At 39.8% G+C, this 72,089-nt stretch overlaps 5 protein-coding genes across 9 annotated transcripts in view; 2 read left to right on the plus strand and 3 right to left on the minus strand.

Annotated features, from left to right (window-relative positions):
• Positions 1–2,797: 2,797 nt before the first annotated feature.
• ahsa1 (AHA1, activator of heat shock 90kDa protein ATPase homolog 1) lies at positions 2,798–16,042 on the minus strand. Its single transcript, NM_001008134.2, is given in 9 exon segments — positions 2,798–3,256; positions 5,447–5,498; positions 6,371–6,472; positions 8,002–8,127; positions 8,417–8,505; positions 9,749–9,866; positions 13,046–13,128; positions 13,881–14,071; positions 15,641–16,042. Coding segments are annotated over 9 exon segments (1,014 nt in total). The 5' UTR covers positions 15,721–16,042; the 3' UTR covers positions 2,798–3,083.
• A 145-nt stretch (positions 16,043–16,187) lies between these two features.
• vipas39 (VPS33B interacting protein, apical-basolateral polarity regulator, spe-39 homolog) lies at positions 16,188–35,696 on the plus strand. 4 transcript variants are annotated; one of them, XM_031890221.1, is made up of 21 exons: positions 16,188–16,363; positions 16,740–17,005; positions 19,283–19,378; positions 20,545–20,641; positions 20,783–20,932; positions 21,903–21,941; positions 22,021–22,085; positions 23,216–23,272; positions 24,637–24,729; positions 25,332–25,365; positions 25,509–25,611; positions 25,752–25,779; positions 25,871–25,947; positions 27,356–27,431; positions 29,585–29,719; positions 30,483–30,524; positions 30,878–30,967; positions 31,497–31,583; positions 32,224–32,313; positions 33,093–33,197; positions 35,602–35,696. In XM_031890221.1, the coding sequence occupies exons 3-21, from the start codon at positions 19,283–19,285 to the stop codon at positions 35,620–35,622; spliced, it is 1,485 nt and encodes a 494-aa protein (XP_031746081.1). In that variant the 5' UTR covers positions 16,188–16,363; positions 16,740–17,005; the 3' UTR covers positions 35,623–35,696. The 4 variants fall into 4 exon arrangements, with proteins under 4 accessions (XP_031746081.1, NP_001120552.1, XP_031746083.1 ...); XM_031890223.1 differs by lacking the exon at positions 16,188–16,363 and adding an exon at positions 16,392–16,435; XM_031890222.1 differs by lacking the exon at positions 16,188–16,363 and adding an exon at positions 16,471–16,573.
• Positions 35,697–36,170: 474 nt separating this feature from the next.
• noxred1 (NADP-dependent oxidoreductase domain containing 1) lies at positions 36,171–50,318 on the plus strand. Its single transcript, NM_001079266.1, is given in 7 exon segments — positions 36,171–36,273; positions 40,659–40,832; positions 41,277–41,467; positions 41,749–41,929; positions 42,658–42,815; positions 45,493–45,700; positions 46,041–50,318. Coding segments are annotated over 6 exon segments (1,035 nt in total). The 5' UTR covers positions 36,171–36,273; positions 40,659–40,665; the 3' UTR covers positions 46,171–50,318.
• samd15 (sterile alpha motif domain containing 15) lies at positions 49,988–54,345 on the minus strand. Its single transcript, XM_002938868.5, has 3 exons — positions 54,128–54,345; positions 52,735–52,833; positions 49,988–50,982 (listed from the first exon to the last, which is right to left on the minus strand). Exons 1-3 carry the CDS (start codon positions 54,251–54,253, stop codon positions 50,809–50,811), a joined length of 399 nt encoding a protein of 132 aa, XP_002938914.2. The 5' UTR covers positions 54,254–54,345; the 3' UTR covers positions 49,988–50,808.
• Positions 54,346–63,404: 9,059 nt separating this feature from the next.
• Positions 63,405–72,089, minus strand: part of ism2 (isthmin 2) — a 9,355-nt gene continuing 670 nt past the window's right edge. The window contains exons 2-6 of one of the 2 annotated variants that reach the window (XM_031890503.1): positions 68,155–68,397; positions 66,756–67,056; positions 66,054–66,191; positions 65,698–65,775; positions 63,405–64,695 (exon numbers count right to left, since the gene is read on the minus strand). In XM_031890503.1, coding sequence (XP_031746363.1) covers positions 64,175–64,695; positions 65,698–65,775; positions 66,054–66,191; positions 66,756–67,056; positions 68,155–68,397 — 1,281 coding nt within the window. In that variant the 3' untranslated portion in view covers positions 63,405–64,174. The remainder of the gene's footprint in view (positions 64,696–65,697; positions 65,776–66,053; positions 66,192–66,755; positions 67,057–68,154; positions 68,398–72,089) is intronic. The other variant, NM_001123017.1, reaches the window with a different exon arrangement.

Raw genomic sequence — 72,089 nt, forward strand, 5'->3', positions numbered from 1 at the left:
TGCTTCTTGTCCACCAGTGGTAAGCCCCAAAATTTTGTTATAAAAATTATAATACCCAACCTTTTTTTACGGTAAGCCACATTCAAATTTAAAAAGCATCGGGGAGCAACACAAGCATGACAAAAAAAAAAAACCTAGGGGATGCCAAAAAAAAAAGGGCTGTGATTGGCTAACCAGCCTACGTGAGGTTCTGTTTGGCAGTACACCTGGTTGTTATGCAACCAAAACTTGCCTCCAAGCCACAAATTCAAAAATAAACACCTGCTTTAAAGCCACTGGTTTGGAGTACAAGGATACAATGTATTATACCTTTAAGCTTCCCATCGTCATGGATGCCAAAATGTTTTTAAGGTTGATGTGCTTAATGATAATGTGTGGGAAAGCAAACCCACAGAATGTAGGGAATTATTGTTCTGCCACTGAGACAGTGGAGTATAATGCCCATAACATACAGGTAGAACACATCACCACACATCATTTCAGGGTTAATGGTGGCAAAGCACCACAACATTTATATAAACACTATTCCAAGCAGGAGCTATTTTGAATCTACTATCTGTAACAGATGCTGCTAGGAAAGCAACACTCCCTCTAAATGTTGTTTTACATGTCCCTATGCAAGCCTGCATAGTGGACAACAGTAAGCAAGCCAGACATTTATGCATAAAGGAAAAGCTAAATAAGCGAGCCTCCTGCTGCTAGACACTGCAGTTCTCCCTGAAAGAACTGTGTTAAAAAAAAAATATATATATATATATACATACAGTGGCTTGCAAAAGTATTCAGCCCCCTTGAACTTTTCCACATTTTGTCACATTACAGCCACAAACATGAATCAATTTTATTGGAATTCCACGTGAAAGACCAATACAAAGTGGTGTACATGTGAGAAGTGGAATGAAAATCATACATGATTCCAAACATTTTTTACAAATAAATAACTGCAAAGTGGTGTGTGCGTAATTATTCAGCCCCCTTTGGTCTGAGTGCAGTCAGTTGCCCATAGACATTGCCTGATGAGTGCTAATGACTAAATAGACTGCACCTGTGTGTAATCTAATGTCAGTACAAATACAGCTGCTCTGTGACGGCCTCAGAGGTTGTCTAAGAGAATATTGGGAGCAACAACACCATGAAGTCCAAAGAACACACCAGACAGGTCAGGGATAAAGTTAGAGAAATTTAAAGCAGGCTTAGGCTACAAAAAGATTTCCAAAGCCTTGAACATCCCACGGAGCACTGTTCCACCGATCATTCAGAAATGGAAGGAGTATGGCACAACTGTAAACCTACCAAGACAAGACCGTCCCCCTAAACTCACAGGCCGAACAAGGAGAGCGCTGATCAGAAATGCAGCCAAGAGGCCCATGGTGACTCTGGGGGAGCTGCAGAGATCTACAGCTCAGGTGGGGGAATCTGTCCATAGGACACTATTAGTCGTGCACTGCACAAAGTTGGCCTTTATGGAAGAGTGGCAAGAAGAAAGCCATTGTTAACAGAAAACCATAAGAAGTCCTGTTTGCAGTTTGCCACAAGCCATGTGGGGGACACAGCAAACATGTGGAAGAAGGTGCTCTGGTCAGACGAGACCAAAATGGAACTTTTTGGCCAAAATGCAAAACGCTATGTGTGGCGGAAAACTAACACTGCACATCACTCTGAACACACCATCCCCACTGTCAAATATGGTGGTGGCAGCATCATGCTCTGGGGGTGCTTCTCTTCAGCAGGGACAGGGAAGCTGGTCAGAGTTGATGGGAAGATGGATGGAGCCAAATACAGGGCAATCTTGGAAGAAAACCTCTTGGAGTCTGCAAAAGACTTGAGACTGGGGCGGAGGTTCACCTTCCAGCAGGACAACGACCCTAAACATAAAGCCAGGGCAACAATGGAATGGTTTAAACCAAAACATATCCATGTGTTAGAATGGCCCAGTCAAAGTCCAGATCTAAATCCAATGGAGAATCTGTGGCAAGATCTGAAAACTGCTGTTCACAAACGCTGTCCATCTAATCTGACTGAGCTGGAGCTGTTTTGCAAAGAAGAATGGGCAAGGATTTCAGTCTCTAGATGTGCAAAGCTGGTAGAGACATACCCTAAAAGCCTGGCAGCTGTAATTGCAGCAAAAGGGGGTTCTACAAAGTATTGACTCAGGGGGCTGAATAATTACGCACCCCCCACTTTGCAGTTATTTATTTGTAAAAAATTTTTGGAATCATGTATGATTTTCGTTCCACTTCTCACGTGTACACCACTTTTGTATTGGTCTTTCACGTGGAATTCCAATAAAATTGATTCATGTTTGTGGCTGTAATGTGACAAAATGTGGAAAAGTTCAAGGGGGCCGAATACTTTTGCAAGCCACTGTATATATATATTTTAAAATGTATATACATACACACACCCCTAATTATAAACTAGTACATAAAAGGCACATGGCCCACGGGGAGATAAATTGCCCACAGTTAAATCTCTGCTACAGCAGGCGACTAATCTCCCTGAAATATCTTTCCACTGGCAATAAAGTGAATCGCTGGTGGAAAGACACACACGTCACTTTGTTTGCTGAAGTCGCTCGAAGTTTCCTGCAGGAGGAAACTTTGCACAACTTCTAAAAACAAAGTGACACATATGCCTTTGCATCGGTAATTTTGTTTGCCAGTGGAAAAGCATTTCAGATTAGTCATCTGCGGTAGCCAAGTTAAGCCACAGACGACTACTCTCCCTGAGGGCCATTAGAAAAAGTAAAAAAAAAAAAAAAAAAAAAAGAAGAGCTAAAAAGTAATCCATAAAAATTACACATTGATAACTTAATGATTTAATTTGTTTCGACAAGAATATACACAGCTCTGGGCTCCAGTCTGACAATGTACACTTTTTTTTTGTTGGAACAATACACTGTACAAAGCCACCATCAGACACAAGAAATCATTTCCCAGAAATCAAATGCTCAGTCTCTTACCACATGGAGATAAAACCCCCACAAATTAAATATTTTTCAGTCCACAAGACAATATTTAATTATTTATAGACCAGTAAAAAAAGAAAAAAAAAAAAACCCTCTGTCCACCCCCCAGCAAAATTTATAAGAGCAAAGCTCCATATCCAAATGTCTGCTTTATGCCATCAAAATAATATCTTTTCCAGCCTTCTTTGGTACGATCCTCTTCACCCTGTGGGACACCCCGAGCTTCCATTTGCAGCTCTGTCTCCCCACCTTTGTCTGTGAAAGTCAGAGTGATGGAAGCATGATGACCTGAAGTCGGGGAGAAAAAAATAATTAAAGGGGAAAGAAAGGTAAAAACTAATAAAGTAAGCTTTATCAGAAAGGTCTATGTAAATACAGCCATAAGCACTCGCAGAAACGCTGCACTGACTTCTCTGTCTAAAGATTACTTGTGTCTGTAATTCATGTGCCAGAGACACGCAGCTCTCTGCTCTCTCCTTCTCTCCCCTCCCTCAAGAATGCTAAGAACTCACCCCCCCCCCCTTAAGAATGTGTATCTGAGCCAATCAGCAGGAAGCTGGCTCATAGTCTAACTGAGCATGTACACTTGGTCTGGGTCTCGGTGCAGGAGTGTTCCTGTTTGGCTTCTGATCATCTGAACAGTTGAAATATGGGGAGACTTAAGTGCACTTAAGTTAGGGACTTAAGACAACTGAAGGTATGCCTGCAGCTTGAGATTAACTTTTTATTAGCCTTTCCTTCTCCTTTAAGTAAATTTAACACAAATATTTTTTGTATTCAACATGTTACCTTTTCTACTTTTAAATAAAAAGGTTTAACAATATGGTTCAGCCAGAGCTAGCTTTAAGGATCCCTCTTTATTGCAACCCTTAAATCAAATGTGAGTTTAGTGTGAGCTTAATAAATAAAAACTCATCCACTCATTCATTCATGTGGGATTGTGTATTTATCAATACATGAGAGTTAAGACTCACCATTTAATAAATACACTTATAAAAATCCCATAGGAATCAATAGAACATGAGGGAGTTTTTGACTGGGCATGTCTAAAAGGTGTTAAGTGTGGGCATTTTGCTTAAAGGAACAGTAACATCAAAAAATTAAAGTGTTTTAAAGTAATTAAAATATAATGTGCTGTTGCTCTAAGAAACCTGTGCCTTTTCTCCTTTGAATGGCTGCCCCCATGGCTACACAGCAGCTTACTTATATAAACTATAGTAGTCTTTCTGAGGCAAACACACCAGTTGTAGCAATGCAAGGCAACAGTACATTATATTGTTATTACTTTTATACACTTTCATTTTTTGGTGTTACTGTTCCTTTAAAAGGAACTGAACATCATGCATTTATCTATTGCAGTGCTGTCCAACTGGCGGCCCTCGACCCCCCTCTGTGTGGCCCCCCCACCTGTCTGGCTGCTTTGATGGCTTAACTTTGTGTTAGCCTTAAATGGCATCAGTACTGTGATTAACTGGCCCCCTGCATGGTTATCACCTCAGATTCAGGCTGTAAACCCCCTGTATTGTTTACAAATGTAATCCCCTGTGTTGTTCACACCTTTTAATCTCTGTATTGTTCACCCCCTGCAGTGTTCACACCTCAGGCTCAGGCTATAATCACCCACATTGTTGACCTCTTCACACCTCAGACATTGTATGTACTGCCTGGCCTATGGTGCCTGTGTATAGGTAGCATAGGGTAGGCAGAGTATGGCACATAGGTAGCATAGGGCAGGGAGGGTATGGCACCCACAGGCAGCATAGGGCAGGCAGAGTATGGCACACACAGGCAGCATAGGACTGGCAGAGTTCTGTCTGTGTGTGCCATACTCTGCCTGCCCTATGCTGCCTGTGGGAAGTGAACCTGGCAGGAGTTTGTTCTGGAAGTTTGTTAGCAGTTGGAAATAGCCATTAAATGGTCCCTAAGGTGTGTAATTATATGCTGGGGGTTGCTGTGCTATCCACAGGGGAGGAGGAGGCATATGGATTTAAGGGTGTGTCTTAATATGACATAATATAATTCTTTAACATATGAATGATGGTTGATATCAGCGACCTTTGTGATAAAATGGGTGTGGTTTGAAGTAGGTGTGGTTTAAAATGGGGGAGTTGCCAAAACTGGCTTCCATTAGCGGCCCTCCACCATGTATGTGAGAGAAATTCCGGCCCTCTGCACTGCAGAAGTTGGACAGCACTGATCTATTGGATAGAGTTTATGTGTTTACCACCCATCAGACAAACACAGTGGTTAGGAAGTTTTGTTTCATCACTTTGGTGGAGTTCTAGCAGCATGTTCCAATGGGTATGACAGCACAGCAGATAAATGGCCCTATAACAACTTGGTTATGCATACTGGGAATAACTAGCCAAGTGTGTTCTGTGTCCTCCAAACAGTACATTAAAGGGTACAAAGAAAAAACCCCAGCCAGCCTACAAAAATAAAAATGTCTACGTATGTTTAACAGCTAACTTTCCTTACCTTGTGGCCAAGATTTAAACCTCCAAGACATTACAATTTTTTTCTCGGGTTCCTGCAAACAGAGACATCAGTAAGTTACCTTATTTATAGCAAGTCTGGTAAAAATATTGCAAGGGAGATTTTGGGGCCAATTCCGCTGTGTGCGAAAAATCGCACGCCATGTTAGCGCACGCTATTACGAATGTAGCAGTTACTTTCTGAAAACTACTGTTCTGAAAATGACCATTTCCCTGAAAACTGGAGGATGCATCACTCTAGGGCCAACACATAGCTGAAAAAATCCCACTGCAAACTCCATGTTGTGTTGCCAAAAGCTCACGAACTGCAATTTTCTTAAAGTACCGCCTGCCCCAAGTAGGTGTTAATATTCGCACAGATTAATGCAATATTCAGTGCGTTTAATGCTTCATATGTGCGTTAGTACTATTTCTATTCGCTAATTATTATTACAGTAATGCGCTATTTATAGCATGCGATATGCGTCTTAACACATGCAAAATTACTTTGATGAATCGGTACTTATTTATCGCATGCTTTTTAACGCAAAAAAGCATGCAATAAGCGTTATCGACCTTTAGTGAATCGGCCCCTTTGAGTGCACAAATAAACCAGTTGTTTACTTTTCACTTTAAACATGGATAGATTTACGTGTGAGGCGTAAAGTGTTCTGTAGATTATTTTATATCATAACGTGCATTTTGACTTCTCGTTCATTCGGAAGATGGGCACCAGGGAAAATGTTATATATGGTCTATAAACCTGTTGCATTACAAAGGCAAAATTCCCTGAGAACTCCACGAAATTACAGTAAAATCCGATTCCTAATCTTTTCAGTTAGCGTACAATGAGCGGAATGGCTGCTGGCTTTAGCATAAATAAGAAAAGGGGGGGGGGGGGGGATCAGTTTTACATTTGTTTACTCACCAATTCTAAAAATTCTCCACTAACATTTCCTCCCAGAAGCTGGAACTTCCCACCTTTGTCTGCTGTTAAAGATGCAGGGGCATGTGTAAATCCTTGCACTAGCTACAGAGAAAGAGAGGTCACAGAAAGTTAATGACATTGTAATGAGGCATAAGCACTTCAGTGAAGAAAACACTTAGGGCTCTGGCACACGGGGGAGATTAGTCGCCCGCGATAAAACTCCCTGTTCGCGGGCAACTAATCTCCCTGAGTTGCCTACCCCTGCCATCCCATCGGCGAACATGTAAGTCGCCGGCGGGATGGCAGACGCGGCGGGGCAATTTCAGGGAATTGCCGAAAAAGACTTGCGAGTCTTTTTCGCCGATTTGCGCGAAATCGCGCCGCCGCGTCTGCCATCCCGCCGGCGACTTACATGTTCGCCGGTGGGATGGCAGGGGTAGGCAACTCGGGGAGATTAGTCGCCCGCGAACAGGGAGTTTTATCGCGGGCGACTAATCTCCCCCGTGTGCCAGAGCCCTTAAGGGAGAGATATAGGCTTGTATAATTCCCACCACAAAGAATACCTCCTTCTCTTTAAAACAACTAGTCTGCCATTTCTGGCAGATGCTTTACACAAATTATTTGCAAGGTAATTCTGTATTTCGAATAAAGTGTCTTCCAGAGACAACTTCAACATCTTTCTCTCTAAATAATGCATACTAGCCCTAGTGGCTGTTTTAATTTATGAAACACAATCAAACTTCCACACACTACCTACTCTCTTCTCACTGATACTTCTCAATCCTGATACTTCACTAGCCAACGTAGATCACTGACAAACAGGGAAAGCACACAGAATTCAACAGCATTATTTGCAAAGCAGAAACAAACTACCCACAAAAGCCAGCGCTTTACAATTCTACTTTGCAAATAAATGATGCAGAGCAAAATCCCACCAAAATTCTTTGTGCTTTCTGCCTTCATCTGTGATCTACAACAGATTACTTGATAAAGCAACAGTGATAAGAAAATGTGGAATTGTGGCCAACTGTTTCCTAATGCGACTACCTAGAATCTCTCCAAGCAATGCGTTTTAACAATGCAATTTTTACGGAGTAATAAAGGTGTATACAGTGCAAATCCAGAATTAAACAAGTACCTACAACTGCACAAATGAGTTAGTAGAGCACAGTCAAATAAGATAGACCAAGGTCTCATATCTAGTATAAATAAATCTAAAGCAACTGGACTTGTTAAGTAATCATTGAAGACGTTTCACTACTTATCCAAGCAGCTTCTTCAGTTGAACTGAAATGTCTTCAATGATTACATAACAAGTCCAGTTGCTTTAAATTTATTTATACTAGATATACCATGACCTGGATGAAAATCTTCATAGTCACCTAGGTCTCATGTTACATGACAGCAGCTGCTTGATGGGACTGTTTATCCCAGGGAGAAAAGGTTAGTGTTTATTGGCAAGTAGAATTGTTATTGATGCAGTGTGGGTCCATGGCCAATAACAGAATACATGTAGTCTTTTTGTAATTAAAGGTAAGAAAAAAAAAACAAGAACAGAGGATGGATAAAGAAGGGGAGAATGCCCTAAGGGTGGGTTCTTATGCACTCAGATTATCAGAGGGAAGCAATACCTCTTGCCGGGTGAGCACTCTGTACAATTCTTCAGGTGAAGTCAGGAAGGTGTCTTTTATGTTCACTTTACAAGTAGGTATTTTAACCCCTGCATTCTGACAGGTCTGGCTTTTACTAGTCTGTGGCTAGATGAACAAATAGGGAAGAATTAGACTTGGTTACAGCAAGGCACACAGATTTCTGATCTACCAAAACCCTGACATGCAGTACCAAAAATTTAGTACCACTGCAAAACACCACAGGTACAAGAAATATAGTAAATTCAGTGATGATTTAAGTTAATCAATAGATGCCCAATTTGGCTCAAACAATACCTTACTTTGTGCTGTATTGCTTTACTCTACATCTGTAAATAAGAAACTGGCAAGCCTCAAATTTTTTTTTTTAAATATGTATAAGAAACATCCTTCTTACCATGTTTGTTTCAGCTTTCTGCTTTATCTCTGTAACTCTGCTATGTGAAACACCATTTGCTGTGGGAAGGATCATTCCTTGTGTAAACTCTAAGAACAGAAAAAGAGATATTAGCAGAAAGGTAAAAAGTACAAGTGAGCCCTATTCATCATGCATATGCATTAATTTATCTTTCAAAATTAGTACACTTATTCAGCAGAATATTATGCAGATGTACTGTAGACATTTAAAAATCCCCAAAACTGATACTGACAATTAAAGGAACAGTAACAACAAAAAATGAAAGAGCTTTAAAGTAATAAAAATATAATGCACTGTTGCCCTGCACTGGTAAAACTGGTGTGTTTGCTACAGTAATTCTACTATAATTGATATAATAAGCTGCTATGTAGCCACGGGGGCAGCCATTCAAGCTGGAAAAAAAAGAGAAAAGGCACAGGCACATAGCAGATAACAGATAAAACACTATTGTATTCTACAGAACTTATCTGCTATGTGCCTGTGCCTTTTCTCCTTTGAATGGCTGCCTCCATGGCTACATAGCAGCTTATTTATATAAATTATAGTAGACTTTCTGAAGTAAACACACAACTTTTACCAGTGCAGGGCAGCAGCACATTATATTTTAGTTACTTTTATACACTTTCATTTTTTGGTGTTACTGTTCCTTTAACTTCTGATGTTTTTAACAAAAACAAATACTGAAATTTCTGGGCACATGAACAAATTAGGTAGCAAGGTTAGAATGAACCATAACAAAAGTGATTAACATTAAAATGCCATTTTAATGAAAGCAGGAGTGACAGAAAATAGTCTACGTTATAATCAAAACATTTAGTTAAACAAATAGCCTGTTAAAAGCATGTTAATTAGGATCAGAGCCAAAAATGTTTTTCCCATAAAAAACATTTTTATAAGATTGATGTTTCTAAAATAGATGTTTCTAAAATAGATTTGAATTCGGAAGAGCAAATCCCCATATTAGCATTTTGGTTGTTTAATAGCTGGGTGGCCTTAGGTTGAACATTTTTGCCAGAGACAGAAACTTAAAAAGGTACAAGTGCCATTTCCTAACACTCTATTTTTACTTATAAATGTTCCTATGCATTTATATAAATTTTAATCAGAGTGGTGATTTAGAAACTAAAATCTAGACTTCATTAGCCCTTCTACAGATGGCAAATCACAGCTAACAACCAATTGCTCAACATGTGCTCTACTCATGACTAAAATTACAGAAGTATTTGAGATTAATATCAGGCCTCTCATTTTGTTTTGTTAGAAGTGGTGACATTCAATGATATTATAATACATACATTATTGTGTCATTACCTGTTTTTAGCATGGATATGTACAGAGCCACAGCTTCCCTTATTTGGTTGCTTCCCTGCCTTCTCATTACACCAATAAGGTTAGTTTCAGGCTCGTCCTTAGCCATGGACACTCTGATCTGCAGAGCAAAGTGTAGTATATATTATAGTAGTTTAATTTTCTCGTTTAGATTATGAAATAGATCTTCTTTAATTAAAACAATACATAAAGTTTTTTTGAGTTCATGCTGGAAACGGGGGTATAAAATTAAAACGCTCTACATGCACATAGATATAGTGCTTAAAGGAATACTGTCATGGGAAAACATTTTTTTCTTTTCTTTTCAAAATGCATCAGATAATACAACTTTTCCAGCAGAATTCTGCATTGAAATCCATTTTTAAAAAAATGCCAACAGATTTTTAAATATTTAACTTCACATGGGGCTAGCCATCTTTTTCATTTCCCAGGGTGCCACAGCCATGTGACTTGTGCTCTAATAAACGTCAGTCACACTTTACTGCTGAGCTGCAAGTTGGAGTGAAATCACCCTCTCCCCCCCAGCAGCCGATCAGCAGAACAATGGGAAAGTAGCAAGACAGCAGCTCCCAGTAGATATAAGTAGATTTAGTAGAATAGCACTCAATAGTAAGAAGTCCAGCTTGGGACTACTCCAGTTACATGGGAGCAGGAGAAACAATAGGCTACATAAGTGCTGTCCAACTTCTGTTGTACCGAGGGCCGGAATTTTTCCGACCTACGTGGTGGAGGGCCGATAATGGAAGCCAGTTTTGACCACTCCCCTTTTTGAAACCGCACCCACTTGAAACCACACCCATGTTATCACATGACCATACCCATATTAATGGTTGTAGTACAGCAAAAACCTGCCATACTCTGCCTTCCCTACCCTGTCTGTGTGCCATACTTTCACGGTGTGTGCCATTCTTGGCTGGTTTGTGCCATACTTGGCCTGTGTGTGCCATACTCTGCCTGCCCTACCCTGCCTGTGTGTGCCATACTCTGCCTTCCCTACCCTGTCTGTGTGCCATACTTTCACTGTGTGTGCCATTCTTGGCTGGTTTGTGCCATACTTGGCCTGTGTGTGCCATACTCTGCCTGTCCTACCCTGCCTGTGTGTGCCATACTCTGCCTTCCCTATCCTGCCTGCGTGTGCCATACTTTCACTGTTTGCCATTCTTGGCTGGTTTGTGCCATACTTGGCCTGTGTGTGCTATACTCTGCCTGTGTGTGCCATACTCTGCCTTCCCTACCCTGCCTGTGTGTGCCATACTCTGCCTGCCCTACCCTGCCTGTGTGTGCCATACTCTGCCTGCCCTACCCTGCCTGTGTGTGCCATACTCTGCCTTCCCTACCCTGCCTGTGTGTGCCATACTCTGCTTGCCCTATGATGCCTGTGTGTAAGGCACACACAGGCAGCCTACAGTGACACAATGCTGGCACTGCTCCTACAGTCTGCACTGTATATTAAAAAACTATATATTAAAAAACTTTTTAATTGAAGTACCACCTCAGTATATGTTCTTTTTGTAGTGTGCAGGGATTATTTGTGGGTTTCTACTGCTCCTGAGGTGTGAACAGGGGAACAATGGGTGTGATTACAGCCTGAGCCTCAGGTGTGAACACTGCAGGGGGTGAACAATGCAGAGATTAAAAGGTGTGAACAACACAGGGAATTACATATTTAAACAATACAGCCTGATTACAGCCTGAATCTGAGGTGAGAACCATGCAGGGGGCCAGTTAATCTCAGTACTGATACCATTTAAAGCTTGCACAAGAGTAAGCCATCAAAGTAGCCAGACAGGTGGGGGGCCACACAGAGGGGGGTCGCGGGCCGCCAGTTGGACAGCACTGGGCTACATGAAAGCAGTTCTAATGTGCAGCGCTGGCTCCTTCTAAAAGCTCAGAATCAGCCACAATGCACTGAGATGGCGCCTACATACCAATATTACAGCTAAAAAAATAAATTTGTTGGTTCAAGAATAAAAGTTTAAATGGTAGAGTGAATTGTGTGCATGTAAACAGTGTAATTAAGAAATAAAAAGTACACAATAAAAATCATGATAGGATCCCTTTAAGAATTAGTGCTTAATTTTTTTATTTTTTTTATTTCAATAAATTTTTATTTGAAATTGTAGAAAAAGTGAACAGACTATACATTTATCACAGGTATAGGATATCAGGACAAACAATTTAAGTAAAATATGATATCTTGGTAAGTTTTTAGAGATTATAGCACATGAGATATGTGAATTTTAGTCTGTATATATACAATGGGGGACTAGATGTTTTCCTTGACGGGAGGACGCTCTAGTCCCAATTGCTTAAATTATATAATTATGCAAAATAAGATAAGAGAACCATTGATTGTAAGTGGTGTAAACCAACAAAAAATATTTTGTCCCTATCCCAAAACACTCTCCCCGTAAATTATTTATGCTTTTAACAAGATAAAGTAGGACTTTCCTCTTTTGCAAAAATCCTAAAATAGGAAAAAAAAAGCTCCAGCAGATTAACTGCAAAACATTTATTATGGGTAGTGGTAACACGACATGTTTCGGGTTAATACCCTTTATCAAGTGTACACTTGATAAAGGGTATTAACCCGAAACATGTCGTGTTACCACTACCCATAATAAATGTTTTGCAGTTAATCTGCTGGAGCTTTTTTTTCCTATTTTTGGATTTTTGCAGTTGTATTTGGTTGCAGCACAGAGCAACAACTAGGAGCTAAAGCATTTTTCGTAAGTACTTTATACAAAGTTCACCAATAATTTTTCATTTTTGGACTTTTCTCTTTTGTTGCTCCATGACAAACTCTTTTACAGAGTCCCGTTGTGGTCTGCTTCCTCTGCCATTCCCTATTGTGCACTTCTGATTGAAGCACAAATTTACAAAGCTGCCAAATGCAGACTGTATTCTATTTGTGTGGGTGGCTGTAGGGATCTACACTTTGATGTAGAATTGGTATAGGTCTGGGTTTCAAAGGATGTAGAATTTCTCCTAGTACCCTGTACTTGATGTTTTCCGAAAATAGATGTCTTCTATATGACATATATGAGTGTTACATTGTTACTGTTGAGCAAAACATGTAGTGGCTACATCTTGCCACTTGAAAAAGAAAGGGAAGCATGTATTCTTTTAGTGGTAAATTTACCTACTATAAGGAGCATATCACATGCTAGAACCATGCTAGCATTTCTTTGTATTAAAACTGCTTCCAGTCGTGTCATTACACACACTGTTTAGACACTAGGATCTGAGGACTAGATCAAGTGCTGCAATTACACTCACCTCTACTTCACTGGGATCATTTTCATCTGAAAGATTTGGAATCTCAACATGTCCTTTGTATTTTACCCCAGACTTTGACACCCCTGCAAAGAGAGAAGAAAAACATCTGTAAAAGACTATTGAATATGGGGGGTGCCCAAGGAAAAGTTAATAGTGAATCATTTTACAAAAATACTGGCCTTCAAGAATATGTATTATGCCCTCCATGATCTTAGAGCTTTATTAAGAATGTTTGCCTTATTAAAAGGCAATTTATACACGGTTGCTTGGAAAATAACAATTATTACCTAATTTTCTTGCCAATTTAATCTACTTAAGATTTTATTTGTCAAGCCAGAGCCAGGTGCAAAAAAAAAAAAAAACAACAAACTTTTTGTAATAGCATTTATAATATTATAAGCTCCACTTCAGCAGAAACTAATTTATATTAATTTTTAAGGAGTAGCTCCATCCCACTCTATGGATCAGAAAAGCAATAACACGTTGTCCAACAGTTAAAGATGATTGAAAAAAAAAATGTAATATGGAGTCATATTATTTGTATAATCCGCTGCAAAATATTGCTATTTGAATGTCCTGCCAAGAAAGCAATATTTACTCACTCTAAATTATCTAGGTTTTTTTAATATCTAAAGTATCTGTGGGGAATCATTTTTGAAAAGGTTTTCAGATCTCATTTTTTTTTTTGCAGGGGCAAAGCATCATTCATAACAGTTTAATGTACTATTCAGATTCTGGGATCTCTAGACGCCACATTATTTAGACAATGATATGCATTTAAACACAAAAAAATCAGTAGACCCCCAAAATTCAGAATGTTCTATATGCTACTCACCTGTCCAGTTCAGCTTGATATCCCACTCATAGAAGAAAATGAGCTTTCCCTTTCGGTTGTTGATAGATGCTTCCCCCTCCAGCTTGCTTACTTCTGTTATTTCACATGTCCCTTCCTCACTTTCCACTCTTATGTCCATCATTAGTTCTTTAATTTTCTCTGAGGACCAGCTAGTGGCATCTCTTTCAGTCCTTGGCAAAAAAAACAAACAAAAAAGACAGACATCTTAATTGAGAATTTAGGAGTATTGTTTTAAAGACAAACTTGGCAACTAAACTATATCAATTAATTGTTATTTGAGTTTTAAAGTTATTTTCCCAAATGTGCATTAAAGGTGTCGTTCAATTTTGTATTAACTTTTAGTATGATGTAAATAGTGATATTCTGAAACAATCTACAATTGGTTCTCTTTTATTATTTGTGGTTTTTCAGTTATTTAGCTTTTTGGTCAGCAGCTCTCCAGTTTGGAATTTCAGCAGCTATTTGGATGCCAGAGTCTTGTTTACCTTAGCAACTGGAATGGCTTGAATGAGAGACTGGAAATTGAATAGCAGAGTGCCTTAATAGAAAGATAAGGAATAAAAACGTAACACAAATAATAATTTTAGTTCACAAAGCAACTGATTTTTAGCTGATGGTGCCAGTGACCCCCATTTGAAAGCTAGAAAGATGTAGAAGAGGAAGGTAAATATTTTGATAACTATAAAAAAATAATGAAGACCTATTCAAAGTTGCTAGGAATAGGATATTCTATAATGTATTAAAAGGTGAACCACTCCATTAACTGTATGTTGTTTCTGGATATGCAGAAATTTAAACTGTCAGCATCAGAACACATGATCAACACATGCTTTGAAGCCAATTGTTATAGGTACCGAAAATAATTATCTCCAACCTTCCCAGTTTGGGCACCAGCTGCCAGCACTGCATTACCAACACTTAGGTCATTTGTCTTTTCATGATCTATTTTTTGCACTGCTTGACACAGCCCGCATCAACAGCAAGCCAGATATAGTTACTGACAGAATGAATATGCCAAAGAACTTGCACAGGCCCATAAACGTTGGAATAGGTGTATTTAGCTTTGGCTGTACATTTTTTGCCAAGTCTTAAAAACAAAGCAAAGCAAAAAGCAGAGAAACAAAAAAAAAATTTGATCTTAAAAACTTGGATTTAACTATCTACTAGAAATTCTGAAAACTTGCAGGTTAAAGCTTTTCAGTGAATTTCAGTCAAATCATTTCTATGCTGGCACTGGCAAAACTGCACCGACCATAACTAAGATTTAAGCCTTTGCAAGTGATCTCTCTTACATGCCTGCATGTAACTGATTTAAACTAAGGAGATATGGAATATCTCAGACACACAGCAACAATGAACATAACTCATGTACCAAGATAACAACTGGGTGGAGGCAAAGCTTCTTATAAATCTAAAAAGACTAACACTTGGCAACATGATCTTACCTCCATAAAAAAAGCCAAATTGAGTCAGTATTAATTAAAAAATATCATTAAAATAGACATAACATATTTTACCAGCAACATTTTATAAGGTTGCATCTCCATTTCCAAACACTCTCTTGCTGCTGATATGTTGATTAAAATATAAAAAATTATATATATATATATATATATATATATATCCCAGTCTACAAGTTGGACGTGCTTCTTGGTAACATATGCACTTTAGGATTCCTAACCACGCTTGAATAATTCTGTCATTTTTTAGGAGGCATCATTAAACAAAGATGAACTTACCAGTGCCAATTGTTAACGTTGGTGGCATCTGCTCTCATCTCAACGATCCACCGCGGATCCCCCTCTCCCCACTTCGCCATGGCTAAACAAGTGAAGATCTAAATGCAAGAAACTATTCTGGTACCTTCAGCGCCGCTGCGAGAAAGGCCTCAATCAGCGTGTCTTTGCCGTCTGCACCACTGCCTGTCACCGCTCTGCTATATTGTGCTTTGCTCCTTTCCCTGCCACTAGCCTCTCTCTATGGTTTACACTTCAGATCCAGCTATCCCCAGACCAGAACCTCTTAGGAGCTGCGATACATTCTCTCCCGCCCCACGCCGTGCTCACTTTGCTCTCCTCCCCAGGTTCCTCATATATGTACCAGCCTCAGTAGAAATTACTAGAAACGCCTGGAAAGCCGGCTCAAAGTTTTTCCGGTGTCTGAAACAAAAGTCCCCGCCTTTTCCGCTCTTGCAAAGTGCAGGTTATGCTAGTTAGCCATCTTTACTGAGGGAACGCCTACTCGCACAACACGTATTACAAATACACGTTGATGGCTATAGATCGTTTCTGAAAGTGTCTCAGTAGATATCAAGTTCTGCCCACGATGATAATGGCTGTCTGGCCCCTCTATCCGCGCCATTTTGAGTGAGGCATGATTTAGCCTGTATACTGCATTGTATCGGTCTGCATTCTAAATGGGCAGCACGAATTAGTCTGTGACAGCACTTGGCGTTGAATCAGGTGACCCTTGCGTTACAGTGACTAGAATCACTCCTCCTGTCAAAAGGGCTTTAAGCGCTGTTTAAAATTGAGGCAAGCGTGATGGGCAACCAAAGAACCTTAGGGGATACTGAAAGTTGGGGCAATTGTAATGGCTGTCGTGAAGGGTTGTAGTTCTGCTGCAACTGGGAGTTTATCGTAATAAAAGAAAGCCGTTTTAAGGCCCGTTCGGTATGCAGGGATGTCGGCGCCCCATTTGTCCTACACTATAAAAAAAGACAACATATTGCAATTGAGTTTGGTGAATTAAGTATTTGTGAGATTTTGCAGCACCGATGCAATCACCGCCTGCTTTGCCAGCAAATGAATGATATGCTGTGGTTTTTTTTTTTTCTAGAAAACTGTTCATTCCAAAATATGTGCCGGTACTGACTGTACCTAATCATTGGCTGGGAAAATACTCGTAAATCCAGAATCCGTGAATTACTCTGCCAAGCAAATTGCCCAGAGCCCAAATTAAGCCGGAAGTGCAAGGCGCTAGCGCTGATGGGAATTGTAGTTTAACATCTAGTCAGTCTTCTCTGGAGATAGATTGGTTGTCTCGAGTAAAAAATACATATCCCAGCATTCTCCCGGCAGAGACGGGTTGTGTCGGCTGAAGAGGTAAGGCTGTAGATGGGTAGGGGCGATTTTGGGCAGAGGGACGCTTGCGATTCTGTAGGACCAGGTTATAGTTGGCCTGCGTCCCGTTTACACGTATCCTAGTATTTTCCACTGCTTCTTCCGTGCACAGCTTCTTAATTGCCATTGCCTTATAATCGTATAGAATGTCAACAATTGCTGGATTAAATGAAGAGGCAACGTTTATATGTCTGTTATCTTTTATTTATATAACTTTATATCACAGTGCCATAAGAGATTGTTCATTCTGCCCCAGTGGAGAATTTGTTGCCTATCACCTATCATCCTATAGAGTGCGTTTTACAGATAGATAATAGCCTGTATGTTTTGGAGTGTAGAAATCCGTGCAGATACCCAAATGCTGCAAGGCAACAAAGATAACCACTGGATAAACATTTGTTTTAAAATGTTGTTCAAAAAATGTGCAGCTGAAGAGAGATTCACCTCAGAATCATCCCTCTGCTGATCCTTCACTTCTGCACAGACCCTGTGTTGGAGGGGAGGGGGTCAGTGACCCCTATAAACACCACAGTTGCTTTTTTACTTCCTCTAATGATGTCATGCATTGTACTAGCAGCAGATTTAACTCCTATTGGCTGTGACTCCTGTGTCAGAGTGCTGCAATTCTAACAGTAACAGTAAGTTAGATTTATAATATGCTGAGTCTGTTTGGCTATGCCGTTGACTTTTCAATTTATGCAACTGGTTGCACAAGCAACCGATGAATTGATCCAGTGGGAAAAAAAGTAAAGGCAAAACCTAGACGTTATGATTTAAGCATATAGGAAGTTCTCAGTGTGTTAGGTTCAAAATAGGCCACTCCCATCCCTTCAAAGAAATTGTCACAGACACAGAAAAATGACTGATTTAAAGAAGAAGGAAAGGCTAGTAAAGAGTTAATCTCAAAATACAGGCATACCTTCTGTTGTCTCAATAGTGCCCTTAAAGGAACAGTAACATCAAAAAATTAAAGTGTTTTAAAGTAATTAAAATATAATGTGCTGTTGCTCTGCAAAAAACTGGTGTTTTTGCTACAGTAAAGCTACTATATAAATAAGCTGCTGTGTAGCCATGGGGGCAGCCATTCAAGCTGGAAAAAAAGGAGAAAAGGCACAGGTTACATAGCAGATACCTAGTAGATAAGCCCCATATAATGGGGGTTTATCTGTTATCTGCTAAGTAACCTGTGCCTTTTCTCCTTTGAATGGCTGCCCCCATGGCTACACAGCAGCTTACTTATATAAACTATAGTAGTCTTTCTGAGGCAAACACACCAGTTGTAGCAATGCAGGGCAACAGTACATTATTTTGTTATTACTTGTATACACTTTATTTTTTTGGTGTTACTGTTCCTTTAAGTCTCCCCATATTTCTCCCGTTCAGAAGATCTGAAGCCAAACAGGAAGAAAACACCCTGAGCTGGGTAGAGAAGATTCCCATAATGCCTCACTCCTGCACTGACCATGGGATCAGGACTGTAGGCGGCGCATGCGCACCAGCAGGAGCGCTCCCCCCAGCGCCATGGCGACCGCCGCCCTTATAAACAGTCTAAGCAGTGGAAGAACAAGACAAGACAGCTGGCAGGCAGGTGCTGGTGGGGAGAGAGGCAAGCAGGGAGCGTGGGATGATTACAAGAGGACAAGAGGTGCTGGTGGGGGGAGAGGCAAGCGGGGAGCACTGGATGCCGACTAGAGAACACAGCGGGGGGGGGGTTTTGCCGACAAAAGGAGCGGAGCGGGGGGGGGGTGCTGACAAAAGGAGCGGAGTGGGGGGGGTGCTGACAAAAGGACCGGAACGGGTGGTGTGTGACACGAGTTGGGGGTGCTGACGATTTGAATTCACATGAGTGGATAATAAGGATGCAGCTGCATCCTTCCAGAAGGAAGCGGGGGGCCGCAGGGAGGATGTTGGGGGCGCATGCGCAGTAGAGACAGTGAGGGAAAGGGAGTGGGCATCACTTGTTAAAGAGGGCGGCTCCGTTCACTGAAGCAAGTATGTAGAATGTAGCAGGTGTATCTCTGTAAATCTTTCATTAGGCAAGCCAGAAATATAGCGTTTTTACATAGCAATAGTAGTACTATTTAATAGTGTGCTTAATAGATTTTGACTTTCCTTGTCCTTTAACAGGTATAAAAAGTAGCTTTTACTGTAGTGTCTGTATTTGTCCTGCAGGGGAAGCACAGTCCCTTCTTTCTATAAATTGTTTTCTTCTGCTTTGCTTTGTCCTAATTTTGATTGTGATCATATTTTCCTTTGTAGATGTCCAGAACTAAAGGAGATGAGGAAGATTACTGGCATAGCTCCAAGTTCAAAGCTTTCGCTTTTGATGATGATGATGATGATGAACTTTCTCAGGTAAACTGTCCATTCCTAAATATTTTAAATACCATCCCATGCCTATTAAAGGAAAGTAACACTAAAATTTCTTAAGAAAAAGCTATTCTACCCTGCACCAATAATTGCCCTATCCTGCAAACCACTTAGTATTTTAAATGCTTTAATAGAAAATACCTGCTAAAACTTTGCTTCCTGTCAATTGAACTACGGCGATACGGTGAAGGAAGGAACTGCATCCACTATGCGACGATCGATTGATCGAGCCTAGCCTGAATCCTTCCTATACAGAAAGAAGGCTAGGCTCGAACAATCGATCGTCGCATAGTGGATGCTGCTCCTTCCTTTACCGTATCGCCGTAGTTCAATTGACAGGAAGCCAAGTTTAAGCAGGTATTTTCTATTAAAGCATGTAAAATACTAAGTGGTTTGCAGGATAGGGCAGTTATTGGTGCAGGGTAGAATAGCTTTTTTACTTAAAAAATTTAGTGTTACATTTCTTTTAAGGCTGATGCCAGACATGACGTTTTTACGCTGCGTATTTTCTAATTTTCTCGGCGGCTGAAAAACGCATCATCACCCATAGAAATAACTTAAACAGTTTCGATGGAAAACACACTATGCGTAAATACGCTAGAAAACGCATTACCACGGACTTTTCATGCGTTTGCCAAAATACGCCGTTATTTGCACAGCAACCTATTCCTATGTATACACAAAGGCAGCTACCTTGCGGAAATATGCTGCGTTTTTACTATTTCGCACTATTAGCACCATGGGAAACGGGATTTGCTGCGTCACCAGTACTAGGCAAAAGGCCTGGCTGAAAAACACCATTGTCAGGGGCTGTGTGGGTTGTGCGGCGTTTTTAGGCGGAGAAAATACGCAGCGTAAAAACGCCACGTCTGGCATCAGCCTAAGGATGGGTAACACTTTTGCTATACTTTCTACCCATTGTACAGTAGAGTTCAGTGTTTATCAGTTCTTTGAGGGAGGCAATTTTTTGATCTGATATGGGACCCCTGATCAAAGGGTTTTTACCTGGATTATTCATGATCACAAAACAAAAATTATGATACAGATTTTTTGATGCAGTTTAAATGAATTGAGGCAAAACATGAAAAGTAATTAATCTGCTCCTTTGGATCTTTGGTCTTTTATGTTAACCTTTTATCACTGCTCCACAGCTGAAGGAGTCCAAGAGGGCAGTAAATAGTCTTAGAGCTATAGTAGATGAAGACGATGATGGTGAGACTGTTAATTGGAGCGGGGAACCTGTTGGAAGTAAGTACCTCTACGACCTGTTGTTGATTTTGTTAATTGTGGTAACCTGTGAGGCACTCTGAGACACTTTATATACTTTATATAAGAATTCTATAAATAAAGCACTTAGATGTTTTTCTTTCTTGTATACCTCTGTATCAGGTATATCCTGGTCCATTAAAGAAACTGCCTCAAACGCCCGAGCATCAGCTGAGACACGAAATTTTGCACCACATAAATCCAGAACAGAGGCTTCTTCCTCTGTATTCCCAAAGCCTGGTTCCTCACATTCACTGAGTAGCTTATTCAGAGGTTAGTAAATGTATATGTTAGTTTGTGATATAGAACACCAGTATCACTCAAATGTTTGCTTCTCTTTTTTTCTCCCATGAGTATGTGTACAATATAATAATAATGTTATAATAATAATTGCTGCAGGCTGGACCACAACCATTACTGACCCAATGTCATAGGACTAAATAAATTAAGTAAGACTAAATGAATGACTTATAAACAGCTCTCTTTTTACTTCATTTTTGTTGGTTTTAAACTATGTGTGAAATTCTTTGAATGATAAGATTAGGCTAAAATAGAAAGCAGTTAACTGGTGTCCCAGACCAATAATAATAATAGTTTTTATCACTATAGCAATGTTGATTGCATCTGATTTGAAGCTGCTGGACCTGGTAATTAGACACCACACATGGGCCATTAAACACGTGCTCAGCTAATATTCCAGATAGACATAAATAGTATACATTGTGCACCCCTTTATTAGGGCAAGGCCACAATGATCAGCTAAAGTTACACAGTTACTCAGGGCTATATTTATCATGCTGTGTAAAAAGTGGAGTGAAACTTTACTGGTGATGTTGATCAAAGCAGTCAATCAGATGCTTTGCTTTGGTTTTCTAACAGTTGAAATCTAATTGCTGATAGGCTTCTATGAGCAACATCACCGGTAATGCTTCACTCCACTTTTAACACAGCATGATAAATATACCCCTAATAATTTACTACAAGCCGCAAAGCATAGAATAAGGAGCAGCCTGTGAAATCATCCTTGCTTCACTTGATGAATGATGTGTTGTGCTGTGGGCAGGCCACAGGTGAGATGAAGCAGCAATTGTACCAGAGCTTAGAAGCACACCGGGTTTCAGCTAATAATTCTCCTTCCAGGACGTGGGCCCCATCGAGGGTGCCAGGGCATGGTATCTGTTGCAGCTGCACCCTTGGTAGTTGTGCCCATGATTTATCATTCTGTTTTCTCATTACTTTGCAGGTTGGTCGCAAACTGAAAGCCGTCAATCACTGTCTGATGGTAAGACAAAAAATTTATAGATAATTTTTCCACAATGTGAAAGCATGCAGGGTTATATAACTTTTCTCTTCTTTTTCAGCTCTTCTTGATACAAATAGCAAAATCTTTGCTCCAGAGCTGCGCAGACCCAGATCAGAAAATCAGGTACTTGGAAGCAATGTCAGGCAGCAATATTCTGATTTAATCAAGCATGGAAAACTTTACAGTCCACCACCATCCATGGATCTGTAGAGATAGGTACACTCCTCGGCACTGATCACATGACCAAATTCCCAAATGCATTTTTACAGATACCTGTTCTGTAGCTGCTCAGGAAATATGACATCGTACATTTCAAAACCCCTCTCACAGGCCATTTATATCACCCTTCCTTGGCAAAACACACCCTTTCATATTAAAGATGGCAAATGCATATAATAGTTTATTTCAAGGGACTTACGTTTTGCAGCTTATGTATCCTAAATGTTTCACAATAGACCACTAGCACAAGCCTCTCTCTCTTTTTGCTGCTTTAACTTATTCCATAACCAATATCCTCAATCCTTTGGAATCGTATGTTAAGGAAATCAGATTACATAGCTATATAGCAGCTTATTTCTTGACCTATAGTAGTGTTTCTAAAGCAAACACACCAGTTCTAACATTGCAGGGCAACAATAAATTATATTTTAAAACAATTTAAATTACGTTAAAACACTTTAATTTATGATTTTTGGTTCTCCTTTCATATTGCAATCCATAAACACAGGTAATTAAATAAACCACATAATTATTGAAGCAATGTATATGCATTGTATTTTGTCCAATCTCAACCCTTTTTATTAGTGTGAATTGAAATTCTTTGACTATTCTACTTTCCATATGCTTACCAACTGTATAATTTTATTTCCCATATTTATGCATTATCTGTTTGTTATGTAGCCATATAGTTCCACACTGTCTTCCCACTACTCTTGGATCTTGGGCCCACCAAGGGTCTTAATAAATGGCCAAAAGAAGGCCATATTTACAATAGCCCAATGCATAAAAAATAAACAAGTATGTACAATATTTTTATATAGTCTCAAATGTCTACAAATCACATTTAGAGCATCAACACATATATATACTTGCCACAAGTATCACCGTACTGCAAATCAGAAGGAAAATAGTTTCAGGAAAACTCCTTTCCCAAGGTGAAAAGGCCCACTAGGGCCCTCTACCAGAAAAATGGTTGATAAGATTAGAGGGAAATAATGTAAATGCATATAGTTTATCACAGATAATTTTTACAGGATTACAGTGGAGACTGGAGCGTTGAGGAGACCATCCGCCGTATGCAGAGAGGCAAGGTGAGTGCATTACTCTACTTCCTAGGAGAATATTTAATGCAGGGGGCTCAAACTCAATTTACCTGGGGGCCGCAGGAGGCAAAGTCAGGATGAGACTGGGCCGCATAAGGGATTTCACAAAAAATTGGCTTTCAAGGGATAATGCAAGGCATGGCGGGCGGGAGCTGCTGATTGCGGAAATGACGTTATACCATCATAACAGTTATTATGGGAAGATGTTCTGTGTGCACAATTAGCTGCCCGCCGTGCCTTGCATTATCCCTTGAATCGCAATAAAAATCGCGATCCATTCATTGCTTTTGAGAAGGCGTTGGTGCGGGCCACAAAATACTGTACCGAGGGCCGCGAGTTTGAGACCCCTGAATTAATGTGTCTCATCTTCTGGTCAGTGGAGAAACAAGTCTCATTATATAGTCTGTACATGTGGAGAGTTGTGGCATGTTAGCTATAAATTATACAGTGAAACCTCAATATTACATACCCTTATTTTAATTTCCCCCTCATTTTATAAATATTTGTTTTTACGTCAAGTTTATGACAATGGAACTCCACATTTGCAGAAATATGCTAGGTAACTCTTAAACCGCATCCAAAGATTGCAGAGCAGCCTCTTTATTGTTTTATTTGGACTTGGACAAAAGGAGGGCATAGTAAGCTTCTGGTTGATGTGGAACTTGGAATACCACCTTGGGGAAAAAGGATGGATGTGTACGGAGAACCTCCTTGTCCTAGTAATAAATAAAAAAGGCTGACTTGCAAGGATGAGCCCCAAGTTCTGATGCTCTTTTAGCAGTGGCGATTACCAATGAAGCTAGGTAAACTGATAAAATGTCCCATGTACCAGTGCCCTAAGGCTCAAGAGCTTAGTCATAACTACAATACTGGAACCGCTATGTACATACTGTCCTTGCAGTTACCATGAAATCTAACTAACTACCAGTAGTTATCAGATTGTAGTGTTCTTTATACACCTTAGGGCAAGGGCACACAGGGCAGATTGTCAGCCTGCAGACGCGTTGAATCCATCTAGATGCAGGCGCACACAGCCGATAACTTCCAATAAACGCATTTGTTGGCAGATATCGGGGGTAGATTTAATGCTTCTGGATGCAGGCACAACTAGAAGATTTTTTTAAGCATAGGGGCAGATTGTCAGCCTGCGTTTATGCCCAGGCTGACATGCCACCTTGTGTATCCTTGCCCTTAGAATGTCAGCAACCATATAGAAACAATGGGCAATGCAGTCTTATTGTATGGTATTTATCAGGGAATGCTGATTCATTATTTAAATCCACTTCTGTATCTCTGTTGCAAATGAAAACAATATCTGATGTAATTAATTCTCTTTTTCTCTTTACCATTAGATATGCCCACTAGAGAGATTTCGGACTTTGAAGGAAAAACTGCACCTCTTGGATGAGGCTGTGAAACTGCATGATGGCAATGTGATCACAGCAGTAAGTATTTTCTTAAAAGTTTCCTCCATTCATGGTAGGGTTCCCCTGAATTCAGGATTTGACTAAATCCTAGCACTTTTTCAGAATTTGGATTGGTTTAGCTAAACGTAGGGAGTTCTGTAGTAAAAGGTGCAATGTTTGCTACTGGTCTAATCACTTAGGTTAGTGCTGTCGAACTGGAAGCCCATGGCTCCTATTTGTCTGCCTGCTGTGATTGCTTACCTTTGTGAAAGCTCTAAATGGTATTAGTACTGAAATGAACTGTATCTTAGATTCAGGCTGTAAGCTCCTGTATTGTTTAAACTTGTAAGACCCTGCAGACTGTAAGTGCCCACATTGTTCAAATGTTCACATTTCAAACAGACTGTAATAGCAGCACTGGCATTATGTCACTGTATATGGTACAACACAAACTGTTCATGTTGGAATGGTCAGGATAGGTTTTCCTCTCTCCTTCCATACTCTTTCTCCCCTGTGCTGCCTGTGTGTGCCATACTCTGTCTGCTCTTTGCTTTCTATGTGTGTGTGCCATACTCCTGCCCTCATATGAGTATATTAATAGGCTATTATTAGTGGAAGTTAAATTTTGTTCTCATTTCTAGGTACTAATATTTTTGAAAAAGACCTTAAACTCAGGTGAGTCAAACACCTTTTGTGCTTGACCTAACTCATTGCTTACTTGCTGAACCAAGACTTGCAGTGACAAGCATGAATACTAAATACATAACCCTGTCCTATATTCTGACTAAATACCATATTACTATCTTACTTTTTCACAGATGTCCTGTTTAAGGAGCTGGAGCTGCGACAAGTTGCTTTAAGACATTTTATTCACTTTCTGAGAGAAATGTCAGAACAGCAACTTCTGATGGATTTGCTTAGGTAAGAGATTGGCAGTGTGGAAGTGATCAGTAATGAGAGAAGAGACAGTAGTGTGGTATAGAGAGAGATTGGGTCATTACAATGATGGTGAGTTCTGCTGTGACCTTATTCCTGTAACCCACCCCCCCTTAATTTTTCAGATATCTGGAACGAACAGAAGAGCTGGCTGTAAGTGTTTGTCACTTCAGCAAACTAGTATTTACAAAGCTTAACTTATTAAAACTGTTTGTTATAACACTAAAACTTTCCAATTTCCTAGCTTTGTAAATACAGAGAACACCTGAACATAGCCGGTGCAGATGAGCGGAGGGATTTCCTAAAATCCAAATGCCTTAGGTTAGTGTTACATTCTATCTTCTTTGTGTATTTTCCGTCTCTTCTTATTTTACTGTTACTTGTTATGTATGTCATTGTGGTCTCTTGGCCCAGACACCCTTATGTTCTTCCTAAAAACCATTCTCATGTTGTTGTCAACTGTATTTTTTATTTATATAGGGCTACCTATGCACACAGCACTGTACAGCAGAATAATAAGTTAATAAATAGGGGGGGTCATTAAAATAACAGATGAAAGGACAATAATAGAAATAAATAAAAAGTACAGTTGCATTAAAGATTCCACAGAGCTAAGTGACAAAAAGATGAGGGGATGCCCTGCCCTGTAGAGCTTACAGTCTTAATGGGAGGGTAACTTAAAGGCACAAATAGGATATTAAGGAGATTAAGTGCTGCATGTACACATTTTCTCAGTGAATCTGTGTAATTTTATTCAGACATCACAGCACTACATGTTTCGGCTAACAGTCTTCCTCAGGTGAATTGAGGAAGGCTGTTAGCCCAAACATGTAGTGCTGTGATGTCTCAATAAAATTACACAGATTCGCTGAGAAAATGTGTACTCCGGGTCATTTATACTTGAATTTGGAAATGTTGTACAGCCAGCACAGGGTCTGTAGCCTGTTGATGAGTACCTACTGACGACACTGGAAGCTACAGCAGGACTTTTAACTTTATTTGAGAATTTCATACATTAGGAGATGGCTAGGAGGCAGTTAGAGTTTTTTGAGTCTGTTTCAAATGTTAATGAAGGGTTGGAAAGTATTTTTGGATATCACCAGCATACAGATTATATTTAAAGGAGACATAAAGGTTAAATGAAAAAAACTCTAATCTTGTAGGCAATTTTGAATAATATATGGTGCTGGTTTCACTTTGTTGACCAAGTAAAGTGCCTGCAACACCCCTGCATTAAGTGGAACTGGAGATTTTGTTAGCATAAGAGACAGTGAAGGATCAGTCAGAAAGGTATGAAGAGAGCCAGGATTCAGCTTGATTGCGGATACCAAGTGAATATAGAATTTTCATTAGGAGGAAGTGGTCAACCGTATCAAATGCAGCTTATCAAGAAGGATTAGGATAGAAATGTGACCTTCGACTTTGGCAACCTGAAGGTTATTTGTAACTCTGCACAATGCAGTCTCAGTAGAGTGTGCAGGACGTAAACCATATTGCAGTGGGTCCAACAGATTATGGGTGTTAGAAATTTAGTAAAATGGGAGAACACAATATGTTCTAGGATTTTAGAAGTAAGCAGTAGGAGAGAGACAGGATGGTAATTAGAAAGACAGGATGTATGTAATGTTTTGTTACTCACTACAGCGTTTATCACCTTACACTGTCGCTTTTTGCGTTCTACTTCTTTCTTTCTCTGTACACACTCTCACTCTTACTTTCTCTCACTTAGCCTTCCCTTTTCTCCAGAGGATTCTGCACATGTTCAAGATCATTACACTTTATTGGAGAGACAGATCATCGTAGAGGTGAGAATAGACTGCCCAACCCAGGCTGACTGCTAATTTTACAGGGGTGTCTTAAAAAAGAAAAGACACTTGCAACGTGTAAGTCTACTGCCCACAGCATTTATCCGCAGGCCAAGAATCCGCCGCTAAGCTTCTAAAAAATTCTTGATACGCCTGCACCCGAAGCCATGGAAGGCACGGGTGCAGGCACACGGACTGTACTTCTTGTACTGCTTCATTAATCCATCAAATGTGGCAGTAGACAATCCCTGATGCCACACAGGGCTGATTTGCGGCCTGTGGAAAAATGCAGGCCACAACTCAGCTCTGTGTTGCACTTGGCCATCATCATGGTTCCAAGTTCAGGCAAGGTAGGAGGCTGACGCCAGCAGAGGGACTGATTCTTGGCCTGGGTTTTTTCGCAGGCTGAGAATCAGCCCAGATACATACAATCATAAAATGCCACCCGCTTGAACAAAGAGTTTGGTTCCTGCACACAACTTTTCACAAGTTTAATTAGTAAACAATGAGATACAAATGTAAACATGCTAAACTACACCCCGATATTCATAATGGCACCCAAACACCGACAATTACCTGAGCTGGCATTTGGCAAATTCTAATTAATAATAGAACTGATACATATGAGCAACAAAAAACATATGATACATATGAGAAACAAAATATTTCAAAACATTGCACTGGTAAAATAATTTATTTAGGAATAATTACAGCTTATGGCAGTAAACCCCTGTGGTACAGAATTAGGTATTTATAAGGACATATATGCCAATATGTGGATAGTTGAACAATAGTTGTTAAATGGAGAATGGGAGAGAAGATAGGATAAAAGAAAAGGATGACCCACTATTTGGGTGTCATTTGCTATGTGGAAGCTGCATAGTAAAGGGGGGCCAAGGAGAGAGATTATGGGGGCACTTCTACAGAATGTTTAGAACATTTTCTGCTCCTGAAGGTGGCAATTTACAAACACTCAGATTTTTTTTTTCCAGATTTGGATTTTTTAGTGCTAAAAGTCACAGAAAAGTTGTGAATTTTTTCAAGATTTACTATGCAACAAAATGGCTAAAAATCAGAATCCAACAATTCGCCAGCTAAAACTTGACAAGATCATGTAGAAGTCAGTGGAAAGTGTCCCTTCCCTTTCCTGGAGGATCCTTCTTTGCTTCAAAATGTTAGAGGTTTTCAGGTTTTTGACGCTGGTCTTTTGTTCGAAATTGGAAAAAGTAGAGGCCTTGATGCGACAAGTAAATATTTGGAGTTTTGTGACTTTTCTGCAACTTTTTCCCGCACCAACTTTTTTAGTTTTCAGTAAACTTTTCAGTAAATGTCAGACGTTCGTTGAAATTAGTTTATTCGATTTTTAAAAAGAAAAAAAATTAGGAATTTTAGAGTTTTAGTAAATGTGCCCTAGGTAACCATTCTCTAACCCAGGGATCCCCAACCTTTTATACCCATGAGCCACAGTCAAACGGAAAAAGTGTTGGGGAGCAACACAAGCATGAAAACAGTTCCTGGGGCAGCAAATAAGAGCTATAATTGGCTATTTGGTAGCCTCTGTGTGGACTGACAGCTTATAGAAGGCTTTGTTTGGCTTTACAATTGGTTTTATGCCATCAACACTTGCCTCCAAGCCAGAAATTTAAAAATAAGCACCTGCTTTTAGGCCACTGGGAGCAACATGCAAAGGGTTGGGGAGCAACATGTTGCTCATGAACCACTGGTTGGGGATCACTGCTCTAACCTTTGAGGTATATTTACAACTATACACATTAAACAAATATTTTACCATGTGCTATGGACTAGTTATCTTCTATTAAGTGAACAGTCAATTTTGTATGGCCTTTTTGTTGTTTTAGGAGATAACTTGGTCTGTGAAGATACTATTTACTTTTGGTTTTATGTATTTTTAGGTGCCCCTGTGAAGAGGGCAAAGCATTTTCACTGTCAATAAATTGTGCTATATAAATATTCTCAATTTATACATCCATGTTTTAGTGAGTCCAGATCAATGATCTTCTGGGTTTAGTAGTAAACTGATCTAACAGTATCCCTTAAATGAGTGTTCTTTAGTCTATGATGTGCTGAGCAATGTTGCAACCTATTTCTTTTATTTGCAGGTTTTTTAAATGGAATCTCTCTTGTATTTCCAGGCCAATGATAAACACTTGGAGGCAACTGGTCAGGAGCAGATGTTCCGGAAACACCCTAGAAAAGCATCGCTACTTTTCATGCCACTTGTTACAACTCTCTTCTATGCTTGTATATACCACTATACGGAGGGTGAGGTGAGATCAATTGATTTATAGGAAATAAGGCTTAGTACACTGAAAGGTTACATTCTACCACTGTGCATCATATGCCATTGCATATGCTATATAGCAGTAATTCCCAAACTGTGAGACAGGTCACAGCTTGAAGATTTATTTGTGTGAAAGTTATATATATATATAGTACATTTGTTCTAGATATTACTGAAACTATTGATAAAGTGTTTACAGAATAGTATATTGTTATTGGTGTAAATTTGTTATAAGCTAGGAGAGTGGCACAGGACAAATGTTGAAATTCGATGGAGAAACTAAACTGAGAATGCTAAAAACCTCTGTTATATAGGAAAGTAATATTGTCGTAGGATGAGATCGGGGCTGGTGATGACCTGGACCTGGCCTCCTAATTTTTTGAGCTCCAACTTTTAGCATCCCCCAAACAGCCTTTGTCTTTTGGTGAAATGCTGAGAGGCACAGTTCAGGAACAGCTAGAGAAAGAAGAGAAGGCCTGATGGATTTTCTGACAATATCTAATATTTACACAATTCTGATTTACACATTCTACACAATATATGGCCTTACTTTGTTTTACTGCATCTTTGATGCTGGAGCAAATGGCAGATGCTTTTTCTGCCTTGTCCTAAAGCCAATTTGGAGAAGGTAGTGGAATACAAGAGTGTCGCTTAATATGTTTATTTTCCAGAAGAAGAGCTAAACAAATTGTAATGCTCTGTTGTCTAATAGGGTCTTTTATAATACTTCATGTTTGTTTCATCATTAGGGAACATTCAGCAGTCCAACCAACCTAAGAAAAACTTTCAAGGTGAGATTCATGGGGCTGAAAAGTTTTATGTAGACATGGGTAGAAAAGATTATATTATATAACATAATAAAGCTGGATAATGGGCACTGTAAAAAGTACAGTGGTTACTTCTAAATACCTTGATAAAAGCCAAATCACACAAAAGGTGTATGTCAAGCTATAAAATATTTATGTATTAATTCTAAATGCCTTTTTATAATGCCCTTGGTATGTGTGTATGTTTAGGTATAGCATTCCATTTTAAAGATTACGTCTATATTAGTGAGTAGTAAACATTGCAGAAGGCAAGAACTACAACCTCAGTGAGATGCAACAGCATATTTTTAAATATATATACATTCTTTGCATTATAGATCCCAGAAAAGCTTTACATACTCACAGCCTTGGCAGCTCGGGCGAAGCTCCGTGCATGGCATGATGTGGATGCTCTGTTTACTACAAAGGTTAGAGCCAATGTCTTCTTGTACCAACTGACAGCAACATTTTTTGACAAGGAAAATTTTGACAATAGCAGTTACAATTGAATGAGATTTGTATTTCTTCAGATCTTTGAAGGTTTTTTTTCGGCATAACCCTAAAACTATACTTTATCACATAACTATTTAAAATACTGTAATGCAGAAACAATTCCAGTGATATTCCTCTCCCAAACTATTGCCTATTTGTCTATGCGTTTAACTGGTGAACGCTAATTCTGAATATATTTTTGCTTGTTTCTTTTGTGTGTGTAGGTTTGTGTATGCATAACATTACAGGATTATTTGTATATGAGCTAAGTAACAGCTGCACTTGTGCTACATGCCTCTATGTATTTCTCTGTAGAAAACCTGCAATACTGAGGATTTATAAAGAAAATCAGTTGAACAGAGTGACAGAAGTGGAGTGAATAAGTAATAAGAGAACATGTCTGCTGACCGATTACTATTCTAGTCTGTTCATAATTTACATTTTGTGTGACCTTTTTCTCCTTAGAATTGGCTGGGATATACAAAAAAGAGGGCTCCTGTTGGCTTTCACCGTGTGGTGGAAATTCTGCATAAGAACAATGCCCCTGTAGAGGTAAGCACATACTCTTTTCAAGTATGCAAGAAAAATTGAAGTATATGTGAAAGGCAAGGAAGAAGCTGTCACGGTTTACAAAAAGAAAAATTATGTAATGGCATACATTTCTTAAATTGGAAAATAATCAATATTTAGTATCTTGGCAGGAATTAAAGAAAAGCTCTCATACTTGTCAATAGGACAGTAGAAGGCCTGAGAGTGGAATTATAGGGACATATACCCATCCACACCCATAAAACTTGATATAAACTTGCTCAGAGTAATATCCTGAGCACTTATACATTTTGCATTCAGTAGTTTACATTTTCATGAATGTGCCGCTATGTCTCCCCCAGCGCACTGATCTGTCTGGCCTGCTTGTCATGGCAGAACTCCAAAAGCTTAATGTTACAGGAAGCGTGACTTGGTGCTTCTTTAGTTCTTGTTATTTCTACTGTCACATTAGCGCTAGATTCATTTTCACCAAATATAGGTCATCGAACCTCCCCTTCATAATTCCTAAAACATATAGGACATTTGATTGGTACCAGTGTGCCAACAGCTAAGGAACTTGTAAGAAGTTTATGATTAAATGCTTTAATGGGAAATTATAGGAAAGGTGTCATACATGGCAATAACTGATCTCAGTTTTTTATAGATCTTGCAGGAATATGTTCGACTAGTTGAAGACACAGAAAGCAGAATATCTCTTGGGACCAAGTACAAATGTCATGATGTGGTTATTGATGTGAGTATAGGTATTAAAACTAAATGCAGATAAGAAAGTATTTTAATAATGGTATGTAAGCCTGTTCATGGCCATCATATTATAAATTATATTATTTAAGAGTAGAATACCACCTTTTTTAATGACTAAAGGTGGCCATACACGTGGCGATCCGACAATGTTTCGTACGACCATCGGTCGCACGAAACATCGTAAGATCCGCCACACACCATTCAGGGCTGAATCGGCAGGTAAGGAGGTAGAAACAATAGGATTTCTACCTCCTTCTGCCGATTCAGCTCTGAAGGGAGAATTTTGGTCAGGCGCCTTCTATGGCGCCCGATCAAAATTTTCAAACTTGTCCGATCGGCGAGTCGTCCGACATCGGCAGCTTCCTGCGATATCGGTCGACTCGCCGACATGCCATACACGCACCGATTATCGTACGAAACGAGGTTTCGTACGATAATATCGGTGCGTGTATGGCCACCTTAAGGCTTGTGCCATTCATACTTTTTGCCTATTGTTTTGATCATGAAAAAAACCTATATGTTTGTTATTGCTTGTGCTAAACAGCACAAACAGGGAAAATAAAGCTACTCCATGAAGAAGATAATTAGATTACAAGTGCATAATGGACTCCTACTAACAAAACAACAAAGGCTGAAGGGAGGGGGTGGTATACTGGCAAAACCTATGTACAGTACAAGCTCTACTGATTGAACTTATGTTAAACAAGGTAGTATGCAGTGACTGTAGGATTGCTGACATTGCTGCTCACAACTGTTTGTTTCCAATAGACATACAGAGATCTTAAAGACCGGCAACAGTTAATGGTTTATCGCTGTAAAGTGGAGCGAAGTTCACCTGAGGAAATAAAAATAGACAATATTCTGAGTAACATGGTGAGAGAACCACCTGACACTGTCTCTCCTCCTGGGAGTGATTCAATGTTCCCATGGGTGCTGTCACTTGGTTGTGGGGGGTAGGCAGCCCTTAGGCTTTGGTGCATGCTGAGCCCCTCTAAAGATTTTTACAGGGGGGCCCAGCGGCGTATCATTACGCCACTGCTGCCACCTGCCATTTAAGATACAAATACGTTTTCTGAAACCAGATACACAAAAAAAAGTATAAAATATTTAAGATTGACAGATAAAGTAAAGTGAGTATAAATATACTGTACATTATAGAGATGAAAGATTCATTACACAGTTTGACAGTAATGCCAGTATAATGAAATTGTACAGAAGTAAGTCACCATCATGAACATGCAGTATGCCTAGAGCAGTGATCCCCGACTAGTGGCTTATGAGCAACATGTCACTCACCAACTCTTTGGATGTTGCTCCCAGTGGCCTCAAAGCAGGTGATTTGAGACAACCAAATAGCCAATCACAGCCCCTATTTGGCGGCACCACCACTATGAAACTTTTTTATACTTGTGTTGCTCTCTAAAGGTCCCCATACACGGGCCGATTGTAGCTGGCGATATCAGTCCCTTGGACCGATTCGGCAGCTTATCGGTCCATGTAGGGGCAGGAACGAGGGGCATGACCGACCAATATCTGGCCTGAAATTGCCCAGATATCGATCGGTCAGTTTAAAAGATTCAGTCGGATCGGGGACCGCATCGGCTCGTTGATGCAGTCCCCGAACCGACTGCCCCATTATAATTTGATCGTTTGGCCTTGGCCAAACGTAGATGTGGGACTGGGTTTGATGGCACCGACAGATTTACTAACAGCTAAAGGCAAATTCATAAAAAGATGTCGGGAAAATGGCAAAATCTGAAAACTGTCTGTTTAAAAGACAAATTCACAAAAGTGGAGATAGAGGTTTGTGAATTAGGTGGAAAATCTGACAAATCTATCTCTACTTTTATTTTGTCTCAATATCACCACTTTTGTGAATTCCCCCCTATTACATTACATTACATTAACATTTATTTATAAAGCGCCAACATATTCCGCAGCGCTGTACAATAAGTGGGTTACATACATTGGACATACAGAGTAACATATAAAGCAATCAATAACCGATACAAGAGGTGAAGAGGGCCCTGCCCAAAAGAGCTTACAATCTACAAGCTATGTGTTAAAATGGGTGCAGATGGTTACACAAAGCAATTTTATGTACTGGTGGTCTGCCAAACCACACTGTGGGACTAGCAGGGGTGGGACAGACTGCATGAGGCTATTGAATTTAGAACGTTAACGTGAAACATAAATATTACCTGTCAGATGACTTCTGTACCTCTATGGCAGTACAGTAGCTATATGCATAAAGTGCATTATTCGTAGCCTTGTTCTTAAAAATTATGGTACATAGTAGGGGTCATTTACTTACTACACCACAGTTGTGTTTTCAACTATCTGATAAAATCAGATTTATTAAAGGTACTTGCATCAGCCTGTGCTCATTGCCCTATGCACAACTGACTTCCTCCTGTTCTGAATCGAGTGCTGCTGTGCCTATTGACGTAGGGGAACCCTGAAGCTATACAAAATATAGCAAGAACACGGGAAGGGGGGAAAAAAAGGGGTCGGTTTGGTGTATGTTCACAGGTATAAGTAGAAGGGCTCACCAATATATACATGGGGTCCGTGTGCACATGCCTTACAGCTTGAGGAGAAGATATACTTCAATACATATAACAGGCACTCACAGATCCCATGAGCAGGCAATAGTAGATAAAAACAAAGAAGCTTTATTGTAGACAATTAGACCACATTGTTAAATCATAGGCCTATGATTAAGTGCCAAGTGCACGAAACGCATAAGGCTACAATGTGGTCTAATTGTGTATAATAAAGATTCTTTGTTTTTATCTCTTATTACCTGCTCGTGGGGTCTGTAAGTGCCTGCCATATGTATTGAAGAACCCTGAAGCTATCTCCACTTTTGAACCAGGAATGACATCTGCCACACATAATTTTCAGCGCATCTGATTTACGTTGAAGTCCAAGTGCAAATGTGCCAGATTTGCCGCATCAGATGCAACTCCCTGGAGACTGCTATGATAGTGGAATTCTGGGAGAAAACAAAGCATTGTGGGTAAAACACATGGCAATTGCATTTGGAAATGCGCTTTGCGTACTGCACCTTCAGTAAGTAATTGACCCCTAGTGTGTGTTGGATACTGTGGATCTCTAGGAAAGGTTAGAAGTGACTGTGTACAGTGATTTTATTGGCAGAACCACAGTCTTGTTCTTTAAATGAAGAATCCCTAATTTACAGCATCTGAGACTTTCAGAAAAAATGTGAGTTGAATAAAGGTGTCAATTTTTCCATTTTTTTTTTCTCTCACAGCAAATACGATGGAAAAACTGAAGATGGTTTATCTTCTAATTGTGCCAAGATTTTCCTCAGTACCCCATTAATAAAGTAACTTTTATTTAACCATGTCCATTTGTCTTCTTGATTGAATAGCTTCTGTTCTTGACTAAAGAGCTTTTTATGATGCTTGGTTACCCAGTGAGTTGAGGAGGTGACAGTTAGGGGTTTGCGAAAATTAGCATATTAATTAATTGAACTGCTTTTTTGCTTTATATTTGGTAATTTCTCTATGATGTGAGTATAGTCATTAGATAAATATTTAAACGTCAAATTCAGATGGCTTTAAAGCTAAATTCTTTTTAATATACAAATGTCTGAATATGACGCACAAAAATCATTTGACGAAATAAACGCTCCTAAAAGCAGGGTCCCTGAAGCGCAGTTCATTAGGCGCACAGCAGGTGGCGCACAGCAGCGCGGATGTTTCGCAGCGCAGACTTGTGTGTGTCAGGCTAGGCAGCCAATGTTTTGGCAGTAAAGGAGTTACTATAGTAACCGAAGTGGCTTCCAAGTAAAATAACTTATGTGATTCAGAATAGGTTTGCGCTCGTCAGTAGAATCGCTTCACAAGTGCTTGCTGGAAGCGCTATCGTCCAGAAAAAGAGGATACGTAGCTAGAAGTGGGGAGAGGCCCCACAGAGCGGGGTGAGTGACGGGTTTCTCATACAGAACAAAGTTGCTAGTAGCATCTGAAAACCTGGGTATTCCAAGTAAGACTTGCTGGCTGAGTTTTTGTGGCGCTACTCTATAACTATAGGAAAGAGTTAGAACAGATGCCTGAGAACTTGATATCTGCTCCTAAAAGCAATTCAGTTCTGCGCAGTCAGTTTAATAAAACACTCATATAATTTTCCATGGGATGTCCGTGGAATTTAGGGGGCGGGGTGCTTGGCAGCTATTATATTGGGACTTTATGGGGCTGAAAACGTTGGTTGATGGCACCTTACAGCAGCCCCTCTGGCATTTGGCAGAACATACAGATTGTTAGTTGAGTTGGCTTGCAGTGCTGCACAGTTCCCTGTTACTTGGTATACTTCATCAGCTGGGCTAAACTCCAATCTCGGAAGCCCCAAATTTGCTGTTTCTCTTACGTTTCAAGAGGACATGGACGCTGGAGGGTTTCTGGGAGAAAAAATGCTAAAAGAACAGAAATCTTGACTGCTCTCCCAATGGACTGACCCATCTCTGTTACCACTGTCTTCAACTACCCTTAATGGTAAGAACCCATGGAGCAGTTAAAGGAACAGTAACACCAAAAAATGAAAGTGTATAAAAGTAACTAAAATATAATGTGCTGCTGCCCCGCACTGGTAAAAGTTTTGTGTTTACTTCAGAAAGTCTACTATAATTTATATAAATAAGCTGCTGTGTAGTATGGGGGCAGCCATTCAAAGGAGAAAAGGCACAGGCACATAGCAGATAACAGATAAAACACTATTGTATTCTACAGAACTTATCTGTTATCTGCTATGTAACCTGTGCCTTTTCTCCTTTTTCCAGCTTGAATGGCTGCCCCCATGGCTACACAGCAGCTTATTATATAAATTATAGTAGTGTTACTGTAGCAAACACACCAGTTTTACCAGTGCAGGGCAACAGTGCATTAAATTTTTATTACTTTAAAGCTCTTTCATTTTTTGGTGTTACTGTTCCTTTAAGTCGCCTGCATTAGACCTCTGCTATCGCAGGCAACAAACCGCTCCCAAAAGCCTCTCCACCGGCAACAAAAGGAGTTGCCGGTGGAAATCCCTTCGCATTGCTTTGGTAATCCGGGTTCTTACCCTAAGGGCAGGGGTACATGGGGAGGTTAGTCGGGCCGCAACAAATCTTCATTGTTGCAGGCGACTAATCTCCCCACAATGCCATCCCACCGGCTAGAATGTAAAGTTTCCTCTCAAGGCAATTTTCGGGCGATTGCAGGACATCGCAGCGATGCGTATGCCATCCCACTGGCCATTTACATTCTAGCCGGTGGGATGGCATTGCGGGGAGATTAGTAGCCTACGACAGCAAAGATTTGTTGCAGCCTGACTAATCTCCCCGTGTTCCCCTGCCCTAAGGGTTAAGACACACTGAGCTACTAGTAGCAGCTATTTTTTCATGGCTACTAAACTCTAGAGAGTAACTTGCCATAGACAGTACTGAGAGTTGCCTGTACTAAAACACACATAGAGACAGTTATCAGTAAAAGATCAGCATTGTCTATTTTAGTAGCCACAAGAAGTAGCTGCTACTAGTAGCGCTGTGTGTCTTCAACCTAAGGGCTGTGGCACACGGGGAGATTAGTCGCCCACAACAAATCTCCCTTGTCGCGGGTGACTAATCTCCCCGAAATGCCATCCCACTGGCGAAAATGTAAATCGTCAGTGGGATGGCATACGTGGCGCCGCGATTTCCTGGAAACCGCAGAAGTTTCCTCTCAAGGTGATTTCAAGGAAATTGTGGATTTACATACTCGCCGGTGGGATGGTATTTCAGGGAGATTAGTCGCCCGTGACAAGGGAGATTTGTCGCGGGCGACTAGTCTCTCCGTCAGCCACAGCCCTAAAGGAGACATATTGTGTGATAAACAAGACTGTGCCATTGCATTACACTCCTCTAAATAAAAAAAGAACATGCTTAAAGGAGAATGTAAGTCAAAAAAAGCATACTGCCCAATAGTCCTCCTATAGTTTAGTAAAAACGCCACACTTTTGGCTCACCTAATCAAATATTTACTCAGTCACACTTAATTCACATTTTCTAGAACAGGCAGCCATCTCTAAAAAGGTATTCTCCCTTCCTTTCCCTCCTTGCTTCATACTGCACATGTGTTTCATTCCCTCCCCCCTCCCTCTGGCAGATCCACTTCTGATTGGCTGGTGGGCATGTGTAGCTCAGAACAGGAGACAGGATCAAGTTACACACATGCTCAGAGAATAGGAAGGCTGCCGCTGGCAGCCTACAGGAAGGGGAGAGAGATTTCAGTGATGTCACTGTAGTCTTCACACTGCTGTAGGCTGCCAGCACCATATCTCAGAGAAGCAAGCAGGGATCTGGGAATTTAGATATGCAGTAAGTACTTAAAAAGAATGCCTTTAGACTTACTTTTAATTTATATTAACCTTTCCTTTTCCTTTAAGGAACTAATGCCTGATTATTGCCTATATAATCAGGCATGGTATTAAAAGAAATTGTTGGGATATGGGTTTTCCAGGAAAGAATGCATCCCATTAGTGCCCACTACCATGTGAAGGAGCAGGAAAAAGGAAAAGTCATATCATATGGAGATTTTTCTTTTGTGGACTATAACATGCAGTGGTCATATTTACCAACAATAGCAGGGGGATCACCTCCACACACTAGGGCGTTGTCCATTGATTCCTACTGCCATGTTACAGTCCAGGAAAAGAAAAACAAATAAGAGGGGTTTGATCTATGCACATTACTTTCCCCCTGTTTTATCAGTAATTTATTCTGTGAAAGTGCATACATTTTCAAAAATGGTGGTTTTTAGTTACAAGTTTATGACCAGCCTATGAAATATAGGACCAGCATATGGTTTATGTTGATGGGGTATGGTGGCTTGGCAGTTTTATGACCTTGTACATTATTTAAAAACCCTTATTTTACAAATTGCACTTTCAAGAAATAAGTTACTAATTAAACATTGTACTAGGGAATGTGCATTGAATAATTACTTCTTTTGTATGATTGTGGTTTCCAACAACACAAATATATGGCAAGTTAATTTAAGTACTAGATACTGTCTTAAAAAAAGCAAGTGAGTCAGTCAGTGAGAATTATTTGATTTAATATAATAGTAGTGGAAATAGCATTTGAAACCTTTCTGCATAATGGGTTTTCTGATAATAGACATACTTTAGTTAGATGTAGCACCACACTTAAGGTGGCCATACACGCACCGATATTATCGTACAAAACCTCGTTTCGTACGATAATCGGTGGGTGTATGGTATGTCGGCGAGTCGACCGATATCTCAGGAAGCTGCTGATATCCATAGAAGGCGCCTGACCAAAATTCTCCCTTCAGCGCTGAATCGGCAGAAGGAGGTAGAAATCCTATTGTTTCTACCTCCTTACCTGCCGATTCAGCCCTGAATGGTGTGTGGCGGATCTTAAGATGTTTCGTGCGACCGATGGTCGTACGAAACATCGTCAGATCGCCACGTGTATGGCCACCTTAAAGCTGGCCATACACGTTCAGATTTTAGTCTTCCGCCAAATGTTCAGATATTGGTCATAATTTTAAATACAACGATCTGAAACTAACATTCAGACTGAAATTGTAGGCTTAAGCTCTTAAAATACAAATCGGAGGATGTTCTGAACATGAAATAGTTGGCAGACACCATTCATGTGAAAGTGACCAATCATGTAGGTCACTAAAGTATATTGTCCGATACACAATACATACGTAAATTTTACTGTTAGCCAAACCAAAATTTTCTAACCTGCCCAATTGACCAAATGACCATGGTATGAAAATTATTGGGACGATAATTTGGAGCCCACACAGGGTCTGAAAATTGTACAAAGCTAGGTTTTGTACGATTTTATTGGTATGTGTATGGCCAGCTTAAGCAGAAAATGTGACAATGTGTCACTATTAGTTGAGGTGCAAATACTGGAAGAACCTCACCTTGCATGGGGGTCAATATCCCCCCATGCAAGGTGAGGTTCTTCCAGTATTTGCACCTGATACCCGCTTGGTTAAGTTAACAGAGGGTTGAGCTCCCCAATACTGCTATTGCTATACTATTAGTTTAGGTGTTGAGATTTGGTATTGTATGTTTAGGGTGGTGGTAAAAGGATAAACATAAGTTAAAAAAATAAAAATGACATTGGCACCCATTTGTGCACCTACAACAGCTGTGTAGTTTCTGTCCCAAAGCTACATACCCCCTGCCTTACTGTGTATTAAGTAGACTTGAGAGCCTTTGCAGTGAAGCTATGGCTGTCACTGTCCAAACTGGTATGCTAAGCCCTAAAATGATTTTTTGAATTTTAGATTTCACCTTTTCTTTCAGGCAAGGAATGCTTGGCATCACAGATCTTACAGCTGGCCTGAATTCATTGCAGTTTGAAGCTGGAGTGGAACACAAACATGAAAGTCTCCTGCCTCTAGTGGGACGGAGCCATATTTTGATGCTGAATGCCTGTGCTCACTGCATATACTTCTGTAGGCTTCTTCTCTCCTGTCGGTGAGCACTGCAGCATTTTATTGAATCTCTTATGTCACTAAAACTAACCAAGATTTACTTTAGTAGTACTGTAATAAAGAGACAGGAGGAGTTAAAAGCAGGGCCCTTAGCAGTGCTGGCCATGTCAAGTATAAGGTAGGTACCAAGTGTGCCCACTGTTGTGTCCTAGGCTTGTTTTTCTTCTGCCTACCCCTAGTTCGGCCCTGGAAAATATTTATAAAATCAATAAAAAAATGAAGACCAGTTGGACAGAGACTGGTCTCTATATCTGTGGCACAACCTTTAGAATGAAAACGTGATGCACATAATGCAATAGTGATTTTATTTTACTCATATAATCTGCTTTGTTTAGAGAAGTGGCAGAATCAATATCAGGCAGTGAGTATGCCTGAGGTCCAGCACATCCTTCAAGTAGAAAAACATTGGTATATGCTTTTTCCACAGACAGAAAGAAGCAGGCACAGGCAACCCTTTTGCTGCACACAGGATCCCTTTGGCATCTCGCTGTGAAAGGCTGCGAGTGAGCATCATTGGTGGGGGCAATTTAGGAAAGCAGATAGCTCACTGTCTGATAGACCTTGGTGTGATCCGGGCAGAAGATATCCGTATCTCCACGCGCCGACCAGAAACCTTGCGTGAGTACAATCTACCATTAGCAGCATGTGAATACAATACAAAAGTCTTGATCTAACCATGCCACAACCTTTCAAAACCAAAATTCGGTCACCCCCCCTAAAGCCCTAAGCACCAGCCCTCGGGTGCCTATATATAAATGCGGCCCATAGGAAACACTGTCCACTGTGTTTTCCTTAGTAATTGAGGCACAGCTCCATTTGCTGGATCAAGGTTGCATAAGTAATTCCTTGTAGCTTGTGGGGAGATGCTGATCACCTCACTACTATTGTTTCTCTTTTAGAGGATCTGCAAGAGCTGGGTGTACACTGTGCCTATGATAATGCTGCTCTTGCCACTTGGTCCCAAGTTATCTTCCTGTGCTGTCTGCCATCCCAGCTGCCTAGCATATGCACAGAAATCAGGGATCATCTGAAGAAAGCCTGTATTGTGTACAGTCTGGTCTCTGGTGTTCCACTGTCAAGGTATTAAATGAAGGCTTGTAGGAAACTGCTTATTACCAGTGGTTCTCCGAACATGTAGTCCTACTGTTTTAGCATAATGTATATCTGGATGTTGGAATGTTGTTTTCATTATGTACAATTTTGAATTTAGGTGTACAACCTGTATTAATGGATATTTATATAATATAACTTAGCACACCTTAGTAAATTTAGCACACCATAGTACAGGTATAGTATCCATTATCCAGAAAACTGTTATCCAAAAAGTTCTGAATTATAGGAAGTCCTTCTTCCATAGACAACATTATAAGTAAATAAATCTATTTTTTTTATTTTTTTCCTTGTAATAATAAGTACCTTGTACTTGATCCTAAGATATTATTAATCCTTATTGGAAGCAATGCATTACTGAGAGCTTGCAACACAACCTCAGGGGTTGTTCCTTTGTATGATAATATTGGGCTCCAGTAAAATTCTTTGTTGGACAATGAGTAGTATAAGTCTGTCAGTGTTTAAATAATTAATTTTTTGTAAGCTAGACATGAAGATGATCCTTTTGCCTAAAACAAATCACCGAGATATTTATTTATTATTTGTATTGTATTTGAGCCTTCTATGACTGTTTTTTAGATTATCTACAAAGGTACTAAAGTCATATTTGTCCTACCATGTATAATAATATGTACAGCCCTGCATGTTATATGCAATTGGTTTTAACCCTTGACTTGTTATGGATTTGTTTGTTTGAGGTTAAAGCAGCTGCTATCTCACAGCAGTATAATAAGGCCAGATTACAAATATGAGGCTAAGGATGGGGCACTGGTTCATGGCAAGAAGAGAACAATCACTGCAAATTTAAAAGATTTATCCGTTGTAAAGTCCACAAGTATAGGAATCTTCCAGAAAGGTAATAAGTGCTCTTTTCTAATGCAGAAAATGTTGTGCCATTTTATGCTTAAAAAACTTACCCTGAAGACACATACCAACATATCACAGCACTCTCTTGCAGGAAACATAGAAATCCCAGCCACCTTTCATACATATGCAGCCATCAAAATAACACACTCAGTACAGCTTCCTTGGAGACAAGGCATAGCCACCTTGGCGACACAGCAGTAGTACAAGTTGATCCAGGGTCTGGTCCAATTGCCATCTTGGAGTCCCGAAGGAATTTTCCCCCTTTGTGGCAGATTAGAGAGGCTTCAGATGGTTTTTTTTTTGCCTTCCTCTGGATCAGCTAGCAGTTAGGCAGGTTATATATAGGCATTAAGGTTGAACTTGATGGGTGTGTGTATTTTTTCAACCTAACCTACTATGTTACTATGTCAGTTTATGTCTCTGTCCAAACTGTTTGTGAGTGCAATTTAATATAATGATAGGCAAGTGATGGAAGGCACTTGTAGAAATCAGTACTGGGATAAACTGGCCCCTGCATTATTCACACCTCAGATTTAGGCTGTCAGTCCCTTTATTATTCACACATGTAAGCCCATTCTTCTTCCCACTTATAAGCCCCTTCATTGTTCACACTTGTAAGGCCCTACATTGTTCACACCTCAGATCTGTTACTTGTGTAGTCATGATATATTTCCCTGTCTCCTTCCCTGCACTCTGCCTATGTGTGCCTGCCATACACTGCTTGTGTGTGCCATACTCTGCTTGCCCTTTTCTCCCTGTGTGTGCCATACTCTGCCCACCCAGTCAGTACTGTTCCCCTACCCTTACACAGTCACTTATTACATATGATGATCCATTAACCATTAACCTTTTGCTACCCCCAAATCTGTTCCTGACCTACAGCTTCTATGCTATTGTTTAACAAGTTGTACATAACTTACAGTGGCAAACTGCTATGTAAATAGTTGGGAATTACACCCAGCACTCACTGTGTATTGTGTTGCTAGTCTGGTACCTTAGTGCAGATATACCGTATATACTTGAGTATAAGCAGAGTTTTTTTCAGCACAAAAAATGTGCTGAAAAACTCAGCCTCGGCTTATACTCGAGTCGATATACGCTGTGCTGACATTCGTCTCTCCCGTGTCTGCCCGCAGACACGGGCGGATGCGGGCAGACACGGGGGAGACGTGAATAATACTAAATGACAAGTGGGTCTCTGGATCAATATGGATCTGTATGCTACGCTTAAGCATTTTGTACATGGATATGACAGGGTTCTTGAGAATATATTTTCAAATTCATATTGGTAATGCAATCATAGATGCAAACATAGCATGAAATAATAATCTATAACAACCTATTTTGCAAGGTAAAAAAATATTTGTCACCTATTGGCTTTTTTACATGCAGAGCTTACAAGCTGGGGGCCAGTGGGCTAGATGTGACTTTCCAAACATGGCCTCCAACATGTGCAAGATATCCATATACTTCATTGTATATACCCCAAAATATGTGAAATAGTATATAGTTGACAGCATTAAGACGAATGCTAGCACAGGATATATCGGAAGTGTAAGGACCAAGGGGATATATAATGGTTATAAGTGTTTTTGGCTATAGTGCCCCTTACTCCAGTGTTTGTGTATATGTACCTTGCTACTCTATATATATATATATATATATATATATATATATGCCCTGCTGCATTGTGGTATATGTACCTTGCTACTCTATATATATATATATATGCCCTGCTGCATTGTGGTATATGTACCTTGCTACTCTATATATATATGCCCTGCTGCATTGTGGTATATGTACCTTGCTACTCTATATATATATATATGCCCTGCTGCATTGTGGTATATGTACCTTGCTACTCTGTATATATATGCCCAGCTGCTCAGTCTCCATGGTATATATATGCCCTGCTGCCCTATTACTGGGGTATATTTGCCTTGCTTTGATGGCTACAGGAAGTTTATATTAATAAAGCATCTAAGATTCTGATACTTAGTATGGCAGCTGCAAGGCAGGAGGGTCAAGGGGTCCTCCATCCACCTTTCCCTAATCTGCAGCTGCCAACATTATATATTTATGAAGAGTTCACAGGGGTCACACTGAGTGTCCTATATTAATTATTTGATTATTGAAACTTAGCAATGGCTGCTGCATTTCCCACCCTAGGCTTATACTCGAGTCAATAAGTTTTTCCAGTTTTCTTAGGTAAAATTAGGTACCTTTGCTTATATTCGGATTGGCTTATACTCGAGTATATACGGTAACTACTTTTTTGCTGGGGCATGACAGTGTCAAATGTGTGTTTTACCCATCAATCTAAATAAACAAAGGAGATCCTCTTTCTTTTCATTATCAGAACAGGCAGTGTTGGCTCCCCATCTCACCTCATCTTTTTGCACACTGTCTCCACATATGGGGTGCAAAGCCAAAGCTGTGTTTATCTGATGGGAAATTTATCATGTTTTTTCTTCTATAGTGCTAGTGCCAAACCCTGGATAAACTGTAGTGACCACTGCAAAATATGACTCTCTAATTTAACTCTCTTCTTTCACAAGAACCCAACATAATTTATACACAGTGATGTACTATACTATGTTATCACATTTCTTCAACTCAGATTTTACCCTGCTGTGTTTTGATCTTGTTATTTTCCTTTTGTTCAGAGGGTATCTGTGTGCTGAACAGGTTTATAGAAACAAGCATGTATGCAGCTTTGAACATGTGCTCACTGCAAGGACTCTCCAGCAAGGAGGCACTGACTCTCCTGAATGCCTTAATCCCTCAGACACAGCCATTGGACTTAGCTTCCTCCCTTCTGACTCCAGAAGCCTTTGTCAGTTCAGAGTTTATATCTTCTCTCTCAGATGAGAGGTAAATTGAGAGTTACCCTCTTTTGATGTAAATATAAACAATATATCAGCTGTTTCCATGAGTGATAGTTACAGTTCTCATTAGTTCAATTCCATGTAAGGTTTGTATAGTAAAACACATCAAAATTAAATAATGAAATAAAACTGTTTAATCTTGTGTTATGCTGCCATATAGTTTACTGTCCTTTGAATTTCCATAAGTGTGCATTAAAAACATTTTCTGAAAAATACTCCTGCTTCTAATCCACATTGTGTGAAGTATTATCTTTTCAGCCTTTTACTATACAGTATATGCACTACTAGTGTTATTTGATATATTAACCTTTATTATTTCTCTGCAGCCCGTTTCCATGGTTTGATCTGTGCACAGTTCAGAGTAAGGAGACTCCATTCAGTGAGTACCTAGCAAGATCCTTGTGGCTCCGAACAGGCTTGGAAGAGTTGTACTTGGCTGCCTTTAAAACTCCCTGAAGTGTATACATCCAGCTGAATCTTCTGAGTCGCGTAATTGCACCAAAATATCTACTGCATTTTGAGTGTTTTACCGGCTGAGTCAGACCGGGACACCAATGTGTCATGGGCGTTTACTGTTCCTAGTTAACCTGTATTAACACGAAAACTTTATTTTATATGGGGGATATAGTTCCATATGTTACAGAATATCTAGGCTTAAATTATTCTGTAATTGACTGCTGAACCTTTCAATATGGAAGTTCCACTCCCAACTGTGTTTCCTATCCATAACTTGTCTACTTCTTCACATCTACAGCCCAGGAAGATTATCAGACAAAGGAATGAAATAGCATCATCTTTCTGGGAGAAGGAGTAAGGGGAGTCAATAGATAGTTTAGGAAGTATGTTCCAATGGGGTTGTGAGTGACTGGGTAGTTTTGGGAGACTCAGGAAGAGGAAGCAACTGACAGAATGAGCCGCAAAGCCATGGTGATTTCAAACCCCCTTTAAGGAGAGGAACTCTCTTCCAAATGAAGGGAGGCCTAGGGGCACATTTACTAATCCACGAACGTCTGAAAAGCGTCCGAATGCGTTTTTTTCGTAATGATCGGTATTTTGCGATTTTTTTTTTATTGTCGCAAATTTTTCGAGCTCAATTCGAAAAAGTCGCGACAATTCGCGAAAGTCGTAATGGCTATGAAAAAGTCGCAACAATTCACGAAAGTCATAATGGCTATGAAAAAGTTGCGTCAATTCACGTTATTTTTATGGCTATGAAAAAGTCGCGACAATTCGCGCAAGTCGTAACGGCTACGAAAAAGTCACGATGGTGACGAAAAAATTGCAAAAAATCCTAAAAAAACGCAAAATGTTCGTTTCCAATCCGATTTTTTCCCATTCGGGATTCGGATTCGTGGATTAGTAAATCAGCCCCCTAGAGATGAACATCCCTCCCACTAAGGCTCTTACAGAACCATGGGCCCTACTAGATCTGTGCAACCTGAAGGAACAATAACATCACTGTAGGACACTCTAGGTAAATCCCACCTGCTGGTAAACTTATGTCTTCAAATGGCACCAATATCTTGTGCTAATTACTGATTAATATTACTAGAAAATCCTATCCCTGACTTTAAAATTCTCGTGCCTGATAAATATGGTTTATGGGTCAGGAAGGGCTGTTACACAAGGGTCCACCAGAGTGGATAGACTGCAGAGGACAGCACAGGCAGACAGTTTGCTGGTGGAACATCTCTACCCTAAGCTGTTTACAGCCCAGATAACATAGTTGTTGTGGATTAGCTCTTGCTCTCCCATTAACAATGCAAATTAATTTTGAAAAAAACCCTCTGCTAATTAAGTCTTCTTGGATTCTCCTGCTTATCTATAAATGTGGCCTCAGTTCCTTGACTCTGTTCCCTGACTCTGTATCCTAAACTGTTTACTGTCTTTCCCACTGCTGGCAATACATAAAACACAAACAAGCAAATAGCAACGGCACTCAAGAGCTACATACGGGCCTTGCCCTTAAAAAAATCCTTTATTGCGGAAATGCTTTATTGCTTGTTTGGAATCTGTGGGGAGGGTGCCGATCCCTCTCTAGCATTGTGCACCGAGCGGTGAGTTTTCGTTGGAGGGCTGAGGGAGTGCGGGTTTGGATTCGTTGCTTGCAAATAAATAAAACACAAGCAGAGCCTGGAAAAGTTAGAAAAAAATGAATGGTCTGTGCTCCAAAAAGGGTAAAAAGCAGGGCCCACTAAGGTCAGGGCCTACCAGCAAAAGTCCCGGTAAGCCTGCCAGGCCAGTCGGACACTGCTCACGATGTTTTTTCTGACATTGTAGAGGGGCTGTTTTTATACGAGCTGGAAGAAATTTAGTGTGGGAGACAACATTACCATGTACTATAACACTTAAGAAGCTTAAAGGGATTCTGTCAGGGGAAACATGTTTTTTTCCCAAAATGCATCAGTTAATAGTGCTCATCTAGCACAATCCTGCACTGAAATCTGTTTTTCATTTTGAAATTTGTTATGGGGCTAGACATACGCTTAGTTTGCCAGGTGCCCTTAGTCATGTGACTTTTGGTCTGATAAACTTGTCACTGCATTGCAAATTGGAGTGATATTACAACAAGATAGCAGCTTCCTGACACGTGCTGCTAAAAATGCAAAGTTTGTTGTATTTGCATGGGCCATAACATGCCATAAAAATTTGTATTCACAACCCATAACATTTTTTCAGTTAGTACACAAGAAGTTGTGGAAAATAAGATGCTAGAAAGTGCAAACTTTGAGACGATTTTCAGTAACTGTATAAAAAAAATAGTTATAAATTTGAAATTCTGCAGAAAAGTCTAGTTTCCTAAACTATATAGTTTTCTAGAGTTAATTACAGGCAGTGTGTTAAGTTAGCAGGGGACAAAGTGTAAGACCATTTGTAAACTGATCAAACAGATACTTGATAATGGCTGTATTTTTGTAGCAAGAAGGGCCCCTACTCTGGCCAGTTTCCCAGGGAGTTTATCCATCAGAGAGAAAGTGAAGCAACCCAGCATCATATGAAAGGAACCTATAAATGAGGTGTTGCATCACATCAGAACATCCACGTATCTAAAGAGTTCAGAAGCTCTGTAACAGGGAGGATTTATGAAATGCTGGGATTTCATAATATACCATCTTACTGCACAAAGTGTAACATCCAAATGCACTATACACGAACACATCCTACTCCATTAGAACACATACTGAAAGCACCCTGGTTTTTAAACATCCAAATGTAATTAGAGTGATGGAAGTATGAAATACAGGTAATTGAAATGATACTCCCCCCTAACTGCGGTGATAGCAGAATTACTAGCTTGAGACAAGACAGCTGAAGGGATTGAATTCTGTTTTAAAATATGTATAGTGATAAGATCTCCCTTTCCTTTTAAAATGTGATTTATTGCTTGTGTATCACCACACCAATAGGTTTTTCATCAATTTGCCAATACATCCTATCCTAGGCACATGAATAGAGAATTGGTAAATTTATAAGAGAAAGGCAGTATGGTTGCTTATTAAATTAAATGTTTTTCATGTTTAAAGTAATGGATAAAAAATGGCATGCAGTACTAAAGTATCTAGTAGAATTAAGTCTAAAACAACTGGACTTTTTCAGAATTTTTTCTTGAAAATGTTTCACCACTCATCCGAGTGGTTTCTTCAGTTCCAATGACTGGTAGGGAATTCCTGGCATTTAAAGGAGAAGAAAAGGCTAGTAAAAAGTTAATCTCAAGCTGCAGGCATACCTTCAGTTGTCTCAATAGTGCCCTTAAGTCTCCCCATATTTCTCCCGTTCAGAAGATCAGAAGCCAAACAGAAAGAAAAAACGCTGAGCTGTGTAAAGAAGGTTCCCATAATGCCTCGCTCCTGCGCAGACACCCAGAACAAGTGTACATGCTCAGTTAGTTAGACTATGAGGCAGCTTCCTGCTGATTGGCTCAGATCCACATTCCTAAGGGGGGGAGTGAGTTCTTAGCATTCTTGAGGGAGGGGGGAGCAGCAGAGAAGAGAGAGCTGAAAGCAGTGTGTCTCTGGCAGAGGAAAACAGACACAAATAATCGTTTTACAGAGAACTCTGTGCAGTGTTTCTGTGAGTGCTTATGGCTGTATTTACATAAACCTTTCTGATAAAGCTTACTTAGTTTTTACCTTTCCTTCTCCTTTAAACCCTTGAGGGTAGTACAGTCACAGCCATCCAATCATAATACTAGATACTGTATATCATGACCTGGATGAATGAGAATCTTCATAGACAGTACCAAAGTAGTAACAAAACTGCAAAGAGCCTTACAAAGGAAACAGTAATATATGTATTTAACTTTGTAAGTTACAAGTATGATACATATGGATAATGATTGCACTTTGTGGCAAACCCCAAGTTATAATTTTATTTGCATCACTTACATTGTGCCTTCATTATAAAGGAGTGGAGAGAAAAAGATAATTTATATAAATGCTTACACTTGAAGAGCATTTAATGGCTAAAAGATTGTGTTAACTCTGAGAAAGGGCCGTTTAATTTTCTGCTTTGTAACTTCCTGTTTAAGGATTTTAAATTTGTAAATGTAGTGTGTTTCATTATTGCCTATGACGACATGTATAAAATGTGTGATTTTATCATTACTCCTGCTGGATCAGTGACAGTTCCTTTGTCCGGTGTGCAGAAGCCTCAATTGGAAGTGTGGATTCTCCCTAAGCTACTGGTCTAGGGCCCATTATTATGAATGTCTGAGGGTTCATACACCCAGGTCCCTGTGACCACAATTTGTCTTTGCTTTTCTAAAGGCGGCCATACACATACACACCTGCAACCATTGGTCTCAGGAAAGATCATTTGTACCCTCCACTGACATTCAGGGCTCTTTTGGGCTGTAACATCATTAACTATTATAACTCATTAATCCCACTGTAAGTCTACCAGTCAGGGATTAAGGAAACAAGGTTGGGCCCCTAAGAGTTCCTTTCTGATAAACTTTGGCACAGTCGCAATCAATAAAACTCTAAAGTATATTTAGGCTTTGCTTGAACAATACCTGTTTAATCCACACAATGAAGTTTGGCAAATTAGATAAAGTATTAATCATTTAAATTTTGGCCTTATATTGCATTGACTCTACAGTCCCTGCTGCTTGATGAATTGACTGTAAGTTAGAGATTCAGTATTCAATCCAGTCTGCGATTTCTTTTCCAGAAATAGCCCCATGTTGTCTCTGTGGGGCAGGGAGACACTGCGGGTCCATAGGGGTTCAGTGATGTTAAGCAGATCTCTAATGAGCCTGGAAATTTCCTGTAAAGGACAGAAATGTCAGCAAGGGGTTGTTTGGACCAATAAAAGTTGCTGATAGACAGTCATCAGTTTACCAGCCAATGTACTGGGCCTTCTGATAAGCCTATCAAATTGATATCTGGCCAAAACGTGTTGATCGGCCAGTTTGAAAATCCCTTAGCATTGCCTGTCAGATTAGCTTGTTGATGCAGTCCCTGTCATTTTGTACCAATCATCTGGTTGAGGCCTAAACAATCGTATCAACCTGATATTGCCCACCTCAAGGTAGGCTTATCTGGAACATATCTGCTTGTTTGGCAAGGTCACCAAATGAGCAGATCTTTCAATGTATGGCAACCTATACACAGTTTTAGGCTATGTGGGCACCTGCATCTTTTGGCCATCCCTGACTGAGTTCAGCAGGGCTGAATTCATTTAAGAATTTCTCCCATGAATATCCTTCAGGGTTGGTTGAATAGTCTTATAACATTACTGGGTGCAAATCTAATCCAATGGCTGATGCAAGCATATAAAGCTTATTTATGTATGCAGCACTTTATAAACCCCCAAAAAATAAATGCCAGGAAAGAGAACACACAGTCTGTAGGAGCACAAGATAGCCCCTAGAGCTTACACAGTAGGTTTAGGTAGATGCAACATAAATCAACATTAGGAATAGTATGAACATGTTGGTATATAGATGGAAGGCAGATTTCTAGTGCTGAGTCTACAATGTAAGTATATTTGATTGGAAGGGAGCCCCCGGTGTGGGCAGCCATGTTGGGGCACACGCATGTGCATTATGAGTGCCGCAAGTCGCTCATTATGCGCATGTGTGTGATGTAGGAGGGTAATTTACATTCACCGCAGGTATGTCAGGCGCATGTGCATAGTAAGCGAGTGGGGGAGATCACCACTTGCATATGCACATTAATCAACATGGCTGCCTGCACCGGGAGCTCCCTCCCAGTGTGGGTAGCCCAGCATTGATGGGGGGGTTTATTTAAAAAAACAAACAAAAACTATTGTTTCCCCCAACTGGATTGCAGGGGCTATTAGTCCGCACCTCTGGTCAGAGAAAAAAATAGGGGTGATAGGTGCCCTTTAAGTGATACTGAGTGATACTAAGTTCCTAAACCTGAATGTCCCTTCTCAATCTATCAGTTAGAATTTTTACCACTACCAGACCACTGCCATGCAAATACGGCAGCAACCTCATAGAGGAACGTGGGGCAAATACTTTCTACGGAAAAATTCTAAAAAGCATGGAAAGACAATGTTAGGATGGATGTATTATCTAGTATGTCGGAAGTAGCAACACCTTCACAATCTTTGGAACAAAAATATTCTTTCTGGTTTCATTGATAGTTATGTGAACACAAAGCCAAATCTAGCATACAGGAGCAACTCCCCTATTTCACTACCAAAGTTTTGAAAGTAAAAGTTAGCAAGGTACTAGTATAAATAAATTTAAAGCAACTGGACTTGTTTGGTAATACCATGACCTGGATGAATGAAAATCTTTATAGACATTAGCAAGGTACTGTATCTCAGTACACTGGGCAAGTGACAGAGGTACATGATCCACCACCAGCTTGTACTATCAGTGCTTTGCATTCCTATAAGAGGGAAGCAGGCCTTAACAACTTTATTTTGGTTACAGGAGTGAAGATACTCTGACAACTGCTGTGGTCAATTCTTTGTGTTGGTAACAGAGATATGAAATGATAGCAGAGGAAACTGCCAATAAAAACTGAATGTGCAATAAAGTACCTTCATATGCTGGAAGTCCGTGACTCCAATCTGAGGTAGGGTGGAGCAGTTGACATGGATAAGCTTTCTGCCACTGATATAGTTTTGGGTAAAGCAGGCCTGTAAAATAAAACTCTCTATTAACTCACTCCTAAAAGTCTTGCTGGACAGGTGCTAGCTCAGTACTCATTTAGGATGTTAAGCTGATGCCACACGAGGCGTAGGGCTGATATTTTCGGCAAGCAGAAAAACGCTTGGCGAAAATTCAGCCCTACGCCTGCTACTTGTGCCTGCACCCGAATGAATGGAATACGCTCGGGTGCAGGCACAAGTAGCAGGCGTAGGGCTGAATTTTCGTCAAGCGTTTTTCTGCTTGCCGAAAATATCAGCCCTACGCCTCGTGTGGCATCAGCCTTAAGCAATAAAAGGCACCAAGTTTGCCCAGGAACAGTAACCCAGGTAGAATTTATTGATCACCTGTTTAAAAGCAAACATCTTATTGATTGCTATGGGTTACTGCTCCTGATTCTGTACACACTTGTCTTATATATGATTTTACGTATGGGCAGGGTTGGACTGGAGTGTGCAGGGGCTCCCACATACCCCCGCCCCTTCCCCGAGCATGTATATCTCATACTTAACTAGGAGCAATTGGGAAGGGTGGGGGTGCAGGAGCGCTGGCAGGGATAGGGTCTGGGTAGCTGGGACCCACCGGGCATTTTCCTGCTGTTCTGCCAGTCCAACCCTGCATATTGGGTGCATCAATCACTGGTATTCTCCAATATGGACAGGATCCTTCCAAAATAATGCACAACCTTCTACCTTCTTCTTAGAAAGGGGCTTAGCTTAGCTATGCAGAAAGCCTGCTGGGGCCCAAGAGGTTTAGGGAGCCCAATGATGCACTGACTGACAAGTAGTTCCAGCATGTTTATGAGAAATGTCTGTCTAGGTGAGCTAAAAAAATAATTTTTCTGTGGGACCCATATCTTTTAGTTACACCGCCTGAAAAAGATACCAACCTTATATTTATATACTTTGTTTCAGAATGAGATAGTGGACAGACAGGTGAATGGGTACTTGTAGTAATACACTATGCATATATTATTTACATGTCAAACTTCTGTGAGGATGGCATTTGCCCCCGATGAGTATTTCACTGGCCGAGCTGAGAAAATGCCGCTGCACGCCAAAACCAAATAGCCCCAGAGAGATGCGCAGCAGTCCCCTCAGTGTGTCTGGCTCATACGCACCACTACACTCTCACACACAATAAGGGATCCAGCACATTTAGGTTTTGAGGTAACACGTCTTGTCGGTACCCGTTAGACAACAAAAAGTTTACTTCTAGTTATTTATGATTCGCAATCAGGTTAAATATTGACTGAAGGACTCAATTCCTAGCATTTATAGTCACCTCATATTGAGGGAAGCCCTTGAACCGGAGCCAGCCACCAACCTCCCGGCAGCTCCAGCGCAAGCAGTCAGGGCCCCGCTGTTCTATTTCCCCTCTTCCAGCCATAGTGACGCCGTACGTTTCCATGGTTACAGAGCTTATCCGCCCAACAGTTGTTCCGTTGCATTCGAGCTCTGCGCAGAAGGGCTGCGTATCGGCGCTCGCTTAGCTTCCTTACGTCATGGGGGGAGGCACTGACAAGAAAAAAATCCCGCGGGTTTTCAAACTTTTCTCCACGAAACTTGTATAACTAGCCCAAGTACAGCGGCTGTAAGCCAATTGTGACTGAAGAAGGCTGTGGGTGGTGCAGAACTAGAGATGTTATTAATTTGTCAATAAAGGGACCGTTCCAAGCTTAATTGCTATGGAACATATTGTCACCACAGGCCTGGCTTGCTGAACTTTATATTATGGCTCAGGCCCAAACTGGCAATCTGGGTTTTGGCAAATGATAAGTCAAAACGGGATTCTGGGAACAAATTCCTTGATAGAGGGGCTGCTGTAAGAGGCTGTAGACAGTTACTGTTTATTGGTTTGGGGGAGTTTTTAGGGTTTCTGTGTACTTGAAACAGAAGGGCTTATTTTAAATCTCAGCCTGCCATAGCCCCCTTGGTAGTGGTCCCTCCAAATGTGTTATATGATGCCCCAGTGCAAGTCCATACATCCCAACATTTGAAAAATGGAAAGAGGGACACGAATCAATGCATGTAGCATGGGGATTTTTTTTTAACCATGCCCATGTTTGTGACCCCCACAAATATCACTCCTATTATACAAAATTGGGCAGATTATGTAAAGTTTGAACACATTTTTGGAGGTTTTGAGGGCTTGCTTTATGTGTTATTACAGTTTTGCTAATGAAGGTGAAATTGCCCTTAAAACTGCAAGTCTCAGTTCCCCAAAAGACCTGTTTATCTTGTTAGTTACAATTTAATCTAAGTGCGGGTGTTGAATTTTGAGTATACTGGGCTCTCAGCCAAAAGCATACCTATCTAATTAGGTTTGAGAAACTTTGTATCAGTGGCATTCAGTGCAGGAGATCAAAGAGAAATGACGTTTCAATAAGAATCTGGGACTGCGGGCTGAGCAGTTGGGAGGTATGCATGTACAGCCAAGCTGACCTGTCCCGTCACCCCCCCAGTTAAGCCAAAGCTCAGCCAACAATTAACACAAACCCTGCCCTTTTTAAATATATTTTTATTAAACTTTTAGGAGAAAAATTTCCATAATTAGTCACAGTTGAACTAAATAGGTGTAGATGACAGAAATCATAAACAACGTGACTCACATTTTCACACTCAGGAGATATTGGCATATTTTTGATAGCAGCCTGGTTGTTGTGGTCTTTCATCTTGTGAAATGGTCAGCATGTAGTGTTGCTTTTCCATAATAAGCCGATTGTTCTGTAGAAGTTCCATGTCATACCATGGTGTTATGTAGGGAGTATTTTGTTAGGTGTCTGGGAAGGGAGGTGATGTAGCTGGACCAGTGAGAGAAAAATGTGGTTGTGTTTTGTTCCTTATGTTCCATTGTCTCCAGCCAGTTCATATTGAAGATTTAATGTAATTTGTGTTTGGCCAGGTCTATGGATGGTTTTTCTGTCGTATGCCAAAAATAAAGAATTGTGTTGTGTGCAGCTGCAGCTAAACATTCTACTGCTCTTTCTCATCTAGTGAGTGGGATAGATTTGCTGAAAATGCCTTTTCAAAGGATAGATGTAGTGGTTTGCCTGTTAAGACTTTGCACTTTTGGTCATGTCTAAAGACAGTGCTCTATATCTGCACCCAGGGTGTAGCAGCATAGATCTGTGTATTTTTTTGGTGATTTAATGCCTAGAAACTTTATGTAATCCTTTGCTTTGTGGAAGGAAAAGTTTGTAGACCAGTCTGTTTTGAGAGTGTGATTGAGAAGTAATGCTTCAGATTTCTTTAAATTTATACAGTATAGCTCAGAATATATTAATTATTTGTAATAGTGTGGGAACATCTTAGGATGGGTTATGGATAAACAACATAATCTCATCTGCAAATGCTAAATTCTTGTGGTGATAGGCATATTTAAATGCCGTAGACCTGTGGGTGGGACAAAATATGTCAGATGAGGCTATGTTGAGTAAGAGGGGTAGAGAGGGCAACCTTTTCTTGTTGCCAGCCTATTTTTTATTTCAGCTATACATGGCTGTGAGTACTGATAACAGAAAACAGACTTGTATACATTCTGTACAATATATTTTATATCCTTCTGTTCTTTTAAGAAAAATAATGGCATAGATTTAGATTTTTGTGCTAAACTCTAATACTTCCATACTATACAGCCCCATACACTATCTCAATATTTAAAAAAACAAAAAAGCAACGTAATTAACCAGCATGCTTAGCACAGCAGAGGAACTGTTGGCCATGGTCACTTGTAGCTACACTAACACGCTCAGATAACAAAACCCCTTTGACATGGTTGGAAGGACAGACACACTATTGGCACTCCAAGTACACCAGGGCTCCAAAATATTTGAACAGACAGTTGTGGCCCAAACTTTCATGAGAGATACAGTGGTGGTCTCAAGCATTTCTTGTCAGATGGGATTCTTAAGCTGGCCATACACGGGCAGATCCGCTCACTTGGCGATGTCACCAAGCGAGCAGATTTTCACCTGATATCCTCAGCTACGGGTGGGTGATATCGGGGAGGCATGTAGGCGAATTCGATCATTTGGCCCTGGGGCCAAACGATCGAATTCTACACGCGGCAATCGGTTCGGGGACCGCATCAACGAGCTGATGTGGTCCCCGATCCGACTGGATTTTCTAACCTGGCCGATTGATATCTGGCCAATTTCAGGCCAGATATCGGTCGGCCAGGCCCCTCGCTTCTGTCCTTACACGGGCCGATAAGCTGCCGAGTCGGTCCAAGGGACCGATATCGGCAGCTATAATCGGCCTGTGTATGGGGACCTTTAGACCTACAAAAGGAGGTATTGATCAATACACCTGAAGAAGGGGTCACCCCCGAAAGCTTGTGCTGTTTGTACATTTCTGCAAATAAATGATTTAAAGGCATTGCCGACACACTGGTGTGCTTCTTCCCCTTTGCAAAGATACATGGAAAAAAGGCTTGGGAGCGGCTGTGGAAGTTAAGCACCCTTTGAGAACATGTATGTAAGTGGTGTGCTGAAGATTTTTGTTTATGGTATTGATCAATACACATTCCTTGGACATGTTGCTACTCCTGATATCACCTGCAATAGGCCTGAACAAAACACACATATAAAGTGTACTGAAACAATCAGAAAACAACTTGTTTAGGCCAAAGCCTATTTAATGTAAAATAATGCATAGTACTGCATCTGAGATGTGTACAATTTCACCACTGTTGTTTCTTGCATTTTCATTACTTATAAAATATTGCCTTTCTACTGTTGGGGGGGGAATATGTGTTTATACAAATGGCCTGTAGATGGCACTGTGTATATTACACAGTACTTTCTATATTCCCTAACCCCTGTAGATTGTAACCTCTTGCGAGCAGGGCCCTCTGATCCTACTGTTACTCTGTATACCCTTGTTTGTTAAACTTTTTAAGATCCCCTTTGTTTAAATTTAGCGTGAAGAGCTGCATAATTTGCTATGGCTATATAATTAAATGATGATACTGATACAAGTGTTGGAGTAGAAGTTCCTGCTGGAGTTATAATGACTGACTGAAGGTGTTAGCAGAGCTGTTGACGTATGTGCATGCCAATAACATTTTTTACTTGGTACCCGAAATTGATGTCACGCATTTCATGCACACTTCTGGAAGGGACGGCACACGCATGTGGAAAATCCCAACAGAAGCCAAAAAATTCTACCTGCACATGCGCAAATGCTTCTAATGACATCACTGAACGCTTACTGTGCATGCTCACCTGGAATTCACCGCAGGACTTCGGGAGGGTTTGGAAATATCGGGGGAATGCTGCTGGGGGATGGGAGACCAGGGAGCACTAGCAAGCAACAGGTAACTCTTGAAGAATAAGGGGGCTTGACAGCTCTGTGTTAGTTAAAACCATACACATTTCTGGCTACAAAACATGTGGGAACACTATGGGCTACATTCATGAAAACAGGAGTTCGAATCCCAAATGGGAAAAATTCGGATTGGATACGATAATTTCTGAAGCTCGCAAATATCACGAAAAATATCATATTGGCTTCTGTGCATGATTATGGATGTCTCCCATAGGACTCAATGGCACTCTGCAGCTCCAACCCGGCCCAATGAAAGTCACGATAACAAAGCTTGAATGAATCCGAAACTTTCGTACTTGGCACAACAATACGATTTTGTCGCACAAATTTTGTCACAAGTACGAAAAAGTCGCGCAAAGTACGAAAAAGTTGCCGAAAATACACACGGAGCATTCGTGGATTAGTAGATGTGCCCCTATGTGTTATTCACCAGCACTTACATTCACATCAGTTAATAGGAACAAATCATATGAAAAATGTCTGCAGTTAAGGTTCTGCAACAGGAGCAGGAGCTATCCTCCCTCCTTCCTATACTGTGAAGTCAGATTGGCGTATTATAGAGCTGGTTTACAATTTTTTTGTACTGAATAAGTCTGTTTCAAGTGGAGACAAAACTTTCTAGCAGTTATGAGTTGCTTCCTTCCAGGGTTAAATTAGGTATGATCCTGAGCACTGATTGATCTTTTAAACAAATTATACTTTATTATTTCAAGTGTACTAAATAAATAATTTGTAATATTTGTGTCGTAAGTAAGAGGGTTAAGTACCCCTGGGCACAACACTGCAGGAATATATATGCTGTACTAATGGAAATAGATTATACTGTATAGAAGTTAACCTAAGCCCAGACCTGAACTGGGATGCAAAATAGGGCCTGGCATTTTAAGAGAGAGATCCAAAGTGGCCCCCACCAGAAAAAAATGCATATTTAACCACACAAAAATTCAAGTGATATGAAAGGCCGTTTTTCACAAGAGCCCCAGTACCAAATATGTATAGTTTTATGGAGATTCCTCACTAATATAGTTGAAAAACAGCATTACTGAAGTTAAAGGAGAAGGAAAAGTAAAAACTAAGTACCGTATATACTCGAGTATAAGCCGATCCAAATATAAGCCGAGGTACCTAATTTTACCTAAGAAAACTGGAAAAACTTATTGACTCATGTATAAGCCTAGGGTGGGAATTGCAGCAGCTGATGCTAAGTTTTAATAATCAAAATAAATACCAATAAAATTACATTAATTGAGGCATCAGTGGGGTATATGTTCTTCAATATTTATTTCAAAGAAAAACAGTAAACTAGCTCTGTAAGCGGAGAAGAGGGTCAACAAAAACAATATGAGAACTACCCCACGCTCATTGCACATTGGCAAACTGGCAGCAGACCCGGTCCCGGAGGAGATGTAAGGGGAAATAAGTATTGCTAGTGGGAGCCTAGGCCAGCGCACTGGAGGGTCTGGTTGCAGGTGGCCTAATTTGCACACAAAGGACAGAGGGTGCTAGTCTAGAGGGACCCATGGCACCCGACTCGAGTATAAGCCGAGGGTGACTTTTTCAGCACATTTTGGGTGCTGAAAATCTAGGCTTATACTCGAGTATATACAGTAAGCTTTATCAGAAAGGTCTATGTAAATACAGCCATAAGCACTCACAGAAACGCTGCACTGACTTTCTTGTGTCTGTAATTCCTGTGCCAGAAACACGCAGCTCTCTCCCCTCTCCTGCTCCCCCCCTTAGGAATGTGTGATCTGAGCCAATCAGCAGGAAGCTAACTTATAGGGGCTGATCTACTAATCCACAAATCCAAATCCCGAATGGGAAAAAATCGGATTGGCAACGAACATTTTGTGACTTTTTCGTATTTTTTGCGATTTTTTCGTCACCGTTGTGACTTTTTCGTAGCCGTTAAGACTTGCGCGAATTGTCGCGACTTTTGCATAGCCATTATGACTTTCGCGAATTGAGCACTCGAAAAATTTGCGACATTTCGCGAAAAAGTCGCAAAATACCGATCATTACGAAAAAACCGCATTCGGACGTTCGTGGATCAGTAAATGTGCCCCATAGTCTTACAAACTGAGCATGTTCACTTGGTCTCAGTGCATGTGTGAGGCATTATGGGAACCTTCTTTACACAGCTCAGCGTTTTTTCTTCCTGTTTGGCTTCTGATCATCTGAACAGGTGAAATATGGGGAAACTTAAGGGCACTAGTGAGAGAACTGAAGGTATGCCTGCAGCTTGGGATTAACTCTTTATTAGCCGTTCCTTCTCCTTTAACACAAGAAAACGGTATATTTTTGGAACACAAACATTCTGACAACTTCAACAGGTAAATATGTCTTTAACTCCAAAAACTAAACTGCAAATCTTTCCTAAATGTAGCAGTTTTTACAAAAGCATCCACTTTGGCCTTCTGTGTACTTGAAATGCCAGGCCCTAGTCTGAAACTAAGTTCAGACATGTAAACATTATAAATGTGAATACGAGGTGTATTATCAATAGTCTGATGCCCATCCATAGACCCAATAATGTCCCTTGTATGTAAGAATTTTCATGGCAGATACTCAGCTACTGCAAACATAATATACTACTTGAAGAAGATGGGGGAGCTACTGGGGCATCTTTGGAGACACAGACCTTCCCTGTTTAAGGGCTATGGTCACCTTGGGCTTGTACAGAAGCCTAAAACAAAATGTACAACATTTCTCACCTACGTCTTTTGTTAGGCTTTAGTTCCACTTTAAATAAACCAAACAGGATTGTTTTGCCTCCAATAAGGGTTAATTGGGATCAAGTGCAAAGTGTTGTTTTATTATTACAGAGAAAAAGGATATTTTTAAAATATTTAATCAAATTAGACTCTATGAGAAAAGGCCTTAGCATAATTTACAGATTTCTGGATAACCGGATTCTATACCTATAGCTCTTATTTGTATCCTAGTTATTCTTGAAACTATAGCAGGATGACAGACATTGCTGTCATATCAGTAACTGATATTAGGCCCATAGTATTTTTAACTTTGCTCTAAATTATGGGTAAGCCATGTACCACTGAGTCTATTTTAAGACAAATAATTCTAATTTTGAAATTATAAAACAGTATCCAGTACTTAATCATAAATAAGATAACATAAGTCCATATTGGTGGTTATGCACTACTTTAAGCTTTCTACCAGTCCTGCTTTCTACAGGTTCCAGATTCTGTTTTCAAGCTCATTGCTACCTCTAGCTATACCACCATTAATTTAATCTGAGCAGCTTTAATTTACAGATTGCACAAAGTAGATAAGCAGCTTTATCCTCTACCCCAGAGCAGATGCAGTGGCAGACGTCCCAATATTTAGGCCATTAGTAGAGATTCTGTTCTCTATCCATCCTGCTTTTATGCACTGGAGTAATCTACTCCATCCAGTGTCCAGCAAAGAAAGGCTTAACACACATTACTTCAAAATGATTATGAATAACATACTGACAAGCTTGCCAGCCCAGATTTGGCCCTTCCACTTTGTGGAAAAAAATGTCCTCAATAAAGTCAATCAAGGCACACATCCTTACTGGCCCTTCTTTTTTTCTGAGGGACTGAGAGCCTTTTACTGTATTGTTTTTCTCTTCTTCTTACCATAACTCTACCAGACCCGGAAGATAAGCCTTGCCAATAAACTGCCTGTTTATTGTTATGATGTAAAGCCCATGTTTCTGTGAGCTGATCCCACTATGCTCTGACAACCCATAGGCTACACAATGAACAAATGATCTTATTCTTTTCATCACATTTCAGAGTAGAGGACCTGACACACACACACACACACACACACACACACACACACACACACACACACACACACACACACACACACACACACACACACACACACACACACACACACACACACACACACACACACACACACACACACACACACACACACACACAGTAAAAAGAAAAATAGAAAATTGAGTACAATATACTGAGCATCCCAACTAATGAGGTCTGCCTGTTGCTGGACAGTAGCAAGGCATCACCGTAAGTTTTATGGGAATTATTAAAGCCTAACATAATATACTGAAGTAGCAATGGTTTTTTACATATTTTTATCTGCACCATATAAATGGACACACTTTTCCTGCTACAAACAGCATTATATACAGTCATTCCAACATATCCAACTTTTTGGACATATAGATATTAGATCTGAACAATACTGATAAAGGTGATATAACAAGTTCAGTGCAACAGATCAGGTACAAATGATTAGAGCATTATTAGAGAGGAATTTTAGCTGAGATTAGCTTAAATTCGCTCGTTTGTCGAGGTTGATTGGGAAGGCCCATTGGGGTCCCCATACAAGGGCAGATAAGTTGCCAAATCAGTCTAAAGGATTCAAATTGGCAACTTAAATCTGCCCATGTATGGCCACCTTTATGTAAAGCTCAATTTCATTTGGCTTGCTCTGTTGGAAGTGTGTGGTTTTACCATGCCAACACTGAAAGAGCTCTCTGAGACCTTTAGAAAGATGGTTATAGATCTAGGAAGACATTTAAAAAGATCACCAAATGGACATCAATCATTCCACTGTGCAGAAGATCATCTACAAGGGGGGAAGATTTTAATTAAATGCAAATGTGCCCAGGCCAGGCAATCCCAGCAAAGTCAGCCCTAGAGCAAAATTAAAGGAATCCCCTGAATTTCAACACAGAGCTTACAAGTAGCTCCTGCCACTACTGATGTCAATGCACACCAGTCTACCATGAGAAAGAGACTGCACAAATTAGATATACATTGAAATTCAGAAAGAACATCAGCACAAGCATTTTTCCAATGAACACCTAGGCAAAGAGAAAAAAGGGCAATACCAGATATTAGAACAAATTGTGTACTTACTATTTCCACACAAGTAAATGGCATATGTGGTAATTTTTTTTCTATACAAGGAATTACTGAAAAGTCAACGTTTACCTTATTATTTTTTTTGTTTACTTATCACTGTTATTTTTATATACTGTTCGAATGAAAATCAAATATTGATAGATCTGCATGTATGCTGCAAAAGAAATACTCTCTACGTGGGGTGTCACCACGCCATGCTGCTGTCAAGATACATGTATCATGTATACTATTAACTGTGTGTAACAGTGATGATATCCATATTGTAGGGAAAAACACAATGGCCTTAGTTACAGTTGTTGCAATGATGTACTTTCTGCAGCAGATCTGAACAAGATAGAATGATTTAACCAAAATATTTTAATTTAAGTACAGTGGTGGAAAAATATACTGTAGAAGTCATTTGCAGAATCATTAATAACTAGTTACTCATATCAGTGAAAACTGTGGAATGATAAAAATGACAGCAACTTTAGCAGCAGTGTGAACTAACAGAAACCATTTCACATACACAAGCACGCAGAAATCAGTCCTCACCCAATCACTTTCCACTCCTACTGCATCTTTGAGATCCAAAACACCATGCGTTTTATATGTGTGCAAATATTTATAAACACATTCTGCACATAAACAATTGACACATATACAAACCATTTGGTACATCAACAACACTTAAAAAGGCTCTACACAGAGCGGTATGGTGCCATAGTGGTTAGCACTGCTGCCCTGCAGCACTAGGGTCCTGACTTGGACTATGACAAGGTCACTATCTGCAAGGTGCTTATATGTTTTCCTTGTGTCTGCAATGGGATTACTCCCACTCTCCAAAAAACATACAGCCAGTTTAATTGACCCCTGATAAAATAGACCAAAGTGTGTGTGAACCTATGTTATAAGCTCCACTAAGATGTAAATGATGAATAATCTCTATAAAGCTCTGCATAACATATTGGCTCTATATAAATAAAGGATAATAATTACAGTAGTAAACTGATGATCTTCTGGCAAACAAAAATGCTTTCCAATATATTACAACTCTTTGGTGGCAATAGATTAACATCCACTTAAGCAGGGCAGGGTAAAAGAACAGTGGCAGAATTATAACATTATAGCTAATATTCACGGGCTTCCTGCAGTTGCAACAGATACTCCCCCTCAGAGGGATTCTCTGGACAGCCTCGCCCATTATTTGGAGGTCGGATGGCATGTATTCGGCTCCAGTCACCTTTGCATAAGATCCATGGCAGTACATCTGCCTTGTAGTGCAGCTCAGGGGAAAAGTCTGCACTGATAAGATTGGGGATCCCTGCTGCTCGGCCACGTGTCATTAGTCTCAGCGATTGGTCATAGCAGCAGTGCTGAGCTCCTAGGCTGCTGCTTTCCCGAGACAGCAGGGATCGCAGGCAGAATCGTGCCCCAGGGGTATAAATATCCAGTCTCTCCCGTCCTCCACTTGCATCCCTCCATCTAAAGCTACGCGCCAAAGTTTCATCTCGAAGAGTCAAAGAGCTGTAAACGGCTTCAGTGGGATATGAACAGGGGCAACTAGGCAACTCTGTGAGGACTCTGTGCAAATAACTGCTTAGGAATTCACTTTTGCAATTCAGCCACCGATCACAGCTGTCTATTTGTCCTGTGGAAATTTAAATACAAATATAAAAAAAGGCAGTGCACAAGAGAAAGACAATATTAATTTGAGAGATAGAGATAGAGACAGACTTAAAAAAAGGCATTAGAGATATTTAGAAATATTTGATTTAGTTTGAGAATGCAATTGTACAGTTCAGTCTGTCTTACCTTACAATTATGAATGCTTTTGCATTATTCTTTAGAGAACCACTTTCACACTGTCAGTGCTGACAGTGTCCTCCACAAACTAGAAGTTTGTGCAAATAAACACTTCCAACATTTTCTGTACCATGTGACAAAAGCAACATGCCAAATATAGTATTAGACAAAGGAAGAGTCACAACTTATGGAAACATTTGGTGGAGAAGCTATGTGATATACTAAGGGGCACATTTACTAATCCACGAACGTCCGAAAGCGTTTTTTTTCGTAATGATCGTTATTTTGTGATTTTTTCGTCGCCGTTGCGATTGTTTCGTATTTTGCACGACTTTTTCATCACCATTACTTTATCGTATATTTTCCGTGACTTTTTCGTCGCCGTCGCGAAAAATTTGGATTGGTTTTTCCGCCGTTTACTATAGCGCAATACGAAAAAATCGAGCAAAATACAATAAAGTTGCGACAAATACGAAACAATTGTGACGGTGACGAAAAAAATCGCGAAATTCTTGTTTCCAATCTGTTTTTTTCCCATTCGGGATTCGGATTCGGGGATTAGTAAATGTGCTCCTAAGTGTGTCTCAGTTTTGAATCACACCTAGTATATCACATGACGATGCGTACACAATATAAGAAAAAGCAAAGCAGTGGAAGAGAATTCCTTTGAAAATCTGCACACCTCTGAACTTTTAATTTCTTGTATTTGCATTGTTCACTTTGTGTTTACAAAAGTTTTAATAAATGTATGGTTTATTCATTTATGGTTACATTACTGATGAGTACATTTCCTAGCACCATATTGCTCCACACTTATACAGTACATTATCCCTCAGCTTATTCATACCTGATTCTGGCACAGGGGTCCCACTTTCTGTTGGAGTTTCCCAGCCTTTAGTGGTATTCTCTGTAATTTGTTCATCTCCTTTTAAAAAAAGAAAATTAAATTACTTGTGTAAGAATAGAGGGCTGTAAAAATTGTAAGATATCTTTCATACTGTACTGTATGTTGACGATGGTTTTATAGATTAATCAATACCTAATGAACAACCCCCTTTTAACAATATGTAACGCAAACAATCCATTAATCATGGTTCAAGACAAGGGTGAGAATGAGAAGTAGACAGTTTTTAGTGCTCTTCCTTTCAGGTAAACAGAACAAAGGTCTTTCTTCTTTTAAGTTATGATAGACCGGGTTCTCACCTGCACAAGGGGGTTGTTCACAGATTCTGGACTCAGTGGCAGAGCAAGAATAGCCGCAGGAACGTATCCGTTTCTGATGAGCAGTGCCACAGGTGGCACTGCAGGGAGTCCATGCACTCCAATCATCTTCCTCATAATCTACACAAAAAAAGTAAATAAATTGATATATAGACCGCAAAGATATATTGACAGAAAAGTTTGGACAAATTTCTTTTTTCTCTCAACCAACTCTCCTGAGCTCAGCTCAAACAAAGCAGAACTTTTATCAGAGACAGTTCTGCCTGTGTGAGCCAGTATTCTAGATTGAATGTATGCTGAATAAGGGTCTGTGTGTGTATTCTGTTTGCAGATTTAAATGTATCCAATTATGTATCAGAGGAAAAATGGCCACCAGGTGAAAGCTGCTATTTGCTTTAAAAAAATGCAATGGTGCTGGCAAACGGAGGGGATATATGCAGTACACATGATGCCATTTGGGTGGGGGAGATGTGCCCAACTGATATACATTGTAGGCAAATGAAGGCTTTACATGTCCTTTAAAGTTTCATATTGCTTGTTGCAAAGGTACTCTAATTATTTCTTCATCCACTGTGTAATTTTGCTGTTATATAGAGAAACCGAGCAGGCTGGTTTTTGCATATGTTTTATTCTTTGTGTACCAGAATAAATCAATAGTCATAATGACGTCAATGTGTCCTGTACCATATTGATACTTTTCTTCAGAGTCCCTTGTTTTGTCAGTTTGACGAAGAGATTTACGGTCTCCTTCTACTCCACTCAGGACATTGTCCTCCCAGTCATACTGTGATGAGTACTCTTCCATTTCCGGAGCAGGTGTACCAGTGGTCAATCCCTCCTCCTGTGAGAGGTCACTGTATTCCCAGAACAGAGGCCAAAAAAGTTCATGCTGAGACACCCAGTCTGAATCAGACCAATCCGTGCGTGAATCTGAAAGATCCAGCTCAAATTCTGTTTGAGAGTCTGGGTCCACCTCAATAGTGACCTAAAATAATGGAATAGAGGTGTAAGAAAGGGACCATGGAAGACAAAGGTAGACTGGAATGGAGTCAACTTATAATTTATTGATACACAGCATAGGAGAGGACAATGACAAAGGAAAGCCCAAAAACAAACAATATCACTAAATCAGAATCTACTAATCTAATCTAACCTTTCCTGTGACATTAAAGGTGACCATACATGCCACAGATTTGGTTGGGTTATTTAGCCAATTTTTCTACAGACTGAAAATGTAATCTCTTGACTTTTCATTGAATTATTTAGATATTATCAGTTCACAGTTCTGTAATATATTTTTTTTTATTATATCTGCTTGAAGAGTTGAATGAATAATTGAATGTTGTTTGCACATTTGAGATATAGCCAAACAGGGCAATATATGAGCATCTGGCAAATGAGCTAACTGATTATATAATAGCCAACTCCAGCCTTGTATGGCATGCTATCAACTTCACTCAAAAAAGATCCAAAAAGTTAGAAAACAGTGAAACAGCTACTGGGATTTAGTGTGTTACATACAACACATGCATTGTTTATGTACATTTATATTTTATTTTACAAACTTTAAAACACAGAAACAATGAATACAGTAAATCTTGCATGTGTATATGTTAGACACTCTTTCACTAGTCAGTGATAAACACTGTTTTTGCAAGGTCCCTGACCATAGTTACAAAGGCTGAATAGCCAAATCTTCATATGGCTTCAAAGGAACTGCAGGAAGGGTTGGCTGATAAAGAAGTTGTGTTGCACAGTTCCTTGCATTTCTTTCACAAACATGAGCTGCGTGGAAAAAAACATCAGGAGGAAGCCTTAGGTGGCCACACATGTTCAGATTTTAGTCTGAATGGTCCAAAAATTGTACGAAATTGGTACGTGTATGGCCAGCTTTACCTGCAACCTCAACAGACACATCAACCCCTGAAGTATGCAAAACAATATCTAGACATGCTATTAAATGTATAGCAATACTTTGAGCTATTTGGCAATATATCCCTCTTAAAATTGCTGTGTGTAATAAGATAACAGAATTTTAATGGTAACTAGGTGCAAATGGAAAAGAAATATAAGAAATTATCACCTGAATGTTTGGGTTTTCCAAGCTTAGGTTGGCTTCTGCTAAGCCATGCAAATCCATGATTAGTGATGACTCTTCTCTTGTAGGGAAAGTGCTCTGCAAAGGAAAGGATTCACCTTTGACTCCTAGGGTGGACCTCTTGTATCTGGAAGACTGATTTGGGGCAATGTTTCTCCAATGATGTGTCACTTGCTTGGAAGCTGCAATCTCCCTTAATGCAGTAGGCTGCTCAGTCTCCCCATTCACCTACATATCAAAAGAACTGTGAGCAAATCAGGGCAAACTAAAACTTTTAGGGAAAGTTTGAGAGCATAAAACCAAAAATTTTCACTAATGAAGAGAATACTCCTAAGCAACACTCAAATACACATTTTCAATGGTAATAAAGTTATATTGCCAGCATTAAAGGAACAGTAACACTAAAAAATAAAAATGTTTTAAAATAATTAAAATTTAATGTACTGTTGCCCTGCACTGGTAAAAATTGTGTGTTTGCTTCAGAAAGACTACTACAGTTAATAGAAATAGCTGTTGTGTAGCCATGGGGGCAGCCATTTAAATTGAAAAAAGGAGAAAAGGCACAGGTTACATAAGAAGATAACAGATAACTGTGAAGAATACGATGGGAATCTATGCTACTTATCTGTTATCTGCTTAGTAACCTGTGCCTTTTCTCCTTTTTTCAATTTAAATGGCTGCCCCCATGGCTACACAGCAGGGTATTTATATAAACTGTAGTAGTGTTTATGAAGCAAACACACAACTTTTACCAGTGCAGGGCAATAGTACATAATATATTAATTATTTTTATACACTTTCATTTTTTGGTGTTACTGTTCCTTTAAGTATGTATACTTTCCTATGCTATTCTCTGTACATCTGATTCTGACTACAGAAATAATGTAGCAAAAGCCAGATTATTAACAGAACTGTGAAGACAATGCAAGTTGTTTTGGGAAATTGAGTTTTGGCTGAAGGAAACCAACCTCTGTATAATAGAAAGTTACTTCAGATTTTCAGTTTCTTTCATTGGGCAACATTTTATTTTGGGATTACCATTAAATGTCATATAAGACTATTAGAGCATATTGTCACAGTAACATTTCTTCGGATATGCAGTACAGGTATAGGACCCATTATCCAGAATGCTCAGGGCCAAGGGTATTCCGGATAAGGGGTCTACTAACAAAGCTCTGGCTATGGTGGCAGTCTGTCACTGTAAGCAAATAAGGATCACAAAGATAACATCAAATGGAAAAATAAGAACAAAACACAACAATTTGAATTTAAAATACTGACTGAAACTATTACATGATTCATGCTGCACAACTTATACACTTGTATTTTTGTCCTGAAATAGTGCTTAGGACAGGACACTTTAAAAAGCATCACTTTACAGCATAGTTTTGTATAGACTATGGGCAAAAATAAAGGTTTGTTGCTACTTATGCTAAACTAGGAGTATTCTCTATTCTTCATCTCCTCTTTATAGTTCTATCTAGCAACATCCCCAATCATTTATGTCATGCTCCTTAAACCACAGGCCACATATCCTCTTAGTTTTCTTTTAAGGTTATACAGGTATGGGATGCCTTACGTGGAAACCCATTATCCAGAAAGTTACAGATTACGGGATAGTGGATCTCCAATATAATCTATTATAATTAAAAAATTCTTATTTTTAAAAGTGGTTTTCTGTTTCTCTGTAACAAATAAACAGTACCTTGTACTTGATTCTAGCTAGCACGACTCATGATCTATATTGGTGGCAAAACATGCGACTGAATATATTTAATGTTTAAAAGATTTTTAGCAGAATCACAATTTTGGAAAGATCTCTTATCCAAAAAACCCTATGTCCCAAGCTTTCCAGATGATGAATACTATATACATTTGAAACCCAAGACCCAGACAATGTTTTTCTGAGAGAAACTGACTATATTTACTACCTTAACATGTCCCATTTTTTTTTTAAATAGCCAAAATATCAGTAAGACTTAATTTCATGAGCTAACCATACTCAGCTAAATTGAATCTGACCCTATATGTTTAAATTTGGGTAGATGAACAACAAAGGCAATGATTTCATGGATTAGAAATGGGAAACATCTGTTCTGCTAAAATGGGATAATTATTGAAAAATGTTTGTCCCATGTACAAAAAAACAAAAAGGAGATAAAAGCAACTAAACCCCCTTCAGGGCAGGCATTTAACTACTAAGGATCTGTATTAACATAATGGTTCCCCTGCTAGTGTCACAGGGGATATTTTGAACAGCAGAGAACAGTAGTGCTCACAAAGCCCCTCTCTGCCTGTCACTACTCCTGCCCTGGTTACCAAACATAAAGCAGTGACAGCCAGACCTAAGCAGTATAAACACTCAAGGGTTACCACAGTGGCTAATAAAATGCCCTCATGAGCCATTACCATATAAGATACCTAAAAATACCTTAAATAGTGTTACAGAAAATATTTTGTTGACCATGGTGATCAACAGCTGTAGAGCTGTTCTAGAGAAAAGGTTGCCAAAACAATTTCACTGGCATCCATAGGAATTGTAACAGAGCACCCACGACCTGCATTTATCAACCAATAAGACAAAGGTGCATGCCTCTGGGAAATAACCACTCATACAGGGTAAGTCACAGCACTTCCTACTGGGGTCATTAGGAAGAGACCGTAGTTACTAGTATGCATGAGCTTTTCAATTCTGCCCCCTATACTTGGTGTGGGATCTATCATCCAGAATGCTTTGGACCTGTTTTTCTGTTTATGGAGTATTTTTGTAATTGGGATCACCATATCTTAGGTCTATTTAAAAACATAAAGTAAATTGCTTGTATTGCACCCAACATGGATTGTATTGCAGAGAAAAAGGAGCTCATTTCAAAAATACTATTTTTTTTCAGTTGTTGTTCATAGGGAATGTTTGGGGAATATTTCAAACTTTTCTGGTTACTGGATTTCCAGATCATAGATTTCATACCTCTTTGTGCAAAATCTAGGACATACTCTGTAATGTATGTATGAATGCATTCCAATTATTTACAGACAAGTGTCATCTATATAAAGTCCTGTGCTGTACATGAAAAACAAAACTATAGGCTAAGGCTATACAACACCATGAATGTAATGTTTGTATATACTTAAGATGGTCTAGGTGCCAAAGTTTAAATATTTAGCAGATTTGTAAATAAAGTAAATATGTATGCAAGTCTGGAACCTCTAATAATTGATAAACAATACATTGTCCACGGAACATGAAATCTTTGTAATTCTATTGCACACTACAGTAGAACTTACCATATCATATATGTGTAGTATAGTCAGAACATTTCTAGGTCAGTCTAATCACCTCTAGGTGGTTTATTATACCAACTCCAGTAAATTAAAGAGATAAAAGCCATTAAGCATTCAGTAGCCATTATGCTCAATACTGCAGAATGTTGCTAAATGATGTTCAGCATCAGGAGGGAGGCTACAGGACATCTAGAATGTTGCAACTAACTGGCTGTTAGAAGATGCTAAAATGTTATAATTTCGCATTTTCTGGGAAACTACAGGTTATACATCCCATTTACATGTTATGGGAATGTACACTATTTCTTTTATTATTATTATTGCTAGGGTTATGGCACACCAGATGCATCTTAATGATGCATCACTTTCTTACTAATGGAATGCTTAGTGTGAATAGCTCTGCACTTCTTAGTAGTACTTGGAACCATGCTTCACTGATCCACTCCAACTAGATTATAGCTGACACAAATGGCAAACAATTCTGTTATGCCATAACTTTAACAGAAAAGCCATGTTACAGCTGTAAGAGGATGAGGAACACTACATCGGCTGCATAGTTTTTCTATACTATCCTCTTTTCCCATAAATATGTGATGGCTGGGGATATATTTAAAATACATTCTGTCCAGATGTAAGAA

Source organism: Xenopus tropicalis, chromosome 8 (genome assembly GCF_000004195.4).
Source record: "Xenopus tropicalis strain Nigerian chromosome 8, UCB_Xtro_10.0, whole genome shotgun sequence".
NCBI lineage: Eukaryota > Metazoa > Chordata > Amphibia > Anura > Pipidae > Xenopus > Xenopus tropicalis.

Excerpts from the sequence above, each read along its gene's own strand:
- vipas39 (XM_031890221.1), top strand. The coding sequence starts at position 19,283 with ATGTCCAGAACTAAAGGAGATGAGGAAGATTACTGGCATAGCTCCAAG. Across the intron at positions 19,379-20,544 it reads ATGATGATGAACTTTCTCAG|CTGAAGGAGTCCAAGAGGGC; the intron begins GTAAACTGTCCA and ends ACTGCTCCACAG. Across the intron at positions 20,642-20,782 it reads GAGCGGGGAACCTGTTGGAA|GTATATCCTGGTCCATTAAA; the intron begins GTAAGTACCTCT and ends CCTCTGTATCAG.
- samd15 (XM_002938868.5), bottom strand. The coding sequence starts at position 54,253 with ATGGAAACGTACGGCGTCACTATGGCTGGAAGAGGGGAAATAGAACAG. Across the intron at positions 52,834-54,127 it reads AGGGCTTCCCTCAATATGAG|GCCTGCTTTACCCAAAACTA; the intron begins GTGACTATAAAT and ends TTTATTTTACAG. Across the intron at positions 50,983-52,734 it reads CGGACTTCCAGCATATGAAG|GAAATTTCCAGGCTCATTAG; the intron begins GTACTTTATTGC and ends TGTCCTTTACAG.